This window comes from Pavona decussata, unplaced genomic scaffold (assembly GCF_977016875.1).
Source record: "Pavona decussata unplaced genomic scaffold, jaPavDecu1.1 SCAFFOLD_315, whole genome shotgun sequence".
Classification (NCBI taxonomy): domain Eukaryota; kingdom Metazoa; phylum Cnidaria; class Anthozoa; order Scleractinia; family Agariciidae; genus Pavona; species Pavona decussata.
Window position 1 is genome coordinate 395,956 of NW_028145706.1, and position 67,782 is coordinate 463,737.

Here is a 67,782-nt window from a genome sequence, read left to right on the forward strand (position 1 = left end):
CTGTACGTGCCGTGAACGCTGATACGGTTTTTAACGGCCGGAAATATAGGAAAAACAAAAGCAGTATTTTCTGGGAATTGGGCACCCGCCCATCCGACCGGAAATAGAGGTTAGGATGTAATTCTCTGTTGAATTTATCCATCCTTAGGGCTTTTATGTTGGGCGCTGTTATTCCTCTAATTCTGTCACTTTAGGATGTTAAAAATATATAAAAAATAAAAACGTGCGATGAGTATTATATAAAGAAACACACTATTTTAAGTGATTTCACTCCGCTGTACCTGACCCCGGCTTTGACTGAGAAGGTTTATTTTAGATGTACTGTACGAATTGCCTTTTTCCTACAACATTTTTTACCCTTGTCAGATTTGTCCAAGAGATTTCGATTTCTCACATTTTATTCATGTTATATTGAGTCTTAAATTCAAGTCTCTGTCCACATTCTCTTACGCTAATTGTAAAAAATTCGTGGATTTCGCTTTATCAATCACTTGAGACAGTTTCTATAGCGAGAGATATTTTTACAACTTATATTCTTCTTGTTTGGCAACAGAACTGGCGGCTACATGGAACCTTACTCGACCTTTACAACAAGGTTTACTAAATTAACTTTGCCATACAGACAATTAACCTCGGACACAGAAACAATGACTCTGAACTCACCTCCTGTGTGGTAAAGAAGATGCAGCCGCAGCAGTAAGACTAATGAATTGAACTTCACAAATAGCGGCATGTCGGCACCGCTGCTGAAAAGAAAACGTTTTACAAGCAATGAGCAAATTTTACTCAGTGGAATGGTAACAAGGAAGTGGTGTCTAAAAATACCTGCTGACGAAACGAAAGACTTCTTATTATATCAGTTCTTGTGATAGACTGATCAGTTAGCACATGGAAATAGGATTTAATGCCGGTCGGCTGCTCGATTTCACGAAGCGTGATCTACCAAGTGTTATAAACAATGGGCAAACATTTGGAAAAAGACACATGTTAGTGGCCTACACAGCGGCGGCCGACAGGGACCGAGACGTCGTACGGTATTTGTGTACCGGTCAATTCCAAAACCGCCCAACCCCACCCCGGGAAAACCCCAGGGCATTTGACTTTTTTGAAAAATTTTGGTCAAATTCCCCGCTATGTTGCCACTTTAGACGGTCAAATGCCCCACCCGTTAGAGCTTCAAAGAGGGTCAAATCCCCCACCCTCAATGGTATATGTAAACAAAGACGATCGCCAAAAGAAAGAGAAGCTTTATTTATTATATGAATATTTATAATATGCGAGATCACTCCGGCCATACAGCATTCTGTCACTCATGAAATAAACGAATATTAACAGAATCGCTTACCTTTGGAAACAAGTTCTGCAAAATTTTCAGCCACTATGGATTTCTTGTTCAGCTAGTCTTCGCTCCACACTTTAAACAAAAGCATATTCCACGATATAACTATATAAAACGACAACAACAGAAAAAACCCACCTGGAATCGATAAGGGCAACGACCCGTGAACACGGCTCGCGTGCTGAATCAAAGAATTGCGAAATCCTTTTGTTTCCGACAGCTAACAGACGTTTTGTCACGAAAGTTAAATATCCCACCGGGCGAGCCTCATTTTGGGTCAAATTCCCCACTGTACGGAGCTTAACGCGAGTCAAATGCCCGGGGATTGCCCAGGGGATGGGCGGTGTCGGAATTGACTGGTACATTATTGATTTTCCGCTGGCATAAGAGCGATTCTCGTACGTTTGTGTGACCGAGAACTTAAATTTGCGATATTTTATGATCTAGAAAATTTTGTTATAAACCTCGCGTTTATCTGAATGCGGCGAAACGTTACATGAAAATTGATTACAAGTTGACTAAATTCAATCACGTGCATTTCGCATTTAATTTCGTGGAAACACCGGTTGCTGTTTTAAACTCCGGAAAACGAAACCACAGTTTTCAAGGAAACAACGTATACTCTTAGCCCTATTTCAGCAAATTTAAATTGCGGTTTGGTATTTTAAGATACCGTACATCCTTCAGGAAGGAATTATAATCCAAACAGGAAAATGTTGCCCTTTCGTTTTACCAATTGGAGGTGTGCAAGTTTTGATGGCCATTTTTTTTTTTGTCGCCAATGTGTTCTATTTATTTAACATCAGCTATTTAGAAATCCAGCGTTCCATTTTGGCTGCTTTAGTTTTTTCCTTGCAAGTTTCAAAGCGTTTTAACTCGGAATATGTGGGAATCAATCAATGGACAGGTATGGAATGAAACTAAGTGAACGAAAGGCCAAAAAAAGTAGAAAAGTCTTGGGAAACAATTCCGGAAAAAATATTTACAGAAAAGTGAATAACAACTCGCTTCCATCGTAGCGGCCACGGCAGGCCAACTCAAAGCGGGAAGGTGTTTAAAGTTTAAAGTTTTAAGATCAATTCCTTTTGGTAAAGTTAAGGAACATCGGCTTGCGCATTTTTTTCCCGCGGAAATGGTCACGTAGTATATAGGCCGATCAATTTTGCTTCGAAAATTTGCAGCGGATAGAATGTGGTTGGGGGGGGGGGGGGGGGGTTAAATATATACAATGCAGTTCTTATAAATTAGGACAAATATTTGGAGAAAGATAAACTTTGTATACCAATTATATTCTCGGATAACAAGCTGGTCATCATGTTTTCAATTTGAGGAACACGTTGCTTCTAAAAGTTAAAGTTGTTGTTCAAAGCTGCCCATAGATAAAGATGAGGCCGTTAACATCCTAGAACTTTTGTACTGATTTATGTTTCTCCATAATTTTAGAATAATTGAGTCAAAACAATTCCAAAAATTTTTTTAAATACATAACAATGTAAAGAATTTGTCTCCAAATTAAAGCTTAATTATCACTGAAACATGCTTTGTTACTCCTAATTTTCTCTATAGTCTCCAACAACCGTTTGTAAGATCTGCGTTTCCCACATAGTCATTAACTGCGCAAAAATATCTTTGCTTTAGGGGGCATTCCCGAGATGCGCAGAACGTATGCGCAGTGGCAAAAGGAGACAGTGTCCCTAAGGGCGAAGTATTTGCTTGAGGCACGACTTTTTTTCGTGCAACTAAAGGCCCGTTCAGAAACAGTGGAAGGATGTTGGGCAAATGTTGGATGAACGGATTGTTCAAACGGTTTCAACGCCATTCAACATTTTCAAGAAGAAAGAAAATGTTGAATCGATGTTGAATGAAAATTCAAACCAGTTTAAATTTGATTCAACACGCTTTCAACAAGCTTTCGACATTGTTTACGCTTTCAACAATTTTGAACGATGGACCTGTTCAAACGCACACGACATTTGGCTTAACAACTGTACTGAATGTATGTTGAAGCAAATGTTGAAACCGTTTAAACGGGCCTTAAGAGAACAGAAATTGGTGATACTTGACTTTACGTTTACTACGCGCAAAAACGTTTTATTAATTAGTTGAGTATGTATACAGTCGTCAACTGCAACTTCATGTATGTTGCTTTTGGGTAACAAAAACTGCCTCTTGATTATATAACTTTGGATTTATCTACATCATAGATCACACATTTAACTCTACTATTTACACAGAATAAATTTTAAGTCACCTTAATAATTATGACCAAATCAGCTAAAAGGCACAGAGAGCACGTAGTTCTTTACAACCTCTAATGTCGTTGGACCTGTATATCCCGCAGCTCTATTGTGTCAGGGTTACTGCGGGTCCATTGTTTCTGTTGTTTGTTCATTGCTCAGCTACTTTTTCTACCGCAGGAAGACAGGAGTTTTTCTCCCTCTTCTAGCCTGCAGAACGAACACTACTTTTTTTTTCAGAAAGATAAAACGAAAGAAAAACCAAGCAACTGCATTTTTATCCTTGATTTTCAAGCACATTAAAGTGTATTCAAAAGTCTAGCGATATGTTTGGATTCTCTTCAGAACCATTACCAGACAGATGATGAAAGTAGAAATGATAGGCAAAAGTATAAACCTAAAGTTAAGGTGTAAACGTTTTTGAATAACTGTTTTTGTCACAACTAGTCTAAATTGTTTGATACAAAAAGGCCTCTTTGCATAATACCAAATTAAAATACAGATCGCTATCTTGTGAAAATGCAATTGCTCGATTTATTCTGCGTTACTTTTCGTTCTGCCGACTACGTTCCTTTAACGCTCTTGTGGCTGTGTGCTACTCAATTATCTGAATCCTGACCCTAGTTTCAGATCTACTTTTACAATTTTCCAGCCCTCCTCTTCATACCTAGCCTATGTAATCTACCCATTAATGGCTTGAATACTGTGTGTTAAATATCCATTACGCGCGCAGTTACTCGTGATTGGTTATCCGCAATCTAAAAATAACCCAACTTGTGAAAAACACCGTTTCACTGTTAGACACTTTGGGTAATGAATTCCTAAAATACTACAAGTTACTGAAGACAGCTTAATCGTTAATCAATTACTGATCCGTGAGATCGTTAACGTTAGCGTACAGGCGATCGTCATACTGACTGAGGTTGACGTAGGTCTGTGGAAAAAACGAGATAATTTATGTTGTAATTAGCTGTTTGTTGTATAAGGTCATTCACACCCAGTGCAAATTAAGTTATTTGAAATATCTTGGAATACGCTATTTTAATTGATTTTCCCGCGTACAGACTAAATATTACATCACATTCACTTTACAATTTTCACAACTTTTTTCAGTCTACCTAAAACGTGCCGAAGAATGTTTATGGGGGCATTACTCCAGCTCCTCAAAGAAAAAAAAACTGTAAACAAAAGCTTGAAAATATCTTTTTCTGCACTGTTTTCTAGTAACAAGTTATGTGCATGTACAGCGTTTGTGGCACTTTAAAGTAGACAGTTACTCTGTTCTGACGTCTCTGGTACGAAAGTTGAAGTCCCGGATACAAAACTCGCTTTCTGCTTGACAGTACAGACCTGTGTCGATTATAACCTTGTGTTAGGAATTTGAGACGATGTTAAATTGGATTTGATTGGCTAAATATCGTGAAGCTTGTAATAAACAAAATGCGGACCCCAAAAGGCCAAACTTACCAAGTGGTTTTTCTCCATTTCTCTCATTGTCTCTGTCAATTTTTCAAACGTGGGTCGATCAGTTGGATCTTCTTCCCAACATTTCAGCATTATCTGATATCTAATCCACAATGACAATATGATTAGTAACAGCAATGTACCTATACCAGGACCTATACAGTTTGATGGTGCTAAGTAATGGTGTCTTTATGAGCTATTGATGGCAAATAGAATGGTAGTATTAGTCTCCCGATCCCGTCATATTAAGGACAAGAACATGGCTTCTGCGGTTTGTAGTAGCTATCAAGTGTTAAGTAATAGTCAAGAACAAGGTCTTGTATCCGATACAAAATACGACAAATTAATAACAAACGCACCCAAATGCATACAAAAAGAAATTAAACCAATAAATAAAAACAAGCAACAGACAAAAATAACCTCAAAGAATTAAGTTTATAGTTCAGATACTACAAGCCTACTAATCATTCGCCCCCCTCCCCCTGCAGTTTTTGCTCCTGTAGGTTTTTGGAAAAGGGTCGCCATGTAATTATAAGATGGCATATTTTCTCGTGAAACAAATCAACTTTTAAGCTATAAACATGCTTTTTTACTTTCAGAAATGAACAAACGGCACCATCACATTAAAATAACACCCCAATCAGGTCGTTTCTTTCTTTCTTTCTTTCTTTCTTTCTTTCTTTCTTTCTTTCTTTCTTTCTTTCTTTCTTTCTTTTTGTTTGTTTGTTTGTTTGTTCTTTTGTAATAGTCCATCCCTTGTGATAAGCTTTCCTTGTTAGGATCAAACGGGTTGTTCTGGAATATACCCTATGCAGGGGGGAGGCAGAGGGAGTTCAGAGACAGGACTAATACCATAAACGTCAAATAAATGACATAAATGGAACTTACAGTCTGCTGTCAACGTGTCTCGGTTTTGGCATTCTGTATCCTTGTTCCAGCTTCCATGCAATTTGCCCAGCATTTATGTCTGGGTATGGGAATCCGCCTATAGAAAACATTAATTCCTCATCAAAGAAAAATAGTGTAACGTAATAGTCAGAACTGAGTAATCGGAAGGTCATAGGCTCGACGCCTGTTGGAAGAACCCGGGTTTTCTTTATTCGAGTGTGCCCGTGTCTCTCACTGACTCAAAAATTCGTGTATAAAATTGGCAAACGATTTTATAATAAAAAAAATCACTCTAAAAAACCGATGACGATTCGACGCTACTCTACGTCATCATCACATCATTGGCAAATGTTGTTTCTCCTGAGAGGTGCTACCAGCCTGCTTTTTGTTACTTTTTGTATTGAAAATGACTTAAGATGTTCTCGTAATCGATGGTCACATTTTCACTTACGTTTAACTTTCTTTCTCTAACTTTAATCACTTGTTTCAGTAGTTTTGTAGCGGTTTCGTCTATGTGTTTAACTTTAATTATCTGATCAATCGCTTAATGGCCATCGGGGGATATAACAAAAATAGCTTAGAAACAGACAACTACAAACTTACCAACGGTTAGAATCTCATACAGAAGGATACCGTAACTCCAACTGCAACACAAAGGAAAGTTTTAAAACAATGAAAAATGTTTAAAGGAAGAGAATTCTTGTTCTGGTGATGACGCTTATCGTGGAAAACGTTTTAAAATTCACTTTATAGTATGTTATGTGTTCAGTCGCTCTAGGATAATTTTTTCATCGAATGCGGCTGTCCTTGCTGTTCTTTAGCGCCCGTCGACGTTTCGAAAACAGGCTACGGAAAGTTCATCGGGTATGACCCTGTCAACCTAGAAAGTCTTCCCTTGAGCTTGTCGAAACATCAGCCAATGGTGAGCTTATGCGCTCGAACGGCAGAGGAAAGAGGACGGCTAAATGCCCCCTCGTGACCAACATGTTTTGCATCCTCACGCAGTCTGAAAAGTCTTCAGTAAATCGCTGACCCCTTGTTGCTTCCAACACGAAGGAATTAATAATGTGAGGAAAGCAGTTTAAACAAGACATAGCTTCGAAAAAGGTTAGAAAATTGCGGTCAAGCTGCTGTCACACATAAGCGTGTTGGACGTGTCGCTGTGTTCTTTGCACTGCTGTGCTGTTGCTTAAACTCAGTAATGTAGCTAACAAAAACCGTTTTCAGGACGACAAGTCAGAGACTGCTAAAAATTACTTACCCTTACCTGGACAACCGACTGACATTATTCAACTTTATTTAGTTCCCAATCAGAGTACTCACACGTCACTTTGTGTTGTGTATATTCCATACAACAAAGCCTCATACGCAGTCCACTTTACAGGCAGTCGGCCCTTTCAATGGCGGAAACAAAACAAAATAAAACACACACAAAAAATAAATCATTTATCCTTCTAGGTTTGGAAGTATCTTATGCTAGGAAAAGTGGGGTTTTGTTACTCATTGAAAAGGACGTGTTTTAGAAAGCAAATGATTTTTTTCAGTGATCATTACAGGAACATAAGAGAAGAAAACAAAGTGTTTAATGAAATCATATCTGATATATCATATTCCCTGATATACCAAAAGTATATTTTCTGTAGCCTATGGGTAATATAGCCACTGGAATACAGAAAGAAAATTGGGGGTGACGGGGCATTTTTTAGAGATAATTAAGCAACAATTATTCTAAAAAGCAGTAACATACAAAGCAACGTATAGCGGTTTTTTTTTTTTCCTAAATTGAAACTTTATTATCTCTGTTAAATGCATGATTACCCCCAATTTTCTTTTTGGATACCAAACCACTTGCTAAATTCTGCTTTCTCCGCATACATTTAAACCGCGCAAAAATATCCTTGTATTAGTAGGCATCACCCATAGGAAACCCGAGTTTCTTGAGATGTGCAGAGCGTATGCGCAGTAACAAAAATATGCACTGAAACCTTTCCCAGCGGTCACAATTTGAAACTACACTCACTCCACTTTTTCTTGCGTAAACATCATCGTCGCACGCTCTCCTCGCCATCCCAAAATCTGTCACCTTACACTTCTCTCCATCTCCAACAAGAACATTTCTCGCAGCCAAATCCCGATGGATAATCTGAAGGAAGTAATCAACGAATTTTTAGTGTGTTATTTTCATCGTTTGCGAGCACAACAAACTATAAGGTTAATTCTTTTGGGTCGATATATCATGGTCCTTCTGTATAATTGTTCTGTTAAAAGGAAAGTTAAATTAAATTTCTTAAATTATAATTGAACTCAACTAGCTCATTGAACTCATTTGCTTTTCATATTGAGCAGCTGTCTAAAGTTATAGATACAAGTCACGGATGGAAAGGAAAAAGGAGAGACATAACATTCTTGCATGAAAGAGAAAATGTCAGAGGAATGATCCAAGTGTGATTGTACTCCCTACGTTAATTGGCCACACACGACTAGTAACGGGGGAAATGTTCAAGTTCGCTCAATTCCCGCTGATAAAGTATTAGCTCTTTCTTTCTTTCTTTCTTTCTTTCTTTCTTTCTTTCTTTCTTTCTTTCTTTCTTTCTTTCTTTCTTTCTTTCTTTCTTTCTTTCTTTCTTTCTTTCTTTCCTTCTTTCTTTCTTTTCATTTGAGGCATATCTGTTCAAAGCCATCTTTACAGAGATATTTCCTATACAAATACACATTTGTTTGTTTGCATGCTAAGACTTTCCTGGATTTGATATTATTCTTCATGCACTTTGAAACCAAAGACCAACAAAAGTAGCTTTTCCGATAAAGTTACCGTTTCAGAGCCTAATTTTAACCTGACCTTTTTTGAAGACAAATAACTCATTCCATCGGCGACCTGCCAAGCGAACCTAACCAACTGTTGGGCAGTCAGACTGGTCTGCGGTTTTGCATCCGAGTTTTTGAAGAAAGTGTCGTTCAGTCCTCGACTCTTCCTCAAGTATCCCAACAGGTCACCAAATGGTACATACTCAATTAGGACTAACAGGGGATCTGTGAAAAAGGACAAAAGGCGACATAAAGAGATCGTTAAATACTTCAAATGAACACCATTTTCACTCACTCACTCACTCACTCACTCACTCACTCACTCACTCACTCACTCACTCACTCACTCACTCACTCACTCACTCACTCAATCAATCAATCAACCAATCAATCAATCAATCAATCAATCAATCAATCAATCAACCAATCAATCAATCACACAGTTTATCACTCAATCAATCAGATGATTCGTCCATTACCACTTTCAGTGACGCATCCTATCAGCTTGATCACGTGGAGATGAGGTTTCAGTTTTTTCATCAACTCAAGTTCTGACAAAAGGTCCTTTCTGTCTGAGGGAGGGGCATTTCCTGAAAGAAATGGAACAACGATAATGTTATGATCTCTCTGGCTAAAAGCTTGTTCTCGACTAAACTGATCATGTGGAATAACCATGTTATTATGCCCTGGATTGCGATGAAATAACCAGAAAAGACATTTCTGTTTGAAGGAGAATTAAGTTTCATCAGTAATATCTCAATCGACTTCTCCACTATGGGACTCAGCTGAAAGCCCATCATCGGGGTATTCAATCGCAATATCAGCTTGCTCATATCTTAGGAGTATTTATATAAAGAAACGTTATCAAGTTTAAAAGAAATTTTAAAACATCTCACTTCTGAGCATTTTTGCCGCCACCTCGGTGTACTCCTGCTCATCCCGCAAGTTCCACACTGTCGCCTTGGCAACTTTTGAGAAGGCCCCTTCACCAATGATTTTGATAAGGTTCACTTGTTCTCGATTTATTTCCCAGCTTCTTGTTGAGGGATGAAGTGGCATGTAATAGCCATCTGTGGGAGCTTGATGAACCCCACTGACCTCCGACTGGACTGCGATCGAGTGTTGTCTGCTACGAGGCTGTATGTCGTCTTCCCTTGCGTGATTATTAATTTGATTCTGGTGACAAATGGTGTGCAATCAGATTTGATTAATTAAAGGTGACCCACACAATGGTTTCCAGGTTTTCAGCACTTGATATCTCTGAACTGTTTTAAATTTGCAAGCAGTTGCTAATCAGCCATGGTGAAGATGACCTATTGCAATACGATAGTAAAAAATGTAGGTCACCGAGCATGGTTTCAGTTAGTTATAACCAGTTAAGGCTAAATTTAGCGCTGTTTTTAATACCAGTTATTGGTTATGGTAACATATCAACTAGAAAAAAAAGACCACAGCTTGTTAACCAATGCTTCGCCATGTGTTTAAAACCATTGTTGTGGCATTTATTGATAAAGAGTGAATTTAAAGGACCTTCAAATTAACAACTGAAGGGAAGTGTTGTAAGAGACCTTAATAGCTTTCTTAATATAAATTGTTTTCTTTCTCTGCTAAACCAACGAAGCTCTGAAATCACATATAATCCTCAGTCTTCAGGGCGTAAACATATTCCTGGCAATATTCATGAAACAATTAGTTCATTCGCCCAATTATATATTCTTGCTGACATTTTAGAGTAGGAAATAAAGGTCCTGTTTAAACTCGGCGATACGCTAAAGTATAAGTGTTACAGTCAATCCAGGTCACGCGTGAACAGTAATTCCAAGAATGAAATGAACATTCGAATTTCTCTTTGTAATGTCCGACGTGTGATCGAAATGTTGGACATCTCTCTGGAAGTCGTTCCGAAAAAGACGCATTAACTGAAAAAAAGATTCAAAATACTTGGGAAACAATTGTTATTCTTGAAATATTCAATTTTGCAATGTAAGGAAAAATTCATAGCTTTATACTGTCAATAAGCTGGGGAAATTTATACGGTAACTCTGAAATCTCGTTGGCGATTGAAAACTGACATGTAAATTTCAAAATTCAAAAATATCGTTCACGCGTGACCTGGGTTGACTGTAAAAGGCATCAGAAAAATCGCCGTGCGTCCAACCGGCCAGCATGAGACAAACACAAACATAAGCAAATGAAACGCTTCCCTTTTTCTCGTGCTTGTGGATATTAGTTACTTTAGGGGTGGTTATGAATGGTTCAACACTTACCATCGGTACAACGTCCACGCATTTTGCGGATTCGTGTCCTCTGAAACAATAAAAAAGATTAGTTTTTTAATGTTTCGGGTTCGAATTCGATTTTGGTTAACGTTTGGAATTGAATGGCCAACAAAATTTAATTGTAAAACTGTTTAATTTATCGTTGGGTTAACAAAAATTAACTAAAAGTATTTATATATTTTAAAAGGCTTTCGAGAGTCGGGTCGTCTATATTTAATTTTGAGTACTTTTTACCGTCCACAATCTACGCCTATAGGTCCTGTTTACCCGTATCCGTTTTCTGCTTGAAGATAGAAAACCTTGTTTTGTGCTTTGCGTCCATTCACCGGTATTCGCTGAAAAAAGGTCACCGCAAACTCATATTTTGAGACCTTTTCGAAAAGGATGACTTTTTGAGCTTGAACGGCAACGGCCATCGGTTTCGAAAAGTGCCGCTTTCAGTGAGACTGTTTTTATCGGGTTGGTGTTAGCAAGAGAAGAAAACCTTTCTGTTCTCAAAGGAAAATGGTTACGTGTGGAAGAGCGAAAACTAACGGATACATGCCGAATGGGCGTAAATACGTTCTATAAACAAGAAGCATCAAGTGTCATAAATTAAAAACGAATGTTACTTACTGACTTTTTGTCTTGAGTTTCCCTGAAAACAAGAAAAATGCTTTAAGCAAACAACAAACATTATTTCCTCCTAGCCTCTGAGATCCAAATTTTCAAGGATCATCTCGATAAATAATGCCAATCAGTTTCAGTCATTCCCTTCTTTCGATGTCTAGCACCGGCGGTAGTGAAGGCAGCTAAGCGATGTGGCCTTGCAAAAGTATCTCTGATGTTTGAAAGATTTAAGGTCCTCTTCATCGTAGTGAATGTCCTTAACCTCAGCCAGAGCTGAGTAATCTGTTATGATCATGCGAATCAAACAAACAAGTATCTCAGTAGTGGCTAGTAAGATCGGCCACGTGACAGTGGTTCCTGGATTAGAAATGTTACCTGTTGTCGTGCTTTTTACATGGCCATCGGATAAGCTGATCTAATCGCCAGGCTTCCAGTATCGTGTATTAGTTTCCCACATAAACCTTAGTTACCCTAAAATGATTATCATACTTAGTTTACTGAGTAAATTTTGTTCCTCAATATATTTTACAGGCAACTTAAGTTAACGTCCCATAAATAAGTAAATGTCATTTGCCATGACTGTTACCTGGAGAGCTGCAGAGGAGAAAACTCAGAATACCAATCAACAGCAGTAAGATGAAGATTACAATGATGTAAACAGAGTGTAGAATTGTCTTTTCTTCTCCACAAGAATACCCTAAAATGTGAATGACTGGACGTAAATACATACACACACCATGAGATACAACCCACATTTTCATGTTTCGCCACGAAACAATCTTGACCGAATAATGTTTGAGATGTGTGGTGATTCGGGAGTTTCCTGGTAGGCTAGGGTAAAAGAAGCTACTTTTAAAAAGTTATCTTCAACGAAAAATTTACTTTTCCGTACACCATTGTTTCCATAATTTCACATCACGGAAAATGTAGATGTGATTTTAGAAAATTGGGTTGAAGAAGGGAGGACGTGACATTCAGTCCCGTCAACGCCAGTTTGCACAACATAACAAATACAACTTATCGTGGACGAACTCAATATGACCTGGGATCACAGATCTCATTTTTGACAATTTCAAAGAAACACACCATTCGTTTTTACCAGAAAAACCTTCCCTTCTTCCAAACGAAAAATCTAATACAACAGGAACCCTTACCTTCAAGCGAGAATGCTTTAGGAAGGGCATCTCCCTCGAACACATAATTTCTGGCGTAAACCTTCACCATGTAGTTGTTATTTTTACTCAGACCTTCGATGAGTGATTCTCTGATAGCGGGGTCAGTAATGTTTTTGTCCTGTAGAATGACCACTCTGTATGCTGTAATGGGACTTCCTCCATCATCAGCTGGTGCAGTCCATTTTACCTTTAATGAAGTGGCCTGAATGTCTGTACCTTCTGAGATGACGCTTGGCGAACTGGGCGCCTCTGGAGGAGAAGAGAGCATTGCTGTATGAGCAGAAAGCGTTAAATTGTTGAAGGAAAATGACAGTTTGGCTAAACAATAATAGCTATTTCCAGAGGCGTGTCCCTTGTTTTTTCGCAAAGAGCAAAAAACTAATAAGTATAATTAATATTTTTCATATTGACTAGCGAGCAAAGACCACTATGAAGTCCAGAGCCAAAAAAGGGGTCCTAGTGGCCAGATTTAATTTCATGCTTATTAGGTAGCTCATCGGTCTTTCTGGTTATATTACGTTCATGAAAGCAAGCAAAAAATCAATACTCCTCTTACTTATCTGTTGTAATTGTATCGTTTGCTTTGCATAATGGCCAAAGCCGTTATCAGCTTTGCAAGTGTAAATTCCAAAATCTTGGTCATCAGTCGTATCAACACGGATTGTGTTTTCCTTGGATGTGACGGAGTTGAGCACACTTCCATTGGGTTTGATCCAGGTGATGGTTGGTGTGGGAATTCCATCTGACACACACTTTAATGTTACTGTCTGGCCAATCCACGACTCACTTTTGGATGACGTAACATTTTCTATGGTAGCTGGATCTGAGAATGCATTGCATACAAAAGCCATCGTTAGTTTGGCATTGGGTCCCCCTGAAGAAAGCACACGCCCACACTCACGCATACATCAAGAAGGCGACCCATTTCGATGTCACTTCAGAACTCCTTTAGAGGAAAAGCCACACAGTTCATGCAGGAACTTACCAACTAAAAGTACCTAAGTTGGCAGAATATTTGAAAATAGATGACTCTTGAGAGTTTTCTGATTGACGTATAAAAATACACTCAAACCTGGGTAACGAACGTACAACTGACTGTCAACGATGAATGGGCCAAGCTTTTCGTCGGCAATTTCATCCTGCAGAGGCTTCAATGGCTCTACTGATGATTGATCGAATACCAACCCTACAGCCGCCATGACAATCTCAGAACTAAAAATGTAAATATACGCAGATGCAAATCAACTTTATGACGAACCTTGTATGGATATTCTTAGTCCGATGATGGTATGGTTCGTACCGAAATATAACTTGTTTCCAACTTAGTTTTTGTCATTATGTCGGAGTATCTTTCGTTTTATATGTACTGAAATTATCAACAGGTACTGGGTTTTAGTATTATGACTAATGATAAACACGTAAAATGTTTTTTTTTTTTTTTGCCAAAATAGGAACTACGTGATAACACTATTGGAAAAGAATAGAAATGGAATGTTTATGCTGGAAATATCTTTTGTTTGATTGAGAAGGAATTGAAAAACTGAGAAAGGAGTGCTTCGTGTTTTGTCAGGGTACCCAAACACCTGAAAACAACGAAAGCACTCGCATCACGGTCTTGTACTCTCATGTTTGTTCTTCCGAGTTTGGAAACCCTGAAGAAACACTCGCGCTTAAAGTATTACAGCAATAATTTACTAGTAGCGTTGTAGAGCACTTACCCAATATCAAAATTTTGAAGAGTAAGACTGTAAAGCAATTTCTCAGGATTGGTGGTGTAAACAGCCGAGATCTCAAAACATAAAAAAATAACAATCAGAGTAATAGAAATGGTATTTTGCATTAGAATAAACCAGAATAACGTTTACAGAGCGACGCGCCTTACCGTGGCCACCCAACAAACTTTCTAAAATACAAAAAGACATATTTTCTATAGTTCGTTGTTGCGTCACTTGCCTGTTGGACTTTGCAAGGAGGCGTAGCCGTTAGTCAAATTCGCGTATCCTGATTGGCAAACTTGTAAAAAAAGTTTGTTGGGTGGCTTCGGTAAGGCGCGTCGCACTGTAACAACTGGTATACTCCTTCGGATTGATCACCTATTTTGACAGCTAGGTTTTCTATTATTAAATTGGGAATTTATTTCACCTTTTCAGGATTATTTATGGTTATCGCCGTTACTTTCAGATTTTTATGCCATTTTATCAGTCGTTTTTTGATTTGACTATTTTTGAGTCAATCTGACCGGTTTTCTGGGGTTTTGGATATCCAAGATGGCAGCAGTACGATATAAAAGACGTAATTCGCAAGCCATATGACGGTATCACCCCATTATGTGGAACCCAAAATAAATAGATTTCTTAGTACAACATATCCTCCAGGCTTCGTTGCAATAGGTTAAATGCCCCTCAAGTTACGAGCGTACAATGTGTCCCTTCCTCCTTCTCCTACCCTCCCACCTCAGGCTCATCAGGCAGATATTGCATGTACGCAAGAATTCTTGACATTTGGGAAGGTAATAGTGAACTTTTTAAGGCCGTTATAAGGAAAACGTTATCGCACAATTATCAGAACATTTCCAACGATTGCTGAACATTGCCAAGGCAGATTGCAAAAACTTGTATGGCCGGTTTGCAATTGGTCAAAACAATCTGATTCACGTCCTATTCAATAACCCATCATTTTCAAAGATCGGAAAAATTCTCTGCCCTTATAATTTATCAAGAAGTGTATATTAAGGCAAAAACGTTATAGCTTACTGCTGAAAGAAAATTGTATTCCACCGCCTTCAAATGTTTATGATCTCTCCTGGAAAAGGCTTTCTTCCATGTTTCGCCTCTTACGGTCATGGTAATTACTCCAGATTTGCAGTGTTTCCGCGCGCCTATTACAAACAAAACAGAAAAATAAATTTCCACACTGTTTCGGAAGAGTGTAGATGATGTTGCACTGGGAAATTTTAAATTTAACGCTCCACAGCGCAGGGAACTTTCAATGTAACATTATGCAATTGTTCGGGAAACGCGTAGCAAAAGTATATAAAAACAGATAACATGTTTTCATGTTATCTAAACAAATTTCTTCGTTAACAGTTGTCCCAGCGCTGTTACACGATAACAACTTTTAAAGCAACTTCCTTCCGTGTGACACAACCTTAAAGGCGGAACAATGGGACAGTCAAATCTTACAATCGACGCATACTTACATGACAAACCGACAATGCTGACTCGAGTAGCATCCCTGCCATATCCGTTGCTAGCCGTGCATCTGTATGATCCAACATCCTTTTCCTGCATGCTAACTATACGTAACTCATAGCCAGAAATATTAAACTGTTTTTGTGGGACACCATCTTTGGTCCAGATAAAAGTCGGTTTTGGGTCACCATGTCCAAAGCACTTCAAGGTTAGAGTTTTTCCAAGGTCCATGATTGTCATTCTGCGCGGATTAACAATGATTCTGGGAGGTACTGAAAAATAGTTATATTATTAACAAAAAAACCGTCATGAATGTTCAACTTTTTCATTCCTTGCTTCAAGTCCTAAACCTTAAAGAATGGCCATTGAAATGTAATTAGCTGATAAGAAATTCTTTTCTGTAGTACTGTGTATGATACCACACACAAAGCGGATCTCAGTTTTGAGTTTGTGGATGTAATTCGTACGTATGCCAATCAAGACGAAAAGGTATCGAGCAGTACTTTCCGTCTGGTACGTACGGTTAATAATACCGCTCTTCAAGGTGTTTCTTATTCCAGAAGATTACAGAACTATTCAAAGGAAGTTGTTGAACAATAACGCAATTTTCTTTAACTTTAATTTCAATTTCAGTTTTCTGTCTTTCGTTTGACAAATTACAATTTCTTAAAAATTAAGAATCCAAATTGTTTTGTTACCTCACATGTCTTAGATATAGATCCCTTCCAAAAAGCACTTGTATTTAGTAATGGGTAAGAGCACCCCCAATAGGCTACTTATTTTACCTTTAACATCAAGCCTTATGTTGTATGCCCAATGAGAATCCGTCAGGTAAATCCTGCACTGAAATGTAGCTTTCTCTTTCTTAGTCACCTTCTTTATAGTTAAAGCAGAGAATTCATTCGTACTAACAACACTTGTGAACCGAGACTGGTAGGCGTCTGGTATGAAACGGTCTCCATACAATACATAGGCGACGTCTCGCTTTCTAATGCCATCATCCATGATGAAGAAAGTTTGCCTTAAGCTTTGATTTGTCGGCAATGTGTATTTCCATATCAAAGAATAGTTAGTAGTGCCACTCAGCACTTGAATAACAGCGGTTTGAATGTTTGCTGGATCAGCTCCAAGGGTAGTCTGGTTCCAAGCTGGAAGAGGGACAGCCCACAAAAATGTATAAGCAACTGTAAGTAAGAAGTACAGAGGTCAAATTTAATGTTTTTTTTTTTAAGCTACAGTTTCAGGATTACTGTTAAAGACACCTTAACATTTTCACACCTTGCAGAGCTACTGTGGTGACGAGTTGGCTATGATCATGATTGATGATAGTCCCATACCCAACAAGAGCTAGTAGAATACTAGAAGGCTAAAAGACGATTTAATGGTCGCTACTTCTCGGGCATGGTATAATGGTCGATATTCCATTGCGCTAAGCCAATCACAACTCCGAAACTGCATTATTCAGTGATACAGGTTAAAGTAATGATAAATATCCGGAGATAAGAAGAATCATAGCCTGAATGTCAGAATCCTCATGTCTGCCAACGCACGAATATAATATGCTTCCGTCAGTATATGCAATGTTATATCTACTGATATTTTTAATCTTGTGGCGAAAAGTAAGGTATCCTACCACGAGTGTAACAACTCGTATACCTACCTTACTTACACAATTCAGTATGCCTCATGTATACTGGGGAATAATATAATTACGTACAAGGAATCCTAAAACAAGTATAAAGGATCCTGAGTGTGTGATTTTCTTGGCAAAGCCCAATGCATCTTAATTGTAATACGTGAAATTGTACATCATGCCACATCCTGAAATTTTCAGTACAAGGCTTTCCCTTGCATGTAGGAAAAATCATTCATGCAGTGCGTGCCAGAAAAAGAAAAAAAAAACTATTTAGTGAGCGATCAACATTTCGGCAATTATCAGTTCGCTTTTTGAATGTTATAAATATTTTGATCGTCTGTTTTTAATCGGAACTATTTTAAGATAAGAGAAAGGGAAAAGGCTCTAAATTTTCAGTTTTAGTACGTGATTCACAAGTATGGTTGAAAGGCTACATGAAAGCTTCATAAACGGCGCTAACGTCTGTACCTGTAAATTTCTAACCCACACATATGAACAAGATTTGATATGACGTGGCAAAAACTGACCAGCAAAGTCAACTTTATACTGTGTAAGATTTTGAAAGATAATGAGCAACATTTTTTAGTTTATAATGAACGCTGTGATAGTCCCCTTAAGGGGGTGACCGCCATTTCCAAGTAGCGCAAACGTGAAAATATAGTGTGTGCGAGAAGCTGATCCAATATAGGTGAAATTATTTTTTTCGAAATATTCACAGCTTGCAAGCCTAGGTTATCCAACAAAAATTATCGATCCTGGAAAACTTAAAGGGGGTTTGGCTTTGTTTTGAAGCGCATCGTAGCAGTTTCAGTTCAGTTTTCACACCTCGGTGATTTTTCCGGTTTACTTGCAGCACAAATGGAAATCAGACTGAAAACGTGACTGTACGTTTCCGAGAATAGCCACTACTTCCTCGAATTTTATTTCTAGGTCTTATTATCCGTCTCATCGCTACCCATCCTTCGAAATTGAAACTTGTCTTGTCAATCATACCATACCTTCATATCATACCTTATAAGGAAGAGGTAAGGCAACTTTCTGTTCTTTAAACAGAACTAATATATTGTCAACGTTGAGGGGCCGAAATTTTTGAAACAGCAACTTGAAGCTGAATAAAGGCTTCAAATAAATAATAAAATCCAAAAAGAATCAGAGTTCTAGAAATCTAGAAACAAATTGTAATTCTTTTTTATCATTGTAATTGCAATTTTAATTTAGGCCTGTTAAAAAGAAATCATGTGCCACTTCCAGCACTTTCAAATTAGCAAAAAGACAAAGTTTGTAATGAAAAAAATTTACGGGCGTTGATACTGAGCAGGAAATCAAAACAGCTGTAAGCATCTAAATAAACATCAAAACAGGTGTGTATCCAGTCAATTGTAGAACGCACCAACTAACAACTTTCCTGAAGAAAAAAGGCTTCTTTCATCATTCCTGACGCAAAATGCCTCCAATAATCAACTTAGAATACTACGGCCAGTGACAATATGCTGTTACACTTTCGCCTTTATCGCGTATCCCTCCCTTTCGCGGCACCATTCAATGTTGTTTAAAAAACTTAAACGCCCCGCAAAGGACGTCATGTTCCTTGCGCTGCCTAACATTGCACAGGGGAAACGAGGCGGGAGGTCGAACGACTTATGAAACTCGCTGTAGTCCTCTTTTCCTGAGATAACGACATAGGCCATGAAATTGTGAGCCGATTTCCTTACCATTAGAATTCGTCAACCTCTTAAGATTGAAGTAGTTTCGCGCCACGTGTGCCGTAATTTAAGAATGGCTGGCAAGATTGTTAACCTTCTGTTAGAGTATCTGACTCACCTGAGTTATTGGAAGACATGTACAGAGGCAATACGAGAAGAAATGAAGTTAAGAACGCAATTTGCGACATCACTTTTCCGTATAACTCGCACCTAACTTAACTTGACCACTTCAAAAACTGCTTGTTACAAAAGCATAAACAAGGAACTTACATCAGCTGTCTAACTGTAAAATGGAATTACGAACAAGCGCTTTTGGTCAAAAAAGGTCATAAGTACATTTCCGGATGTATTCCGAGAAATGTTTTTGACTTTTCTATTTCAATCCTTTGATAATAATTTGCAAGTAAAATGTTATCTTGTGACAAACATGGGACAGGGAAAAAAAATTGAGTTCTCGAAAAGAATTGAACCCCGAGCTTCTGCACGCCGATAAGATACTCCAAGCATTGAGCTACTGGGAGGTAATATGGCGAGATACATGAACATCATACAATCGGAAAGCAGTATTAAACAGTTAGCATTTGAAAGTTAAAAGAGCGGGCGATACTCAGTCTTTTGTGAATTCGCGGTAAAAAATTTGATGGAGTTCCTAAGTCTCTATGCCTTAAATCCAAAACATTTGGAAATCGATATCGGTAAAACTAAAAATAGATATAATGGAATAATGACGATAACATCAGGGATCGCGCGTTGCAGCAGTGTCTTATCCCACCCAGCTCAAATAATTAAAAAGTAAAATTTTGCTTTCGCGTGCGGTTGAATTCTTAGACAGATAATTGCTTAAAGATACTGTGAATTGGCACCAGTTCATCCGGATCAAGGCTATGATGGTAATTACGGTAATTTCCGTTCCATATGCCATTGCGAACAGGGACGAAAAAGAAAACTACCTTACATGTCATGCTATTTTAATACATGCAAAAGTGCTCAGTAGCGTTTCAGTTTTACTTCCGCCTTTCAGTGGAATTCTTAGACAGTAAAATTTATTGCCTGAATACGTTGTGAGTTCGCACAAATTTATCGATCAAGGCTATGATGGTGATTACGGTGATTTCCGATCCATACGCCATTACTAAGAAAGACGGAAAGGAAAACTGCTTTGCATGTCATGGTTTTTGATTTTGTTGTGTGTTCATTTTCGTTTCATCAAAGGCTGTAATTACATTTTAACGGATTACAAGAATTGGTCTTCCGCCGACTGCCCATTTTCAGTAGAGGGTTTGGCCTTAGTAATTGCATACCACTTCTTCAGGCGGATGCCAGTCCCTTTTGATCCACTTTGACAGCTAGGTTTCAGCTCCTCTTCTCCTGACTATCAATACCATCCTGAACGGGAAAATGAACAATATATATTGTTTGTGTCTCAGCGAAAATTAATCCTCGACTGAATTGTGTGGTTTTCTCTTTCTAGAAATTTTGTGTTGCCCTTTGGAACGTTACTTGCTCGAGACGTCATCCATTCATCATGTACCTTATTGATAACATAGTTTGCCAACGGTCACGCGATGACAGAAAGATAATTGGAGAGCGTTTGCCAGCACAATGGCAGCCTCTCTTTAACAATTAAATTATGAGCTCGAGATTTCTATCGCGTGATAGTTGATGAGGGCGAAGCCCGAATCAACTATCACGCATAGAAATCGAAAGCGAATAATCTAATTGATTTAGTATAAATCTACTAGTCGTTCAAAACTTAATACCTAAATTATCTATTTCCTCATCGAAGGCACTTCGAAAACGCGAAGAAGCGGGCGCCATTTTGTTGAAAATCGCTACTCACTATCTATCACAAAATAGATAGCGAGTAGCGTAGCCAATCAGAGAACGGAATTCGTGATAGAAAACTAGTAGATCTATACTAATACTGTTTATATGCTAAGCAATACGTTTGTATTCAAAGAATGAGAGGACGCCGTAAGTAGACATAAAAATGAAAAAAAAGAGCTTAAAAAACCACGAAGACGCGTTTTTGCTCCTTCCCCTTAAGTTTCTTTTTCAAATTTTAACTAAACTTTCTTGAGCATATCACGGCCCTGTGCGAATACGTTTACAAAAGTATACCAAATAGTAAAGTGAAAGAGAAAAAACAAATCATCCAACATTTTAGTCAGTCTAAAACTAGAAAGGAGGGAAAAAATCATCCAACATTTCAATCAGTCTAAAAATACAAAATAATGGTAGTAAGTGGGATTTAAAACATTATTATAAAACTGAAGTTTTAAAGTATCTCTTTAAATGTTACATACTGGAACAGTCTTTGGGACAGGCTGTGTAGAGAGTCCAAAAGTGTTACTGTAAGGTACGATGAGATCTCTGACCTGTAAACAGATTAACAGGCGAAAGTCACAGAGCTCCACAAATCACCCTCAACACAGTCAATTCAGTCACCCTCTAACCATGAGACCCATCCCACATCCAACACAAATGTGCGAAAAGCTGATTCGGTCAAAAGATTGAGATTAAAAGAAATTAGGTAGAAGTTATGCATACCTTTCGGTGAACAATCTAGTTCAGCCTTGAAGTCATCTCAATGACTGATGGTTTGGGGAAAACCTTCAAAGAACTGTACAAAACTTAATACCAAGTACTGCTGATGGCTGAGAGGCACCAATGAAGAACCCTAACGGGCTAGAAGACAGGGTGGATTCCTGACCTACTTGAAGTAACCATTGTTTTATGTGCTGTTTCCTTCTTTCATTTTTTATTCTTGCGTAAAAAAAAATATTTAGAATGGCACGTTACAATGAGTCAAACTTAGGTGTGTAACAGTAGACAATGTAGCCTGTAGCATTTTCGTCCAAGATTTCTCTCACAAGGCTAGAAGACATTCTTTTTAGCTTAAGAAGTATGTCCAAGAGGAGAGAATGCAAGTTAGACTGGTCTTTGCTTTTCAGAAAAAATTCCCTTTTCCTTTATTCTTTCACGTACCCAATTTTACTGCCGTGCAGAAAGTTAGACCTAGCTGTAAACTTCGTTACGTTTACTTCAAGGACGCCAAAAAGATTATTTGGAAACTGCGCTGATGTTTGTGAAAGTTGCATTGAAAGTGAAAGTTTGGTACTTATCATATTTAGTTTTTAATTAGAAGTTAAAAGTTAGTGATGAGTTCTTCGCACTAGATTTATTATTCTTCAGTTCACGATTTATTGCTTGGCGTTTCAAAGGCGTCAATGTGCAGGGAAATCAAACAGCTGAGTGGTTAAAAGAGCTGCAAGAGGGGATGAATGGGTGAATCTGAAGCGTCTTTTTCGACTCCAAAGAGAAATAATAATTGCATTTTACAAGGAAAACGGAGAACCCATAATATGCTGTTGGACTAGAAGCAAATCGAAGGATCTGTTGGGGGTTATGTGGTCTTACATACCGCATGGTGCCATCGCTTCGTGGGTTTTCATATCAAGCGGAGCAGTTGCGCTGTGACGAGGACTACTAACTAAAGTTGATGATGTGAGAATTTTTGTTGAGTGATCTTGATGTACAAACGTCTGTCTGTAATCCGTATTGTGTAGCTTATGGATGACATGGTTTGTCATCGGCCGCGCGATGGCAGAGGATAATTGGCGTCCCTTCGCGAGCACCATGGCAGCTTCACTTGCTGCTCATCAACAAAGTATTCCATTTGTTTTATACCTATCGACGTACAATGGACGTATTTTTTAACGTAGAGATTAGAATAAACGAGCTAAAGGAACCTGACAAAGGTGTGTTGTAGCTCCTTTCCCGTTTTCCTTTTTCAATTTTTGATTAAGACTTTAATGAACAATCCCAGTCCTATGGGAATATTTATACAAAAGGAGACTGAAACAGTCTAAAATAGAAAATTGAAGTGAGTCGTTTTTATTAATCATTCTAAAAAATACGTCTAATAATATCTATATAAGCGAAAGATACCAGGCCAGTATTTGGGACGTTCCATGTATAGAATACTATATTGATACTGTACGGTATGACAAGGCCCTTTTGACCTGCATACAGATTAAACTGGTAATCTTCAATCTGTATATAACATTGTGCAGCTTATAGGATGACATGGCTTGCCAAAGGTCACGCGATGGAGGAAGAAAATTGGAGAGCGTTTGCCAGCGCAATGGCAGCCTATCTTACTGCTCATATGCTAAGTAATACGTTTGTTTTAAAGAATGGGCGGACAGATTAAACAGGTAATCTTAAATCTGTCTGTAATATTGTGTACCTTATTGATGACATAGTTTACCAACAGTGGCGCGGTGGCAGGAAGATAATTGGAGAGCGTTTGCCAGCATGATGGCCGCCTCTCTTACTGCTCACATACTAAGCAATACGTTTGTTTTAAAGAATGGGCGGACAGATAAAACAGGTAATCTTGAATCTCTCTGTAATATTGTGTATATTATTGATAACATAGTTTGCCAACGGTCGCGCGAGGGCAGGAAGATATTTGGAGTGCGTTTGCCAGCGTGATGGCAGCCTCTCTTACTACTCATATACAAAGAAATGCGTTTGTTTCAAAGAATGGGCGGACAGATTAAAGAGGTAATCTTGAATCTCTCTGTATTATTGTGTATATTATTGATGACATAGTTTGCCAACAGAGGCGCGATGACAGGAAGATAATTGGAGAGCGTTTGCCAGCGTGATGGCAGCCTCTCTTACTGCTCACATACTAAGCAATACCTGCAATACGCTTGTTTTAAAGAATAGGCGGACAGATTAACAGGTAATCTTAAATCTGTCTGTAATATTGTGTACCTTATTGATAACATAGTTATCCAACAGTCGCGCGATGGCAGGAAGATAATTGGAGAGCGATTGCCAGCATAATGGCAGCCTCGTTTACTGCTGATATGCTAAGCAATACGTTTGTCTTCAAAGAATGGGAGGACGCCGTAAGTAGGCGTAAATGAAGAAAAGGGCTAAAGGAACCGCGAAGATGTGTTTTTGCTCCTTCCCCTTAAGTTTCTTTTTCAATTTTTAATTAAACGTTATTGAACAAATCTCGGCCCTGTGCGAATACGTTTACAAAAGGATACCAAACAGTAAAGTGAAAAAGAGAAAAAAAAATCATCCAACATTATAATTAGTCTAAAAATAGAAAATAATGGTAGTAAGTGGAATTTAAAATTATTATAAAACTTAAGGTTGAAAGTATCTGTTGAAATGTTAGATAATGGAACAGTCTTTTGGACATGCTGTGTAGAGAGTCCAAAAGTGTTTCTGTAAGGTAGGAGATCTCTCACCTGTAAACAGATTAACAGGCGAACGTCAGGAGGTCCACAAATCACCCTCAACACAGGACTCAATTCAGTCACAATCTAACCATGAGACCCGTCCCATGACTTGGTCAAAAGATTGAGATTAAAAGAAATTAGGTAGGAGTTATGCATACCTTTCGACACCTTTTAAACGGCAAAATCAGCAAAGGTGCAGGTCACGGTGCAGTGGAAGATTTGTTATCGATTTGTCCTCTCCCTGGACCATTTCTCGCCACATTTGGCTTGAAAAATTGTCTTCTGGTACCACTAGGTGCATATAAATGCACCTTCTGTTTAAAACAGGATAAGACAACTTACTGAAGTAATGAGCTATTTCCATTAAAAGACTTTGACCAGTAAAATGAAATAGGCTACTCAGCTACTCCACCAACTTCATATGCCTTTTGACCACACCAGCCAACACAATGCTATAAAACTTTTAAAATGAAGGAAAATTGTTTGTTTCCTAAAGTACAACTACTTCATTCATCTATAAATAAAATGTTCTATGAAGTACACTTAATTTTAATCGTGGGGGAATTTCTTTTCATGCAATGGTGTAGAACTATTATAAGTACGAAAACTATCTCCGTACTGAAGAATAATAATCAGGCAATCATCCTCACAACCTGCAGTCACCACTTTGTATAACCACTGGTAATTGCGTTCCTAACAAGGGCAAAGGGCTAGACACACAAAATGCAACTGTTTCATCCAAAAGACGTTACCAGTGAACATTCTGACTCAGTCGTAAAGCCCTCAAACGACTGATGGTTTGGGAAGAACCTTTAAAAACTGTACTTCTGTTAATGATGCAATTTCCTTTTCTCTTTGTGTAAGCAGCGGTAATTCCGTTGATAACGAGGGTGAAGAGCTAGACACACAACACTTTGCAAATATTTCATCCAAACGAGACGTTGCCGGTGAACAAGCTGGTTCAGCCTTGAAGTCATCTCAATGACTGATGGTTTCGGAAAAATCTTCAAAGAACTGTACAAAACTTAATACCAAGTACTGCTGATGGCTGGGAGGCGCCAATGAAGAACCTAAACGGGCAAGAAGACAGGGTGGATTCCTGACCAACTTGTAGTAACCATTGTTTTATGTGCTGTTTCCTTCTTTCATCTTTTATTCTTGCGTAAAAACAATATCTAGAAAGGCACGTTACAATGAGTCAACTTTAGGTGTGTAACAGTAGACAATTTAGCCTGTAGCAGTTTCTTCCAAGCTTTCTCTCGCAGGTTAGAAGACACTTTTTTCAGCTTAAGAACTATCTCCAAGAGGAGACAATCCAAGTTAGACTGGACTTTGCTTTTCAAAAAAATACCCCTTTCCTTTATTCTTTCAAGTACACAACTTTTACTGCAGAAAGTTAGACCTGTAAACTTCGTTACGTTTATTTTTTAAGGACGCCAAAAAGATTATTTGGAGACTACACTGATGTTTGTGAAAATTGTATTGATGAAATCTCCTGGAAACTTTCTTGTTGCTGGTTTCTGTGAACGGGGTTGCCACAGTACCTCAAGTCAGTTATTTCGGTTAAATTTAAAGTTGATATTTATCTTCCACATGTATATCGTTTGCTCTTTAATAAAGCAAAGAGAATGAATAATATTTGATTAAGTTTAGTGCTATTTATCACAAACGTTAAGGAACATACAAAATTAAACTATCGGCCCGGTGGGTGATGTTTGGGAGCTTCCTTTAAAGAACACAAGCAAATAATTAAATAAATGTATTGTAATAATACTGTAATAATAATAGTATTATAGTGTTTTTGTATTTGTCCAAAAGTGTGATAAGTATAGTTGTACGTCCTTGTTTAACTGCAATAAAATTCTTCATTTAAAAAATAAACAACAACAACTAATAAATCAAAATTAATTTTTTTTCAAAGTTCACAACTTCATTGTGGTTGATACACTACTGAATGATCCATTTCATTTACATTTTTATAGATATGAAAAAAGAAACATCGATGTAACTTCCTCTTGACGATGCATCTCATTTAAACTGCACAATAGAATCAACTCGAACTCAGTTAACACGAGGAAAATCCGATTTCCCCTTGATTTGATCCCATTTATTCAGCCATTTACTATCAGCTAGCTCGAACTGTCTGCTAACGGCTCAAATTTAACACGGAAACTGGAACTCTAACACTCAATTAAATTATCAAAACGTTGGTCAGGAAACCTGAATATGCCGGGACTGAGGTAGCTCAGTGACGTGTCGAAATCTTCAATCTATATTAATAACGTGTGCTATATATGGAAACGGCTCATGAGGCCTTTGTTTTGTCCTTAAAATGTTCCTAGACACCCTTATCAAAAGGCCCTTGTAAAAACTGGTTGTACCAAGATGATTCGTGATTGTATATACTAAGTAATAAAACGACGATATTTCATTAATTATGTTTTATTGATATTTGTTCAGTTATTTGTTGCCCTGTCAATGGACATCAACCAACCATTGTTACCTAGGAAAAAAATGGAACTCAGCTGCAGAAAGGTGAAACAATATGTCCACCATTGCCATTGTGGAAAAAGAAGACTTTGGAGTCTACATCTGTACTGCTACAAATTGCTTAACTAAAATGGGACCATCCACTATCCTGCCTAACAGAAGATAATTGTTGTCATTGACTGTGGCGTCAATCCTCGTTCTCTTGCTCGCAAGGACTTACTGAAAAGTGATAAAAGTAAAATTTTACATGTTATACCGCAGTACATGTGATGATGGCTGGTTGCTCAGTGCAAAAAGTGTTATGGAGTGCATGTAAACGTATAGTGATTGTTTTACGCACTTGTGAAGAGTTAGAAAAAACGGAGCTACGTTTGTGTGGATTATCAGTACTGAATAGATGCTTATAATTATATGTAAAAGAATACTTGCTTCAATTGAAACCGGGGTATGTGCACAGCGTGATAATTTACGGTATAAAAGGAAGCGCAAACAACAATGTTAGCGTTAAAAATACTATGTGCTGGCACTCTGTGACCGTCCATTGGTCGAGGAAAGACAACAGTGGATCCTTTAATCTTGGCTATTGTCAATATGAAATGAATTGACATAAAATTACCATGTCTTCCTCATGATGTTTGGTTTTATTCAACGGTAAAAAATGACAAAAAGGGCAAGTTTAGCAGACAGAAATTATACTACCCACAGTTAACCCATAAAGCCACAATGCTTACCAGCATTGACTACTTCATCATTTGTGGCTGTGAAAATAAAGGACATAAGTACTCAATTTTAAATGTATTCAATGAATTGTCCTAATAGTTTCCACTTTTGTGTATATGGAGAACATGGAGAACTGAAGAAAATACATATCTAAGCTTTCGCTAAGCAGTTACCCAACATTGGTACCGTTGAACTCCCAAGGAAAACCGAAAATAGAATTAGCGGTACTTAGGGTGTTCAATTTCAATCAGCCTTTATTAAAAAAAAAATGTTTTAAACGATAAACATCGCTGTTGCTTCCCTTTGGCTGTGCCTTTCATTTATATTGAGCACCACCTAAACAGAACACTGACGATGACGCCAACTCTATTATACTATTCTGTAAAACCCCCTTTTTAAATTACAGTCGCCACTGTAATACGCAATGCTGCTCTAACCTGTCACCAATATACGAATATTTGAAGTTCATTTTAAACCCCTATATTTCAGACTGGAATTACATTCCATCAAACATTATGCCAGCATCTTCTTTTAGATTACTGGCGCTGAGTTGTGAACATTGTTATGAACATCTTTTGATTGCTTCGTTTATTATATAGTGAGTGATTATCATTTAAGAACTTTTGAATTACATTGTAAATGATTTTATTTTTTTTATTTTTTGCTACAAGTATAATTTTAAGACTTTTAACATTGGAGAGTAATCATTTCACCCCTTTTATTCTCCAGTCATTTAAGTCCGGGTTTGTAGTACATGTACCTTTAAAAACATTGGAATCCAAAGTTTATTCATGCAAAAGCATTATCATTGTAACCAACTTTGTTATTAGTTTTGAAATTTGAGGATGGGTTCCAGAATTAGAAAGATTTTTCTTGGGAAACAAGAATATCTTCAGAAGTTTTCAACAGCATTCAACATAGGAAGCAAGAAAGTGAAGGCACAGCTGCTACTTATCAATGGCAGGAGAAAGGAAATATTGCATTGATGCAATGATACGTGTTCCTCACATCTCTGTATTTCATATCTCTGCAAAGAATGCTGCCACCGTACAAAGGCCCCAAAGAAAGTATTTCTCGATGTAATGTTGTCCACTTGGCAGGGTTGAAGTAATCGAAAAAGTAAACGTAGTCCACGTAATTGTGAACAAAGGAGAACGTACTCCGTGTTTCGATAATCTTTTTACCAGCATCTTTTAAGCTGACTGGCCTGTATAAGAGGGCCTATCTTCAGGAAGATGGAATGTTTATTATCCACACCCCAATACTTTAGAGTAAGAGCCTTGCTAGTGTTATGTTGATTTGGATAGTCTCAGCATTTATTTTTGGTCGCACTACAATTTAGTATGTTTAAAATCAACAATTGAACGTGAAAGTTTGGTAACTATCATATTTAGTTAACGTTTTTAATTATAAGTTAACAGTCTGTGAGTTGTTCGCACTAGATTTATTATTTCTCAGTTCACTATTTATTGCTTGACGTTTCAAAGGCGTCAAGGTGCAGGGAAACCCTACAGGTGAGTGGTTAAAAAAGCTGCAAGAGGGGATAAATGGGGCGTTAAAGAGCAATAATATTTGCATGTTACAAGGAAAACGAGGACTCCATTGACAAATCTCATAATATGCCGAGGGACTGGAAGCAAATCGAAGGATCTGGTGGAGGTTATCTGGTCTTATATACCGCATTGTGCCATCGCTTCGTGCGTTTTTCACATTAAGCGAAGCAGTTGCGCTGTGACAAGCACTACTAACTAAAGTTGATGATGTGAGAATTTTTGTTGAGTGATCTTGATACCCAAACGTCTGTCTGTCATCCGCATTGTGTAGCTTGTGGATGACATAGTTTGTCATCGGCCGCACGATGGCAGAAGATAAATAGAGAGCATTTGCAAGCACCATGGTAGCTTCACTTGCTGCTCATATACAAAGTGTTCCGTTTTGTTCTACGCCTTTTGTAAAGTCGGTTGGGATAAGAAAAAACGAGCTAAAGGAACCTGACGAATATGTGTTGTAGCTCCTATCCCCTTCTCCTAAATTGTTAAGACATTTATGAGCAATCCCAGTCCTGTGGGAATATTTATACAGAAGGACACTATGTATTAAAGTGAACGAGAGGGAAAACAAGTCATCCAATATACTAATCAGTCTAAAATAAAAAAAAAAAATGTAGTGAGTTTTTTTTATTAATCATTCTAAAAATTACGTCTGATAGTATCTATGTAAACGTTAGATACTGGGGCAGCATTTGGGACGTGCCATGTATAGAATACTACATTGATACTGTACGGTATAACAAGGCCCTTTGACCTGTAAACAGATTAAACAGGTAATCTGTATGTAGTTTTTTGCAGCTTATGGATGACATAGTTTGCCATCAGTCGCGCTATGACACTGGAAGATAATTGGAGAGCGTTTCCCAGCGTGATAGCAGCCTCTCTTACTGCTCATATGCTAAGCAATACGTTTTTTTTTTTGAAGAATGGGCAGACAGATTAAACAGGTAATCTTAAATCTGTCTGTAATATTGTGCAGCTTATGGACGACATAGTTTGCCAACAGTCTCGCGATGGCAGGAGGATAATTGGAGAGCGTTTGCCAGCGTGATGGCAGCCTCTCTTACTGCTCACATACAACGCGTTCCAAACTAATTTGTTGCATTACATTTTAGAGAAATTCGGTGCAAGATAACCACAACGCACCGAAGAATTTTGCCAATCCGTGCGAAGTAGAGCATTTCATCGGAAGAAAATTTGCTTTCCGTCAAGTTCATTAGAGGCACGATTTAAAATATTACAATTCCGTAAAAATCACACTATTTTATTCCATTTCGAGCAAGCCTAATAACAAGAATACAGTTTACTGTTCCAAACAGGAAATTCCGAATTTCGGACCCCCCTCAACACTTTGTCGAAGAAAACAAATCACTACTATCTAACTTGCAATGGTTTCCGAATTTCGGACTCCCTTGACTCTTATCCGAGGTAAAACGATCATTACTTTTAGCTTGAGAGGTGTTCCGAATTTCGGACCCCTAAACACTTATCCGAGGAAAAACGATCGTTACTTTTAGCTTGAGAGGTGTTCCGAATTTCGGACCCCTGAACACTTATCCGAGGAAAAACGATCATTACTTTTAGCTTGAGAGGTGTTCCGAATTTCGGACCCCCTAAACACTTATCCGAGGAAAAACAATCATTACTTTTAGCTTGAGAGGTGTTCCGAATTTCGGACCCCTAAACACTTATCCGAGGAAAAACGATCATTACTTTTAGCTTGAGAGGTGTTCCGAATTTCGGACCCCCCTAAACATTTATCCGAGGAAAAACGATCATTACTTTTAGTTTGAGAGGTGTTCCGAATTTCGGACCCTCTAAACATTTATCCGAGGAAAAACGATCATTACTATTAGCTTGAGAGGTGTTCCGAATTTCGGACTCCCTAGACATTTATCCGAGGAAAAACGATCGTTACTATTAGCTTGAGAGGTGTTCCGAATTTCGGACCCCCTAAAATTTATCCGAGGAAAAACGATCATTACTTTTAACTTAAGAGGTGTTCCGAATTTCGGACCCCCTCTACAATTATCCGAGGAAAACGATCATTACTATTAGCTTGAGAGGTGTTCCGAATTTCGGACCCTCTCTACAATTATCCGAGGAAAAACGATCATTACTTTTAGCTTGAGAGGTGTTCCGAATTTCGGACTCCCACTACAATTATCCGAGGAAAAACGATCATTACTAGTAGCTTGAGAGGTGTTCCGAATTTCGGACCCTCTCTACAATTATCCGAGGAAAAACGATCATTACTTTTAGCTTGATAGGTGTTCCGAAGTTCGGACCCTCTCGATACAATCATCCGATGGAAAACGATCACTTCTATCTAATGAACTCAAAATGTTTTCCGAATTTCGGACCCCCTTAGTCGGGGAAAACTGTAGAGGTTTTCCGAATTTCGGACTCTCTAAACACTTATCCGTGGAAAACGATCATTGCTATTTAAGTTCACAAGTTTTCCCAATTTCGGACCTTCTCAGCACTTATTAGAGGGAAAAAGATCACTTCTATCTAATAAACGCAACATGTTTTCCGAATTTCATCCCCCGCCCTCTTAACACTTATTCGAGGAAAAACGATCACTTAGATATCGAATCCGAATTTCGGGTCCTCTCAACACTTGTCCTAGAATTATTTTACTTTACAGTTCGCTGCGGCTGGAGGCAGCTGTATTCTCAATGGTATGCAATCACAAGTGCTAGCGATTTTCTCTCCAGCACTCGCGTTGCTGGATAAAGGACGATAACCGCGAATATTCTAGGTACTTAATCATGGTTTCTACAAACTTGAAAGTGCACAGTCTGTACAAAACGGTGAAAGAAACGCTTTTCATTGCTACTAGCAACTAGTTCTTAACCTATTGAGATATAAAATGAAGTTTATGAAAAACTAACAGAAAAATATTTACTACATTAATAATTATTAATGAACGATAAAACATATTGCAGTCAATGAAAACAAACTGAAAATACAGCCTGTTACTGGGAGCCTTCGGACAAAAGAGCTTTCTCTCTCAGATTTGCCACAAATTCACTTTGGTTCGTTTCTCCAGTTTGCCCAATGAAGATGCTGGTCCTCTTCAGCTTCAAGCCTGCTAGCATCCCATTTCCTAAAAATGATAACACTCTCGTCAAACGAGAACTTACTAACATATATCACAGTAATATGTAAAAACAGTCCAAACTTTCATTCCAATTTTCTACTTATCAGTCTGATGAACAGGAAGGCATCCGAAGATCCCCAAATGTACAATTTACACAATATAATTTTTATTGCTGCACATGCATGGTTGAATGTATACAAAAATACTTAAAGAATCTAAGCGGACAGCATTGCAAAGTATTTTAATTTAAAATGTGTATAAAATGACAAAAACAAAATTTACCAGTCTCACTTCCAATGTCCAGGAGAAGATCACCCTCTTTTGAAAATGTTTGTATGAGTGTTTCATACAATTCTTGAGGGTAACCTTCTCCTGCCATTTCAACCTCCACAAGGTTTGTGATTTGTCTAGACACATGTCTTTCCGTCAGCTTCTTGTGGGATAATGCCCAGTGGCCCACAACAAAGCAGTCCACAACCTCAGACATCAGTAAGTCTGAAAGATATGTAACATGTAGATTAGAACTTGTTACCAAATTAATTATCTTCTCTGGGCACAATACATTTAAAGCCACATGCTTTAGGGAATTAGGAAGGTGGCTGCTCAGTTGTGGGGTTTGACTTCCCTTTCCAAGCCCAAATTTGTATTGTTTTTGTTACCTTCATGACACTCATTTATTATAAGTTATTAAAATTTGAAGTAAAGCATACATAACAGGTAAAAAAAGTTGTCCAATGGTAGCATGACCCTGACTATAATCAGTAGGGGTTCAATTCAAGTCATGCATTAAACGCTTCTGTTTCATGATTACAAATAGAGACATTTACCTTTGGAATTTGATAGAGCTTTTCTCTTTGCTATGAAGCCTGTTTGGATCTGGGCTGCTCCAGCAGACAGAATCTTCTCCTGTACTTTGTGTACTGACGCAGTAGGACATACAATAACGATGTTGAACATGGTCATAAGCCTTTTAAAATTTATTTGTATGGCCATATCAACTGTAGTGCTGATGTCTGCATCTATGTCCTATATCAAAAAAATGATAGACAAGAAAACTCTAGTTTTAGTGTTAATTGTACTATGCAAACTGTATACTGTAATACCCACATTGTTACATAGTGCAGCAATGGTCCTCCGTTAATCCTCAAATACAGTAACTGAAAAAATATCTCTGTTCTGTTGGCTAAGAGAAATGCAGTTTTCAGGACACATGAGGCAGAAATTAAACAGTTATTCGGTGCAGGAAAAAGGAAATACAGTGTAAATAAGAGAAAAAAAAGAGGATTGTCATTGGTTGATAAAAGAAGGCATTGAAATTGAGCCAATCTAATGCTGTCTCCAAATTGCACAAAGTTCAGGTACATCGATGAGCTGTGAGCGAAAATAATGGCCGCTGTTTAGAGCATGCAGGTTTTCTTTCACAACCGCAACCACAACAGCGCTGAAAAACGGCTCTAAATAAAACAAGAACTGCAGTGCGAAAAGTTCTGCTTTTTGGCTGTCTGTTTGGAGAAAGTGATGTCTTTAAAGAGGAGGTAGTATACCAATTGAATCAAAAATTATGATCCCTTGAACTTTACACTCAAAATTAATGCTCAGGCCACTTTATGCTGAGATAACAAAAACAAACAAGGCGAAGGTGAACTGGTCAGAAATGCTGAAGGTAATGATAACAACGCCTTTTATAGACACTTGAAAAACAAAGAGGCAACTTATAGCTATAGCTTATAACTGCTTAGCTGGTTTTTGCAGCTCAAAAATCGTTAAAAACATGGGCAAAACTTTTGTTTTGACTGAACGTGTGATGAATAAATTATTTTTGCTAGTGATTCACCTGCCTTGCTTCTGCAAAATTATAAGCTATCTTACAAATTTTCGTGTGTATTATTAATAAGCAATCATATGATTTTTCTCGTGTCATTTGGAATAAATAAGCACTTGTAAATTTTGACCACAAATTGCAATCGCCAATTTCTTACTGAAAAAATTTACTGTTTATATTGCTTAATATTTAATCCAAATTGCGCTTGAAAACATGTGATTACCTAATATACAAATTGCTTCAAATTGAAATTTATGTCCTTACCTCAGAATGCCATCCAACATGTCCAATAGTCAAAAATGCCCCATTTTCAAAGTATGAAGATGAAACATCAACATTTTCATACTTTGAAAAGACAACACGGCCTTTTGTCTCGCCATCAGATCCATCAATGATGATCTCACCATGTCCCTCGTACGTTGGCTCTCCCTTTTTTTCAAGATGTTTTAGTAACATCTTAAATTCATGAAGCTTCTCAAAATCACCCTACAGTACAGTGTACAAACAAAAACTGCATTTTTATAGAAATTACCCCACATGTACATGTAACAAAAAGGGGATATTGTAAAGAATAATGTTAGTGTAAAATTTAAAAAAATTGTCATTGGCTTGATAAACATTCAGGATAACATTACTGCAACCTTTTAAACGTTCTCGCTGGACTGAGGTCAGACTAGTCTAAGATTTTTGTATTCGTCACAGATTATTTTGAATCATTGTTGTGTGACATGCAGACTGATGTATTTCAGACACACTCACTGACTCACCGATCATTCAGTAAAAAATGTGATCACATGAACATTTAGCACTGAACTTTATAATATGCTCAGAAATGGTTGTATGTTTTCCCTAGACTAATTGAATGTACATGTATTTTGCTGTATAAGGTTCGGTTTTGAAGCCTACTATAAGGTTTGTTTTGAATCTGTATTTAGAATCAAAGTTGAAGAATGACATAAAAATCTATGACAGTATTGGTTCAGTGTCCAGAATGAGCTGTGCTACTGTAATCTGAGCTGATAATGTCATGTAACCACCCTACAATAGAGGTCAACCACTTCAATATGAGTTTATGCGAACTTGCAAACAATTTACACCAATCAAAGCAAAAGTTTATTACCTGCAGGAATATAAGGCAATTCTCTAATTGCTGCACACAAACTTGCACCTGATTGAGATATTACTGAAACCCCTGAGCACTGAAATTATGAAATAGCCATAACTTAAGTTAACCTGACTGACTTAATAATTATACCTTAAATTGCAAAAGCCTTTTCGAGGAAACACTGCCTCCAAACTTTTCCACAGCATCCTGCCAGTTTTCCATATTAAAAAATTTTAAAATGGCCCCTTGCACTTGAGATAGAACTTTCACTTCACGAGCTTCTTCCTTCAGTTCTTTTAAACTGATTTTCTTTTCTTTCACCTGCATGAAAAGACATTCACAATATTAAACTGGATCAATAAGCTGTATGTGTTTCTTTTAAATAAATATACAGCATACAGGTTTTCTGGCCTTGGGTGCTTACCGTACATTTTAGATAGTGAACCAACCATTTTTTTTTTGGCAACCCACTTGGTTTTGGGATTAAAATTCGCACCAGAGGTACAAATTTTTTTAAAGTTGACCAACTGAAGGTTTGAGTCACTTGGTCCAGGCCAAGTCATGACATCACCTCAGGTACAATGTGTTTTAAGCTATCCATTACAATTGTGCAAATACCCCTCTTTGGCCCCAAGCACATGTATATGGTCAACTCTAAATCTGTATTTTAAAATAGCTTTGTCATTGAATATATTCCTATTTTCCTCTTGACAGCTAATAGTTAATATTAAATATGCAACTTTGAACTAGGTCAATCACACTCTTGTCATTAGTTTTAACTATATATTACTAATTTAGCTGGGACATTGATCCTCAAATGATGGTGACATCATGGCATTTTGTCACCAAAAGACAGCTGGAAAATGCATGGAACTTACAACAGGGTTATTATCTTACAGCAAATTTGAGTTTTCTTGATGTATTACAGAACTTTATTTTACCTTTCTTAACAAAGAAAGTCTTTGTTCATCACTCAGGTTACTTAAAGGTTTCATGTGCCATTGTTTCATGTTTACAATTCCACGCATAACATCTACGCTGTTCACTTTCTGATCCTTCAAACCTCCCTTCTCATACAAAGTGTTGATCTCTTCGAATTCTGTCCAGACATCCTTACCAACTCTGGCCATGGCAAAAACTTCACTAAGGGCCTTTTTCTGCAAATGTACATATATACAGCAAACATGTAACATTACTTTCATTACCATTTTAATGATACCACCATAAAACAGATCAATGTGAAATTGAAATGGTGCATTATTATATACTTTTTTGAAAGAGATTTGACTGAGCATACCGGGTATACATTTTATAGCAGACTGTTTGGTAAATACCTTTGCTTCTGTACATGCACATAAATTTACCTCTTTGTGTAGTATTAAAGAACAGTCATCCTTCCAAGATGGCCGTGGTTCTGCAGGTGGATCACCTGAAATATTCTCGTGACCAAATAACTGAAAACGACATCTCTCAACCTGAGGATAATCATAATCATCATTGATAATGCAAGATAATCATAATATCTAGATTTCTTTGCACATTGCTGGCAAGTTGTCCACACAAGTAATATAATATTATTTTAATTTGTCCCTTTCCTTAACTTAGCTTCTCTCTTTTAGCCAAAAATGACAAACAATAACAAGGGAATACATGTACAAGTAACAGTTTGAAGAAGACAGTAATTTGTTGTAAAATTAAAACGTCAATCAAACATTAATTATATTGACATTTGACTAACCTCCTCCCTGTATGAAATGTCATGTTGAAACATAGATGACTGTTGGTGCACGGCACCTAAATAAATTGCCTGTTCATCAGAGAGGCCAACATATACCCTACACATTCTCCCTGAGAAGTGCTGGTTTTCAGGATTTTTCACATGAAGTTTTTTGGTGGCCAATGACAGATGTGTTCCACCCAGAACTTCATATTGATATGAGTCTTTCTCCTCAGCCTTCCACTCGTTCTTATCTGAAATCCCTTTGACTAATACAAAAAGAGACCCATAACTTCCACCTGGGTTTTTTTGCATCTCAACCTCCAGGCTGTCAACAAAGTTTTCATTCACTCTTCTAAACTGCCTACATTTTGGAGGTAACCCCAAGTTTCCAACAGCAATAAAGTGTGATGTGGCTGTATCAAAACAAAAAGAGCAAACAAAGCTCAGATTAATTTTTACATGTGTTATTAAGTTAAGAAGCGACTTGCATGATCAGCAGCCCAGGATCAAAGCTTTCAAATCACTAAACCAACAACTGACTCCAGTCCGGCAGCTGGACAAGATCTTTGAAAACAATCATGATCATGGCCAGTCTGAAAATCTTCAGTATTTTCTAGTAGGACACACATTACACAGTAATGGGTCCAGTCAGATGTAAAATAAAAAACAAAACAAAAAATTTAGAGTTGAATGTTTGCGACAGGAAACTACATGTAATTATGCAGGTTATTGTATAGGAACTGAATGAACAAGACATGTTTAGTCAATTTCCTTTCCCATGACATCTAAAACCAGAGAAAAACTGGAAGTCTCAATTTAGCCTGTGTACAGCCCCCCCCCCCCCCCCCCCTCTTCCTCTCCGAAAAAATAGGGGGCGGTTGTGCATGTACTGACGTTTAATATTATTTCGTTATTCACTGCCATCAATCACTGTGGCAGACGTGGTCAGACTCTAGGACGGATTCCCCTTTCTCATTATTCATATTCCCTATCCACAAAACATTTTTGCAGAAGTAAGCATAAACTTTACACCTACCACTAACAAGACAGTCATCGCAGGAGCGTTGTAGGTCATCATCTTTGTGCTTTTTTGATGGTTCTGGTACTTCACCCGAAAACATGAGCCGTTTCTTGCCCTTTTGCAGCTGGTTCGTGGAAACAGGGGTTTCGGCAGTTGTACGCTGACTCGTTGCTGCGGATTCTACTTCCATTTCACCTAATTCTTCAGCTTCTTGCGACAGTGTGTCGCCATCATGGAGAATGTCAACATTAATACAGGTATCTTGGCATTCTACATCTTCTTTGGGGGTGGCACGAGTTTCCTTGTCAGCAGCCTTCTCAGCATTTTGAGCGTACAGTGTTGTGAGTGCGTCTTTTAGCTCTTTGGCCAGTTTTTCAGAATCTCGACTTGAGCAATCGTCAAATGGTGGACTTGATGCAAAGCGATTAAAGTACTTAGTACAAAGTAATGCCAATTTTGCGCTTTTATCCGTTGATTCACCTTGTTCTAACTTCACCTTTGACAAAAAGAGAAAGAAAGAAAACCGGGATTAGTTCGGATGCATTCTCGACCAGTTTTTCGTAACAGCGTGAGCAATAACATGCGATCTGGGGCCCGTTTCTCGAAAGTCCCGGTAACTTACTGGGCCCGCCAAGTGATTTTGGTAATAATATTTCTTAACAGAAGTCAATTTTTGTTAGCTTTGAACAATAAATTTTAAAATCTTATAATTTTGTGCTAACATTGGCCAAGTACCATGCCTGTAATCATTGTGTAATCGGCGAAAAAACATTTAAAAATATACTTATCGAGCCCGGTAAGTTACCGGGACTTTCGAGAAACGGGCCCCGCAGAACTGATCAGGCGTTCTCATCGCAGGCTAGGTTACGTGAGCCATGATCACTTTGTGAGCCCGCGAGAATGACCGCCACTAGCTACTACTCACGCGAGACCTCTCGCAACGTCGCAGCCGTTTTTGTGGGATATCACGCAGCGGCGCTCCCGAGACTCTGCTGGCACGCGCTTTTCAAAAGATAAATGAAACAAAAATAAAATAGAAAAGACAGGGAACGTTTTGTGGCATAGGGCAATTCGCAAAGTTTCTCGTGTGACGTCTCTTTTTTTGTTGGAGTGGATAAAACAAACAAACAAAAGAGCAATACATTCGCGCCCTCATTCACCCTAACCGTTTTCAATACAGAACCAGTGCGGATTATATTAACTCAGCATAATTATTGTCAGAGTCATACTTCAGCGTGCAGATTTTCAAGTGAAGAGACCATAATTTAAGTAGTCACTGAAAACGTACCTTAGTCTATAATATTGGTCTACTGATTTGGTCTCTCTAGATCTACATGTAGTTATAATTCATTTGGCATTTTACACTGATATTAAAACTCATTTGACTTCTCATGTAATCACTGTGAAACGTAGATAAGCTAAGATAATTTTTCGTCCAAACTGACTTTGAGAACGAGAAATAGTCACATGTACAGCGAAACGACCGGATACCAAAGCCGAACAACAGTACCTTATGGTTTTTGAAGTCTGTTTAAAGTGATGTTTTCATTAGCTAGAAGAATTTTATCTATTCGGATTCCTTAGCTAAAATTTTAACGGACCGAAAATGTTAGGGAATAAAATTTTCCTTTGAGAAAATGCTAGGTGAAATGAACTTTCTACGACTTTTCTACTCTAGGGAACTATTTTCTTTCCGGAAATGTTAGCTGATGCCTAGTTTATGCAACATTGCTTTTTTATAACAATATTATACAAAAATGAAGCAGTAGCCACATGCGGTCATAGACTGCCTTTTGTTTGTTAATGACCCAGATCGATAAACGTTGTCAGCGATCTAGAGCGAACAATCAACCTCGACCCAGCGTCCTCTCACTTTCCAATATGGTGGCTTGTCGGCCCATCTGCCATGTGTGCATTGTCTGCCTAGCCTGCATCGCAGAAGTAATGAACAACGAATGAATTCGCTTTTGAGGTGTCCTTTCAGAATTTGAATACAGTGCCAAGTTAAGTACGAGTTTATAATTTCAAATTCTACCTTTCTTGCTTACCGGATCATAAGAGAGCATTGATAACGCTTGATAACCATGAATTTGTTTCTACATGTATGTATGGGAAACTGTTTGAAAACTCATCCCCGTCAGTGTCGTACTCATTTCGAAATGTGAAAGTTGGTTCACAAGTTTACTTGTCATTTTTTCGTTTTTGCACAGGTTCATTTGAAAATAACTTTGAAGAAAAGAAAGGGGACGAAACGTGTGAGACGCTATGTGTGAATAATCGTGAGTAGCTTTGTGGCTTTCAACAGCTTTGAGCTGTTTTCAATAAGTTTTGTAAGACTAGGACCATTCACAATAAGGCCCAGTTTATATGGAGAAAAGTTTTCCCAGGAAAGAGGGTCACTGTACCAGCCAAATCAACTTCAGCGAGCGTTTATATGAGAAGAAAAGTTAACCCCTTTGCCTGAGCCAACAGTACTCGCACATGCTCTTATTGCCTCGCCTTTACGGAGTTGACCCGGCTGGGCGAGCCAAAGTGTTTATATGGAGAAAAGTACACAAAACTATAGCATAAAACAAATGAAAAAATTCTTCAATGTACTTTGTTGTGTTTCAAATTAAGGAATGCTGTGAAGTAATGAGAGAACTCAAGAAGTAGTGAAAAGCACTGGTCAATGGCTTATGCATCTTACTACTTCCTTTGTGCTCTCATCACAGCACAGTAAAGGCTACTTGCTGTATTTGCTAAATGTAAAAGGGCTATGTTACTACGTTAAAAGGGAGCAACTTGTCAGTGTCATTTAATTTGAGAAAGACTGTCTTAATGTCACTTGCAGGTATTCAAGAAACAGGGTCAAAATCCAATTCCTCTGAAAAACATGAAAGGAGCAGAGGTAGGTTTGCCAGACAATAATTTTATAAACTTACTGTTGAAACTTTGAATTTAGTGGATGGACCTTTCATTATATGGACACAAGCCTCACTGAGTTTAAGAGTTAAGCCATACTTTTTGTAAAAGCAACTTGAATTAAGCAAACACCAATGAGTGTCCTCTGGCCTGAATGTAATACAGGTTTCTTTCTACAGTAGTTACTACAGAACCCTGTTAACTCAAACGCTCTTGGAAACACAAAAATTATTTCCGCTATTGGGGATTTGGGCATAGCAAGTTAAAAGTTATTGAAAGATCCATCTTTGGTTTCTGTTTGGTGGTCTACATGAAAGAGTGTGAATTAATTGAAAGTGGTCACATTACTGGGATCCTTGCTTATAACAAAGAGTTTGAGCTGGATGTTGTTCTCCCATACTGACTACTAGCGACATGTTTCCAACTTCTCTTTGGTCGAATACATAGAATAAGACTGATGTTAAATTTTTGATAATCAAGACCCGACCAACTGGAGCTACTACAGGGTAAACTCTGGTTCAAGTTTGATCTATAACTAAATGCCTACACTCTACAATCGCCGCCCCATGCTGTATGTGATATGTATATGTTTTAGGTAAAAATTATATTCAGGTAAGAAAATTTTTAACCTAGTTTGAATCTGAGTTCCCTTTGTCTCCTAGCCCTAATTTTCCACCCTGGTTAAATTTTTTTACCTGAATTTTAATTTTACGTAAAGCATATGTACAGACATAAACATTTTAAGTACAACAAATTTGCTTTCATCTCTTTTTGTCCACCTATTTTGGTCAGAATGTCATGAAAATAATAGTACATACATGTTTTAATATCCAGGCAAACGTGTACTTCTCATTAAATGTAAAGGCCCATAAAAGTTTTTTTTTTCCACAGATTTTGAAAAGTTCACAGCACAAAAATTGTTGGGGAAAAGAGTTTTCCTGAATTTGCCTAGCTGTCAAAGCCTTAAGTACAGGATAGAGAAATTTGTAAAATACCATGGAGGTCATATCACTGTTTTTCTTGAGAAAACCGTGGACATTATAATAACAGATGTCTCATATGAAAGGAAACTCCCCCCTTTAAAACAAAGTTACCTCACAAGATCCTGGCAATTAATGAAAATGTCAATGAAGAAATGTGGATCATCTTCGATTCAACAATTTGCAGAAAAATGGCACATTCCAGTGATTGATTGCCACAAGATTCTTAATTATTGCAAGAAAGCTATTCCACCACATAATAAACCAACTTTGTCTCAAGAGAACACTCATAAAAGAAAACTTAAGGCACCATATATAAAAGTGGAAGATCATAGTAGAATGTACCGGCCAGAGTTCATTGAATTTAAGGGTTTTCCTTTCTTAGACACTACAGTTCCATTGCCTCATTCTCCATTTGACACCTGGTACAAATGTAATGCGAATGTTAACACGGTTAAGCCAAACAGAAGTCCGGTACAGTTTTGTGGGTTGTGCAATGAAGAGTACAAAGTATTTCAAGTTCACATTAGCAGTGCTAAACACAGATCTGCAGCCATGGATGATTCTAATTATGCTCGTATCGATGCTTTAATTAAAAAAGGAGTTTCCCTTGGAGAGTTTGTGAAAAGTGTTACAGAGTCACGAAAAAAAGTCTAGTGCATTTAAGGGCTACTTTTGCAAATTACTCTCTGGTTTTGTAAACTTTTAAACAGAAGTTGCATACAAGTGCAAGGATTGTATTGCTTAAAGAAAATAAAAGTAATGAAGTTTTATGTGAATTGCCATGTCTAATTACACTGTTTTAACCCACATAATTTCTATTTCTTAAAATAATTAAAAGCAGATAATAATTGTTACAAACCAGTTTTCTTTTCTTCCTCTCGCGAAGTACTTACACATAAAATGAAAATGCATTTCCTTTAGAGCGAGATGATGAATGTCTGCTGTGGTTGTTGGCCACCCCATGTTGTGAAAGGAAATGTATGAGAAAGCTATCCATTGAAGACATCAGTTCCTGTGAGTTGCATTTCAGCAACCTTAATCAAACAGAAAAATGGAATTATGTAATAGAGTATTTGTCTAACCATAGTCAAACTTGTGACTCGGGGGAATTCATCACAGAGTTCATTGTGAAAGGAAAGTCTGTCTGTAGAGAGGCATGGCTTGTAATACACAGTGTGAATAAAGAATGGTTCAGGAGGATGTTTAACAAATTTAAGGAGGGTGCAGTTGAAGTGGAGCATGGTAATCTAGGCCAGAAGAAGCCAGCACAGAAAACCACTGACTGTATTGCATGGTTGCAGTTTTTTGTTTCGTGTGTTGGCCAGTACCAACCAGACAACAAGACGATCCATTTACCCTCCTGTTTTACACGGTTGAGCATCTATCAACGCATGTGTGAAGAAAATGCATCTTTCAATGCTACATCTGTTGGGGTTTCACAGTTTTATTCCATTTTCCGTGAGCACTTTCCACATGTTCTCATTCCAAAGGTAAGCTTATTAGTTATGCAGAAATGTGGTGGTTTAAATTTTGTCTAGGTTTAAAACTTTTAAAACCAGTTTCAATCCAACTCTTATTTCATAATCAGGACCAATGATTTAAACCTCAATAGAATTACTTTAAAATGAGCATATTTTATCACTGATTTTTTGGTTATGACAATAGATACTGCAATGCAGTCAATCCTATTTAGGAACATTGCTGTTCACTGAGTTAATTACATCTACATTAATTGTACATGTACTACATGTACAATGTATCTAAAACTTAAAGACTACACAGCCCTTTTGGCTTATTTAATTATGGCTCAGTTGTCCTAATTGTGGAGAAAGCCATGAACTGTTAATGATGCTCATTCACCCTATTAAAAATGCCATTATTAAACATGTAATGCCTCTGATTCTTCTTTCCAATTTACATAATATTAGCAACTGTATTTGACAAGAAAATTGTGGGAATGGATAAATTCTGCATTTAATATATTCTGAATAACCGTCCTTGTTGGTTATTAAAAATTTACCTATTGGATTTAATCTAATCAGGATATTAATCACTGAACATTAATGAATAAACATTCCTAACAGGAAAACAGATTTACTAAATGCACTGATTGCACAAGGTACAAGGAAGCAAAGGAAAAGACACATGACAAGAAGGCCAGGAAAGATATAGAAAAACTATTAACTGAACATATGGACTTGGTCTGGTGAGTTTTGGTATGATTAATGGTTTAGAATTAAATTGTTATGAGGAAATAAATTTGTCCTGAGCAGAAAAAGTGTCTCGTTGAAAGCTAACTGCCGACCGGTTGGCTCGATCAGTTGGTAGAGCACTTGACTCCTGTGAGGGAGGAAACCCCAGCTGGACCAAGAACCAGGGTCTTTAAATAACTACGTGTAAGGAGTAAGTGCTGCCTTTGTAAATGACATCTGCAAATGGTTAGACTTAAAAGTCCTCTCTGATAAGGATAAAAACTGGGAGGGGATGTATAAGAACCCACACACTGATCGAGAAGAGTATGGAATGTACTGTAGTTCAAGATGCTGTGCTCTGCTCACACACATTGGGGTTGGGTGGAGGCTGGCCGATGGGATGACCAACTGTCCCCAAGGGCCTCTGTTGATGGGTCACAGAAACCTCTTCAGAAAACCAATTCAAGGCGGTGCTATATGTAATGCCACTTGGTGTAGGAAGGATTATGCACATATTATGCATGGTGTTTCAAGCTACATGTGCCACTTGCAAAAGACCCAGAAACTTTTTTGAGTCCCATAAACCTGCCCAGTAATTGTGGTCACCTATTCCCTGCCCTATCATAATTTTATAAATATTTTGTTTTTATATCCATGAAATGGTTTCAAATGCCAGCATTTGTGGTGAAGAGGCATGACTCTTGAGTCTAAGACAGGCAAGGACAATTGTTCACCCTTTTTTGTGTACAGGAGAGAGAGGAGGGTCTACTACTTACATCGATACAAAGCCCGACGATATCCAAATAAGTACCTTACAATCATTGACGATGCAATGGACCAGAAAACTACATGTATCCCTCGTGTGCGACGAAAGACCAAAGCAACTTGTAACCTGGCAACAGTAGGCACCCATCTAGTAGGAGCGATCTTCCACAGTGGGCAGTCGCCTAATGGGAAGGAAGTATTTGGGTCTTTTGACTATTATCAGTGGCCACATGACCCAAACTTGACTGGATCAGTTCTGTTAAATATGTTGTGTCGATGGTGTGAGAGGTACCAACTTCCTCCAGTAATGTACCTCCAGTTGGACAACTGTGTTAAGGAAAACAAAAACCAATACATCCTGTGGCTTCTTGCTCTTCTTGTGGAGTTGGAGATTTTTGAGAAGGTAAAAATACTGTAAACAAATAATTTTGCACTTTGTCACAGACCATGATATGCAGTGGAAAACCGTTCCCAATATAGGGTGTTAAGTTACTGTATATTTTGTATTCTGACAGGAAAACAGCAGTACAGTAAATAAGCCCATGTCAAATTTCTCTTAATGTGCTTATTTATATGTTTAAGTTGTGTAAGGGCCTTGTCACAGTACTAGCATAATAATATTATTATTTTTTATACCTTGTGGAGGGCAATTTTGTTTTTTGTGAGATGCCATCTAATTTTTTTCTTTATAATTATTCAGTGCACACGAGGTACATCTTCATCACAGGTGGTTATTGAAATCTATAGGACTGCCGATAACCATAAAGTAGTTTTGTCCCATGCTATTGTAACCCAAACTACTGAACAAAAATTTGGCAAAACATCATTTTTTTTTTTAAGAAACTCGATTGAGCCCTAACTCTGGACCACAGACTACTCTGATTTTACCATTGTTTTTAGCCATTTCACTTTGCTTGATGTACACTTAAAATTGCAGATTTAGCAAAATAATTCTTGTTAAAGTAAATATTCATGAACCTCATTTACCTCACTACAGATAAGATTGAACTTCCTTCCTGTGGGCCACACACATGAGGAAATTGATGCCTTTTTTGGTGTGTATTCAAAGTACTTGGCCCAAATGGATGTGTTTACTGTGGAAGGTATGTGTTTCTTTTACTTTGAAAGTTGATGTGATATACTTCTTCACTGTGGGAATATTTCCTTCAAAAGGCAGAAAAATACTTTGCCTACAACTATGTAACCTTAAGAGCACTTAGCAGCAGGCATGATGATGCATGCACTGGTCAATAATAATTTTTCTACATGTATATGTTTGAAAGAAAGATTTAAATAGTCTCTGGTTACTCTGTTGTAAGGGTGTAGCAGAATTTGCAAAGTAGGCCTATAGCTCAAGGAAAACAATAAATTAGCATAGTTATTTCATTTTGTGATATATAATATGTGAGGACTTGTGTAAATATAATTTCATTATGTCTCCCCCCACAATACAGTTTACTTACCTGCATTATATTTTTTTATGAGTAAAACACTACTTTGATGAACTTTGAATTTCTTTGTAGATCTGTTGGAAGCTATGGAAAGCTGTTTACAAATAATCAAGGCCTTCCCCTTTCTGCTTGACATGGTGTTTGACATCAAAGAGTGGCTTGCTCCATTTGCTAAAGAGTTGCATGCCCATACCCAACCAAAGTGCTTTAAATTTGTACGAAATGAGCAGGGGAAGTGTGTGATGTACTATAGGAATTATTCCCACATGCAATGGGAAGGCCCTCAGCAACTACTCAAGGTATAGTGTACAGAAAAATAATACGTACTTAAAAATTATGATGCCAGTAAATAACCCTTAACGTTTCTTGTTAGGGGTCAATTTTTGGTATTGTGTACCCCAGTACTACAAGTATAACAGTTGTCCACAAAAGTTGTTAACCCTTGTTTTTAAACTTTTACCTTTGCTGACAATGGAAAGATGAAAAAAAAAAAAAGCCACAAGTCAGATCCCCATCAAAGAATCTTTGAGTTTTAAGTATAAACATAAACAAAAGGAGAATGTAACATAAAATCAATATTACTGTGCACTTAAATCGTAGGCATTATTCCACAAAGCCTTTAATTAAGCTGTATTTAATTGTTATTTCAAAGGGTGTAATGGTGGCCTGGAATTCTACCACTATTAATAGAACTGCTGTCAGGCAGTTTGTCTTGGGTTATAGTTTAATTTTTGTAAGCAGTTGCTTGTTACATAATTTTTTTTTTGGTTTCGGTCTCCTTAAGACTGTGCCAACTGGAAAACCAGGACTTGTTCAACCGACACTACACAAGATTGATGCAGCTGCCTTGAAAAGAGATCTCAAGAAGTTTGAGGAGAATTACCCAGAGAGAGTGTCAAAGGTATGGGCCCAGTGGCTACAGGACCTTGACAAGCTTCTTGAGTTACCCATCGACTGGGTATGGCCATTGGAGGTTCTTGAGAAGTGCCCAAAAGTAAGGCCATCTAATGAAGAGGTGTCTGTCCCAACTACTTTACAAGCCATGCGTGACAAAGAAACAGGGGCAACTCAGCAGGTGTGTTTGTGTGAAATTAAGTTAGTCACTTCAAGATGTAAGTTAACAACTGTAGAATGCTTGCCTACAGTAGTAAGTTATAGATACAATAAGTGGGTTTGGTTATTTGAAATGAATACATGATGGTACTGTAAGTTACAGAATGACCACTCAGAATTGGGATACAGAATATTAATTAGAGTAACACTTAAACTGGGTGGGGTTTTCCGGAAGAATACATGTGACCAGAATACTGACAGCGATTGTTGGCTATCAACCTTATGAACTTTCATGTACATTTCATTGCTTCAGATCTACACTGGAAGATATAGGCCACCACCAGAACGGGAGAATCCTGTGCTAACAAGTGATGACTTTCTAAATACAATTGAGGTGGGATCATTTGTGGCAGTGAACTTGTCAAACTATGACAAGATACCAGTTATTGGAAATGTCCTTCAGGTCAACACCGACAGTGTTAAGATTCGTTACTGGAAAGGATCCTTTAAGGGAAAGTTTTCTCCGCAGAATTTACCCAGGAGCCAGAGTCCTTGGGTGGACGAGCTCCCGAAGAACTGTATTATTTTAAGTTCCTTTTCCTTAACTGATGGAGACAAACTTTTGCCTTCTACTAGAAAGCATCTCCAATCTGAGTACGCAAAACTCAAAGCCAAAGAGTGACTGTGTTTACTTTTTCTCTTTTGCTTTTAAGTGCAGTGACAGTGATCAAAAGGAAACTTCAATTTAGAAATCCTGAGTAACTTAACTTTTTAATATTACTTTACTATTTTCATACGTTTAGTTTGTTAAGGCATTTTGTCATTCGAAAAAAGTATACAAAAAAAACTCTACCCATATAACAGAATCCTTAGCAGTGGTGTTGCATCCAAGATATCAGGTACCTGGATTCAAATCCAATTATCATCTCAGGGCACCAGTCAGTTACATGTAGCACATGCAAAAGACAGCATACCTTGAACTCGCGGAAGATTCGATGTTCAGTTTAAGTGATAGCTGTCACACTGGATTCCAGAATTCTGTTACATGGTAGGAAACAGTCTCAATTCGTGTTGTTTACGTAAGGGACAAAGGTAATTGGGCCTTATTATGACTGTATGGGAAGGCTGAGAAATGCAATTATTTATTTTATTTTGACCCAAATAACAAAATGCCTTGGAAAATTGCTTGACCTTAAACAAGATTTCTCGGAATAAATGTCAATAGCTTTTGTGAAAACTTCTTAACAATTCAAGACCATTAGTTATCAAGTGTGTCAAATGGTAGATCGACTGTAGAAAGATAGAGGGACTAGTCGCAGTATAGTCAAATGGTTCGTGATAGATAATGGATTGAGATTGAGAGTACAACAACTTGAAATTGAGTTTTGAACCATTGAGTCTCATTGTGTAGGATTGTTATTGTTAGGGGGTTACGAAATTTGGAAACATCTTGGCGTTGATAGGGGCTCCAAAATTCGGAAACGTCTTTGGGTTGTTGGGAGTTCCGAAATTCGGAAACTTCTGTAGGTTGTTTGGGGTTCCGAAATTCGGAAACGTACGTGGGTTGTAAGGGGTTCCGAAATTCGGAAACGTCTGTGCGTTGTTAGGGGCTCCGAAATTCGGAAACGTACGTGGGTTGTTAGGGGTTCCGAAATTCGGAAACGTACGTGGGTGGTTAGGGGCTCCGAAATTCGGAAACGTACGTGGATTGTTAGGGGCTCCGAAATTCGGAAACGTACGGGGGTGGTTAGGGGCTCCGAAATTCGGAAACGTACGTGGATTGTTAGGGGCACCGAAATTCGGAAACGTACGTGGGTGGTTAGGGGCTCCGAAATTCGGAAACGTACGTGGGTGGTTAGGGGCTCCGAAATTCGGAAACGTACGTGGATTGTTAGGGGCTCCGAAATTCGGAAACGTACGGGGGTGGTTAGGGGCTCCGAAATTCGGAAACGTACGTGGATTGTTAGGGGCTCCGAAATTCGGAAACGTACGTGGGTGGTTAGGGGCTCCGAAATTCGGAAACGTACGTGGGTGGTTAGGGGCTCCGAAATTCGGAAACGTACGGGGGTGGTTAGGGGCTCCGAAATTCGGAAACGTACGTGGATTGTTAGGGGCTCCGAAATTCGGAAACGTACGTGGGTGGTTAGGGGCTCCGAAATTCGGAAACGTACGTGGATTGTTAGGGGCTCCGAAATTCGGAAACGTACGTGGGTGGTTAGGGGCTCCGAAATTCGGAAACGTACGTGGATTGTTAGGGGCTCCGAAATTCGGAAACGTACGTGGGCTTTTAGAGGCTCCGAAATTCGGAAACGTCTGTGGTTTGTTAGGGGCTCCGAAATTCGGAAACATCTTTGGGTTGTTAGGTGTTCCGAAATTCGGAAACGTACGTGGGTGGTTAGGGGCTCCGAAATTCGGAAACGTACGTGGATTGTTAGGGGCTCCGAAATTCGGAAACATCTTTGGGTTGTTAGGTGTTCCGAAATTCGGAAACGTACGTGGGTGGTTAGGGGCTCCGAAATTCGGAAACGTACGTGGATTGTTAGGGGCTCCGAAATTCGGAAACATCTTTGGGTTGTTAGGTGTTCCGAAATTCGGAAACGTACGTGGGTGGTTAGGGGCTCCGAAATTCGGAAACGTACGTGGATTGTTAGGGGCTCCGAAATTCGGAAACATCTTTGGGTTGTTAGGTGTTCCGAAATTCGGAAACGTACGTGGGTGGTTAGGGGCTCCGAAATTCGGAAACGTACGTGGATTGTTAGGGGCTCCGAAATTCGGAAACATCTTTGGGTTGTTAGGTGTTCCGAAATTCGGAAACGTACGTGGGTGGTTAGGGGCTCCGAAATTCGGAAACGTACGTGGATTGTTAGGGGCTCCGAAATTCGGAAACGTACGTGGGTGGTTAGGGGCTCCGAAATTCGGAAACGTACGTGGGTGGTTAGGGGCTCCGAAATTCGGAAACGTACGTGGATTGTTAGGGGCTCCGAAATTCGGAAACGTACGTGGATTGTTAGGGGCTCCGAAATTCGGAAACGTACGTGGATTGTTAGGGGCTCCGAAATTCGGAAACGTACGTGGGTGGTTAGGGGCTCCGAAATTCGGAAACGTACGTGGATTGTTAGGGGCTCCGAAATTCGGAAACGTACGTGGGCTTTTAGAGGCTCCGAAATTCGGAAACGTCTGTGGTTTGTTAGGGGCTCCGAAATTCGGAAACATCTTTGGGTTGTTAGGTGTTCCGAAATTCGGAAACGTCTGTGGGTTGTTAGGTGTTCCGAAATTCGGAAACGTCTGTGGGTTGTTAGAGGCTCCGAAATTCGGAAACGTCTGTTGGTTGTTAGAGGCTCCGAAATTCGGAAACGTCTGAGAGTTGTTAGAGGCTCCGAAATTCGGAAACGTCTGTGGCTTGTTAGGGGTTCCGAAATTCGGAAACGTGAATGATTTAAGGGGTTCCCGCAAAATTTGGAAAACTCTGCATTGTTTTGGAGTTCCGATACTCAGGAAAATCTTGAGATTTAGTGAACCATTGATTTGTGCGTAGAAAATTTGGGCTTCCGAGTAAAATAAGAATTCCTTCTTCTCGATTTTAGCACGATTTTAAGATTCCGAGTTAATAAAGAAAATTTTCTCCTGTATAAAGGAGGAATTTTCAAATTCCGCGCAAAATTTACATGTGCTTTTTTGCCAAATTCTTACTGTTTTCCGTTGAAACTTCTGAGATTCCTTGGTCCAATTTGATGATTCCGACTGATGTTGCAGTTTTACTCATGGAGAAAAGCGATTTTCCTCTTAAATCTTAGTAATTGCTCTGAATTTTTCAAAAATGTAATGCCACAATTTAGTTTGGAACGCGTTATACTAAGCAATACGTTTGTTTTAAAGAATTGGCGGACAGATTCAAAAGGGTTATCTTGAATCTGTCTGTAATATTGTGTACCTTATTAATGACATAGTTTGCCAACGGTCGCGCGATGACAGGAAGATAATTGGAGAACGTTTGCCAGCGTGATGGCAGCCTCTCTTAGTGCTCATATGCTGAGCAATACGTTTCTATTAAAAGAATGGGAGTACGCCGTAAGTAGACATAAAAATTAATAAAAGAGCTAAAGGACCGACGAAGATGCGTTTTTTGCTCTTTTCCCTTAAGGTCCTTTTTCAATTTCTAATTAAGCTTTATTGAGCACATCCTGGCCCTGTACGAATACGTTTACAAAAGTATACCAAATAGTAAAGTGAAAAAGGGAAAAAAAAATCATCCAAAATTTTGATCAGTCCAAAAATAGAAAATAACGGTAGTAAGTGGAATTTAAAAATTATTATAAAACTAAAGTTTGAAAGTATCTCTTTTAATGTTACATACTGGAACAGTCTTTGGGACATGCTGTGCAGAGAGTCCAAAAGTGTTACTGTAAAGTACGATGAGATCTCTGACCTGTAAATTGATTAACAGGCGAACGTCACCGAGCTCCACAAATCACCCTTGATAATGAGATCAAAACATGAAACACGCGTTAAACACAGGCCTCAATTCAGTCACCATCTAACCATGAGACTCTTCCCATACCCACCAGAATAGTGCAAGAAGCTAACTTGGTCAAAAGATTGAGATTAAAATGAATAGAAATTTAGTTGGAGTTATGCAGCAAAGGCGCAAGTCACGGTGCAGTGGAAGATTTGTTGTCGATTTTTCCTCTCTCTGGACGGCTTCACGCGGCATTTAAGCTAGAGAAATTCTCAAACAAATCCCACTTGTCTTCTGGTACCACTAGGTGCATGTAAATGCACCCTCATTTAAAACAGGAAAAGGCAACTCACTGAGTGAGTGAGTCCCTTGCCTTTAACTACTCAACTACCGTCCACCAGCTTCATATGGCTGATGACCACACTTAACAATACTTTGAAGAAACAGTGAAAATGACGAGAATTTTTTTTTTCATAAAGTGCAGCTACTTCATTTATCTGTAAATTAAATGAGTCATGAGGTGCACTTAATTTTAATTGTGGAGAAGTTTCTTTTCATGCAATGGTGGAGTTCATTCGGGTGTCATAAGTGCGAAAACTGTCTCTACTGAAAAATAATAATCAGAAAATCCTTCTTACAACCTCCGTCACCACTTTAGGCTGTGACGTCCTTATCTCTTTGTGTAATCACCGGTAACTCCGTTGCCAACGAGGGTAAAGAGCCAGACACACAACACTTTGCAACTGTTTCATCCAAAGACGTTTCCAGTGAACATTCTGATTCAGCCTGGACTGATGCATTGGGAAAAACCTACAAAGAACTGTACAAAACTTAAAACTAAGTGCTACTGATGGCTGGGAAACACGAATGAAGAACCTGAATAGTCAGGAAGACAGGGTGGATTCCTGACCTAGTTGTAGTAACCATTGGTTTATGTGCTGTTTCCTTCTTTCCTTTTTTCTTTTTTTTTTTTTTTTAGTATCTATAAAATGAGACGTTACAATGAGTCAAATTTAGGTGTGTAACAGTATATAATGTAGCCTGTAGCCTTTTTCTCACAAGGCTAGAAGACCTTTTAAGTCAAAGAATTATGTCCAAGAGCAGACAATGCAAGTTAGACAGGCCTTCTATTTTGGGAAATAATAATACCGCTTTCCTTCATTCTTTTACGTATACAATTTGTACTACTAAATTCGTTACTTTTATTTCAAAGGGGTCGAAAAGATTATTTGGAGACTGCACTGATGTTTGTGAAAGTTGCATTGATGAAATGTACTGGCAACTGGTTTCTGTGAAGGGTGTTGCCACAGTACTGCGAGTCAGTCATTTCGGTTAAAATTATAGTGGATTTTTATCTTCGAGATATCTTCTTTGTGTTCTTTCAGCAGAGAGAATGAATAACATAAGATCAAGTTTAGTGCTATTTATCGCAAACGTTCAGAGAACATACAAAATTAAACTATCGGCCCGGTGGGTGATATTTGGGAGCTTCCTTTAAAGAACACAAGCGATCAATTAAACAATCAAAATAAATTTCTGCAATATTCTCTTTCTCATGTACTTGTAAGTCATAACTAAAATTCTGGTTCATACACTAAAATGATCCATTTCATTTCCATTTTTATAGATATAAAAACGCACAGTTTCATTCAGTCATCAAGCTTTCAGCGAGATGGAAGACACCGTTGAAGGATCGAACGCACTTAAAAGAGGTTACAAAGGTTGAACCACCCGTCCGTCGGCATTGTTTTCTAATTGAGAAATTCACTTTATTCCAGAAACGGATGCTGCCCTCACCATGGTCTGGAAGACAATGTGTTAAAGCAGATACCAGTTTCACTCTCGACGTGATGAAGGCTGACATTCTAAACAACAAGTGTTCCATTCCCTTTACCTTTTCCTGGTCCTTGCTGAGCTTTGTTTAACTTTATCACCATTCTCTCTTGATATCACTTACTAGTGTGGTGGTATTGGTTTTTAGCTTCGTTGGCAGGAACAGTCCCTGCAGTGGTCCCATAATGAAGACTGGTAGCGGTCATGAGATAAATTACACACTTACACAGTGTTTGCAATCAAACCTCCTGTAAGCGACCACCCAAAATGGCACAAACGGTCGTCACCAGCAAATAGAAAATATTAATAAAATTTAATATTTATGTAATATTTTTGGAATGGCTCCAATTTTAATGTCTATGCATGAAATTCCTTGGTGTTAAAATTCAAACGAAAGCTATTCAGGAGTCAATAATCGAATTTCAAGGAGAGGCGAGAAGAGAAGGTGAGATGACATGAGAAAAGATAAAATGAGATACACAAAGCAAGGCAAGATTGCGAATAGGATAAGACAAGACAAGACAAGATAACGGACAAGTTGAGATGAGATGAGATGAGATAAGATAAGATGAGATGAGATGAGATGACATAAGGAAAGACAAGACAATATATCATAACGGATAAGATAATATGACATAAGATAACCCAAGGTAACATGAGATGATATGTGAGGTTCTAACTGTACCCATAGTTGTTGGTTTCCGACTTCTCATTTTTCCTTAAAGTGAAGAAAACGTCACAACACAGCAAGCAGTTACCACAAAAAATTATAAAAGCCGCTCTCTTGCTGATTTAATATAAAGGACGTCGGATCATACAGATGTACAGACAATAACGCATATGGCGAGAATGCTTTTCCAGTAAGCATAGTAATTGTGCCATAAATTTAACATGGTGTGCACTATGCAGGGTTTAACTGCCTTATCTCCCAGTTTCTTTGAAAAAATACCATCCTTCGGTGTTTGCAACCTTACGGTTTTGAATATGAACTTGTACAGACGTAAAGGAAGAGTAAATATTAAGAGAAAAAATTGAAAGGAAAGCAAGCGGTAACAAACAAAAGCGGCGGACCGGTACCTCTACTGTTTAAAAAAAAGATAAAAATCCATGAAGCACATTTGTCCTGGCATCAAAACGATATGTAGCGCCGCTTGTGCTATAACTATATTATTTACAGGAAATACTAAATAACTTCAAACATTTAAATAAACAAATACCTCCACCAACTGAACAAGTTTAATCCTCGAATATCATGAGAAACAGTTTGACATTTCAAACATCATGAAGGGCGAATTTTTTTTTTATCCTATTTTGGAATAGGAATGCACAAATTAGCCAGTATTATTAAAAAGACTTACAAATCGCGTTTGTCAGATGTGGTCCCCTATAAAAACGTAATTTATTTTGAGGGCCAGTGTTTGGTGAACTTAAGTAAAGCTAAAACAGTTTTAAAAGGGCATGCCATGATAGTTGTAAAGAGTAAGGCGTTCGTCAAAAGTATTTACATTACCAGAGACTATAATTCCCACGGAAAAGAGGATTCTCTGTCTTTTAGTCGATCGCCTCGAAGGCCATTATTTTGGAGATAGGTAAGGGCCTTATATTTATCACATGTTCATTCTATTTTATCCATACCAAATTTTGAAAAGACGTTCTTTAACCTACTTAGAAACAAAAGTGGGCACATGGCCTTAATACTGCCAAGATCTCTCCTCACCAAGCAGACATTTACCATTACATTCATACCTGTTATTTGGGAAAATGTGGATCTTCAATCATTAAAAACGTGCAAGTGCTGAAGAAAAGAGTTACTCTCGAGGAGTACCCATAGGTGCCGTTTGATACAGTGACAGTAAAAACGAAATTGCGTCCTTATATATTGAAAAAAAAAACCTACCTATTTTGGGAATGAGATTAAGGAAAGCGTAGTTATAAATACCTCGAAAGATACCCACATATGTTCAACGAAATTATCAAAGTCTCGAATGTAAAATTGCACAATTTCTCCTAACAGGAAATGGAAACATACAATTTTAGTGTGAACGGTTTTGTATTTCCTGCGGCGGCTAGGGCAATAAAACTGTAATACTGAAAACAGGAAAAACGCATCAGCACGATCAAAAATGGTTCCCCTTAGGAGCGCACAATGAGGTGACGAGGTCACGTGATGTGGGAAATAAGCAATGATTTCAGAACGGATGTCATCCTGAATTTCCTGATACCTTTTAAGTACTGTACCATAATGCTATAAGATTGTTAGGAATTCTAAGAAATTACCGCAACGTTAACGAAAACGCCATAAGTTTGTGTCGCTGGCACTTGTACAATATTATGGCCCAACTGTCAGGTAACAGAACTGGTGGGAAAGACAGAGTAAAACTTTTACCGTCATGTGCTCACCTTTCCCACGACGTGACCTTGAATTTGGTCATCTAAAGTTGTCATTGACCCAGGACGGCGGAGAAATGCATCTAAATTTATAACGCACGCACAGGCCGTTATATTTCTAATATAATCTGCTTGTTTTGTAATGTTCTCGACGTATTCAATAAGAACCTAACCGGATTTCCCGATGAATTGGTCATTAAAAGAATAGACTATGCTGTGAGGTAAAAAATGCCCCGGGGTGGAAGGTAAATACCTGACCTATGGGATGGACAGTGTGGGAAGTGGCCAACTCGGTGCCTGAGAGGATGAGCACAGCTGGAATTGACTGCCCCTATTAAAAATAATAATAATAATTATCTCTTTATTGAAATATTCGAAGGAAATTGATATTTACAAGTTAAAAGTAGAGAAAAGAATAGTAAAAAGCCTATATACAATTCAGTTGTGATTAAAAAAAGATAGTATTTCGAAGCACAACAGATTTATTTTCAGGAACAATTTTTTTAAAAAAGTAATAATAATAAATTAAAAAAAAAAATAAAAGTCATTCAGAAACCCCTATAAATCAACACAATAATAAAGTACTTCAGTTGTTGAGTCTAGGGAAGTCCTGCTTGACCCTTCTCTATTTCAAGATCCCTGTCCTTAACATCCAAGTTCCTCCTTCTCGGGGTTCTCGATCCCCTTAGGCATTGGAGCGCGCTCCGCAAAATTGCAAAGGACACTTTCGCCCTGACCCATGAAATTGTTGTGGTGTAGCTGTCTTGCTTTTTTAGATAATAGCTCGGATAATCTTGAATGGTATCTCAGGCATTCGTCAGCCATCCCTCCCGTCGTTGTAAACACCAGTGGGGTGAATGTGCCTTGCTCTATTTCCGTGACGCGAGAGTTGTATTTTCGCTTCTTTTCATTTTCATGAATCCTGTAAATTTGCTTGGAGCTAAGATCTCTATACGAGTCCGCATTGGAATGACACACCCTTACATCGAAAAATGCAGTTCTCTGTCGCTCCCAGAAACCCCTATAGTGGACGTCAAGGCGTGCGTCAGGGGCTTGGTTAGTCCCTCTGGCAAGCTCTTTGCCTGTAATAGGTTGTAAAGCCGGGTTAACTTCCACATCACAGCAAACTATGTCAAGCAGATCGCGCATTTCATTGTGGCGCTGAATAGCTAAGCCTCCACGCTGGCAGATCATCGCGTGGTCTACTGTAAACATGCTCCCACAAACGCATGTTGACGGATTTTAATTATTATTATTATTATTATTATTATTATTATTATTATTATTATTATTATTATTTTTGTAGCGCCGCTGGTTTTGAGGTGTGTGGCAATGTGTACCTTTTTCTGTAACTACAGTATATGAACTTGCAATCAAGTTTCAGTTTTGGTCTGCTGTATTTATCATATCAGTTATGCAGGCATGACTAATTGAGTTCTGACATCACTGTTCAGAATGAATGTATTCGTAGTGGGCGCGTTTTGTGCTTTTAGATAATGTTCGAAGCGAGTCACAAAAATTACTTGTATTTTCGATTTGTTTGGAATTTCTTATTTGTTTTTCTTTCAGCTGTTGTGCATATCTTTTGTGCTTCTAGTTTTTCCGTATCATGCTCGAGTTCTGATCGAAAATGTGGCCGAATTAGAACACGTTAATACACCGTATTCACAAATGGCGGATGCGCGGGAAAAAACTGGCACTAGGCATCAAAACGAGGCGTTTTAGGATAAACAAAAAATAATTTGCCTGCGAGTACAAGCTCACAGAGAGACTATTTAGCAGATAAGCTCTTAAACAGCAAGTTTTTCAGATCTCTGGTTTTATTCCGAACGAGAGAGGTCTATTGTTTCTTGGTTCGTTTCTTGTAGCAATCCTAAATGCAAAATAGACAATCACGGAAACAAATCGGTTAGAGTTTTTGTTTCCGAAGGATTCAACTTTCGAGCGCAGATGGATAGAGATACTACAGAAGTTTGTTTGGTATGTCTTTCGGAATCCGAAGGTGAGATAGGTCTTGAAGGAAGCAAAATTAACATATAAAAGGATGCATTTCTAACGAGAGTTGCGTGATCAACTTCGTATCGGACGTTCCGAGCGCGAGAGAGACTACAACCATTTGTCTAAACCGCTATAATACCAAGAAAAAAAAGACGAAGACAACAACGAAAAGACGTGAAGGATGTGGAGAGAAACGGCTGGACGAATAATTTAAAAAGAAGCAACAGATGAACCAAAACTTGTCTGTTTCGATTCATTTATATTGTAGCCGTACTGTAAACAACAAGCAGAGAATGCAGTCCCCTCAAAATTCATAATTTGTTAAATCACTCAAGTCATCAAAATCCAACTGTTTAATAATGGAACAAGCTCAGAAGGAACATTTCTTGCCTGAAAGAGAAAATTGTATTCCGTGTAACAGAGACTAGAGAACACAGCATTGTGGCTTTTTAACCGACATTTCGGTTGAAATCATTAAAGATTCGCATACTTAATTAGGTAATTTGTCAGAATTAGATTATCGTATTTCGCTTTACACTGGGTTCCTAAACTTGTCATTCCTTATAATGCAGTTACAATATAACGCATTTGAGAGTGACATTCCTGAATTTCCTTGCAGGATCGTTTTCTTAAAATTGATACCTTACTTCCAGTAGTTCCTCTTGACTTTGGCAACTGCCACATTTTCAATGACTTGCATGAATCATGGCCAATTTTGCGATGCATGATATCTTTTTTATTTCGGAGAAAAAGCGCCTAAAATGTACCGAAATATTTAAGTCTTGGCTCACATATTGCTTCCTTAGTTAAACTTTTCTTTCAGTAGCTTCCCTCCACCTCCTTTTGTTTTCGTTTTTTAGGCATTAGAGCTGTTCACAATAGTAGGAGTCGGTTTTTGTAGCTTTTGTGATCGGAACTTCCGAGTAGTAATCACCACGCAACCCTCTTTGGAACTGCGTCCGTTTGTAGATTCATTTTCTTTCCTTCGAAACCTGTTTTAATTCCCTTTCCAAAAATACATTGAATAAACCTTTGTGGCTCCTGCTAGAGTGAAAATCTTTCTAACAACTTTTCATATTTTCTGTAGACATTACACTCGAAGGTTTGAAACACAATCTAACTCAGATTTTTCCAGTGTCTAGTTTGCATTTGAGATTGCTACAAGAAGCCAACCAATAAATAATAAACACTAGAACTTGAACTCGTTCGCACTAAGTGATCAGAAAAACTCAATTTTTAAAAACTCAGCACTTATCGACCCTCTAGAAGCTTACATTCGCTGGAAATTTATTTTGTTTATCCTAAAACGCCTCGTTTTGATGCGTAGTGCCAGTCTTTTCCGCGCGTGTCCGCCATTTGTGAATACGGTGTATAGTAGCTCTTTTAAAACATTTACCGAATCTCGAGTAAACATAACGTTAATGTGTCAGAAGTAAGATTTTTCATTCAAACGACCTGAAAAGTAGGATACAAGTGTGATTGAAATCGATCAACAATCACGGAACTTTAATACGAAACCAACCGGTTCCGATTTTCCAAGAAATAATTCAGAAGTACACAGAGTGCTGTAAAGTACTCGCGATCGCGCTCTGATTTCTAGGTCACAAGCTATCACAGCCCCTTGCGCTCTGATAGTCTCGGGGCTTGGATTTTTGAATCGCGACGTCTCGGGTTCGGATTTGAAAAAAAATAGTTAAGTCTCGGTCTCGAATTTTAAATGAAGGTCTCGGCGTCACGGCGGGTCTCGGAATTTACCATTCTGTACCCCTCGAAAACTTACTCGGGGTCCAGCGTCCAGTGTATTGACGTCACAGGCCCACTGTCCCCAGTTTCCCACCTTGCGTTTTGTACCCAACAGGAAGTGAAATTACACGTATTTGTCCCCCTTAAACAAGGGGAAGAAAAATCGATAGCGAATTTATTTTTTCGATTTTCATACGAGAACAACATGAAGATTCGATCAAGCAAATAAAAAAAATCTGTCATACACACTTTAAGTGATATTAACCGAGAGGGTGAATTCAATCCTCTTTCAGCTAATTTGCTTAACATTCCTGAGGCTAGCAAAGCTCGTCTCCTTGCTCGGTTATCGAGTTACGAGTATACCCGGGATCGATGGCTGGTACTTTCCCCCGCAAAAACAAAGCTAAAGGTTAAATTTGTAGTATGTGAGATCCTACTCGTTCGAAAAAAGGCTTCTTTCAGTACATTACAATTTCAGCTTCACAGCGAGGCTTGGAGGATAAAAAAAGAGGAAACGAATAATTAAAGCATGTTTACTTGACTGCTTTGTCTATCTCCTTTAAACCTTAACTGCGAATTGCAAGCTGACTTCAAAGGAGCCTATTGTTTTCTCAAAAATATGCGGAAACAATGTTGAATGCAAAATAACATTTACTTGCACAAAGGCTTTAAGAGGCAAAATGAGTGAAAATAGGGGAAAAAAGCCGCTTGCAAAATAGGCTAGTTTGTTATTCTCTAAGGGTCGCAACATCAGTCTAAATCACCATAAGTTCTTATAATTTATACACAGGTGATTTAAAATCACTTAGATCTGTTTCAGTAAACCTTTCGTTAAGTAGAATAGAAGAATGAGAATTTAATCGCAAGTGGCGAAAAACATGACTGTGATTTTTTTTTTTTGGTGAAAATAGCTTACTTCAAAACAATTCTAGAAAAGTGAAAGAAAGATATTAATAACTGTTTTATTTAAAGCAATAACTTCTGATCTGTTCTAGCGCAATTTATTATAGGCCTAACTCTTTTCAAGTTGCAATCCATTCTGACCCAGTCCATTTATGGCCAGAGACAATCAGGACAGTTTTGGTACACTGGGGAGGTAATCTATAGCAAAACTGGACCATTGTTTTGTAACAAGTCCCCCTTTAAGCCATGGAATTGATTGCACACTTTTTTTCTGCAAGCGCTAATTCGGCTTGGAAGCCTTACTCTATTGGGCTTTGCCTAAGCCTGTGGTAAGAACTACTTCATTTAAATGCATCACCTATAACTACACTACACTAAAGATTTCGGATGATATATTTTTGCGCTATATATCGTTAAAGTTTTCGATGACTTTGCTATTTTTGTCGTATTTTTTTCGAACACCTTTTCCGCTTTGGGTTGGCCTGCCGTGGCCGCTACGACGGAAGGGAGTAGTTATTCTCTTTTATGTAAATATTTTTTTTTTCCGGAATTGCTTCCCAAGACTTTTCTACTTTGTTTTGTCTTTCTTTCACTTAAGCCAGCGACACACCTGATGATTTTATACACCGATCGCGGCGCATTTGATCGCCAGTGAAAATCGCAAGCTATTTTCGCCACCGTTTAATGCGGACACACCTGGCGATATTTTTCGGCGATCGCGGCGGTTTGGCAGTTTTGAAACCAACCTGGTGGCTTTATTGGCGATTCGCAGCAATAAACGTAGGAAATCGCGGGAACGGGTACACTTGGCGAATTTGATCGCCGATATCTGACATGCCAGATATCGGCGATTTTATACGCCCATCGCGATCGGCGAAAATCGCTATCGATGCACCGGCGGTGAGGGTAAAAGGAGGAATGAGTTTGCGGAATGGAATGTGGAAAGACGTGCGGAATGGCATAATTATGCAAAATAAGAATTGCGGAATGACATAATTATGCGAGATACGATTTATGCATAATGACTCACAGAAATACATTTAACTGAAAAAGCGCGCCTTTTTTGGGCGCCAATTTGCAAATACAGCCTTTTTTCAACCGAAGAATGCATCACAAAAACCCAAACGATGGTATCTTCGAATTCAAACTTTTTTCCTTCGATTCTCATCGCATAGCCGTTGATGCAACATAGCAGCTCGTGGACTTCTATCGTTCGCGAGTGAACACAAGATTTGTAATACATTTGCATTAAGAGACTGGTCATAAAGTACAGGGGGGGGTGGGCTGGAAAAAAAGGGGGGGTGGGTCACTGTTTTCATGCATGTAAAAAGGGGTGGGCTAGCAAAAACCATGCATCATTAAAGGGGTGGGGCACATAATATTTTTGCACATGTTTTGCATCAAATGGTGCCTTTTGCCAGTAAAACTGTGAAATGTATTAACAGTAAAAGCACAAATTATAATTGTGTAGTTTCAGAAAATATCCATCCCCCATCACAGAGGGAATTTATAAAAGGACGCCCTACCGCCAGGAACTTCCAAGTTTCTTTCATACAATCTCTGTAATTTTGTTCTTTCTCTTACCACCATCCCCTCCAGAATCTTGAATTCCCTCCATGGGTGGGGTAAGGATATTTTCTGGAACTACACATTCTATCAAGAAAAGGGCAAGTTCACTCGCATCCATTAAAATGAACAACTATGATTCCATGTGGTTATTAATGATACATATTAGATGCACATTATCTTCTCAAAATCATTTCAGGTATTTCAACAAAAATAGATCTCATGCAATGATAAACTTCAAAAACAAGACTTTGTGCATGTGTGCTCCTTCCTCTATCATACTTGTCCTCTAATTTGTCTAGTTTTATGTATAGTCTTACCTTTATTTACTAGGGGTGGGTCATTTCATTTTTTACCTGAAAAATATGGGTGGGCCATGCATTATTCTGCAAAAATATGAGGGTGGGTCAAACAAAACTAGCCTTCGTAAAAATGAATTTTTCCAGCCCACCCCCCCCGGTACTTTATGACCAGTCCCTAAAGAGGTTTGTTTATTTACGTAACCCGGTTTCCATTCCACACGAGTCGTCCGCCATTACGGGAGATGTATACAACTCAATCGAAGGCTGGTTAAACTTGACATGTTTCAAGCTTTCACAGCGCCTCGCAGGAAAAAGACGTGAGTAAAGAACCGCCTCTGTTTATTTTTGAAACGATTTATGTCACTTGTCGAGGATTTATCTGGTTATGACGAATGTGTTGTGGTTCGGTCATGCTCATTTCCGTTGTTTTACGTTTTATATTAATCAATTTATCATACACAGCCAAACACACACACACACACGCAAAAAATAAATAAATAAATGAAAACGAAAATAAAAATTTAACCGCAATCTATACCGCAGAACTCTTTCCCCGTATTTTGACGTGTAGATTTCGGTGTTTTATTTTCGAAGGAAGGATCTTGATGTAACAAATTTTCAACTCCAACATTTTATAAGAAACTATATCTAAGCAATTCGGGAAAGATTTCCGCACAGCCCCATACATTATTTATCTATGCACAACTGTCACACTAACCCACTTCCTAAAACGACGAGCGTGAAAACAGAGTGTGTGCCAAATGTATAAATAATTATGCATGGGGCTGTGCAGATATCTTGACGCAACTCGTACTAAAAATACTGTAAGAGACTAATGTAACTTGAAGCCTCGGTAATTAATACCATACCGTAATTCTTATCTACTTTCTTTTCTTTTTCCTTTTTTTTTTATTTTTAAAAAATCGATATAAGCTTGTATTGTACTGGTTATCCCATACCATGAAATCCCGGTTTTAAGTCCCCCTCCCCTGCTAATAAATCGCCTCGATTTTTGGGCCATCTATTTGTAAACGAAAATTTTATTCCGTGATAAACCCCTACCACTCTTCCACTTATAGTCCCATCTTTGATCTTTATATAAACACGTAACACCCCTTCCCCCCTTGCCCCTAAAAAAGCCGTTGACATTTCCTTTTTACGTATCCCCACCCGTAACCGGAATTTTACGGTATTATGGTCTGTGCCTCATTACAAGAGCCTGTGAAGTTTTCCTAGACTCAACCTATTGTTGACTTTTTTGGTTTTCCTTGTTTTATCTGATTGGTGAGTATCACAGGTCTCGCAGAGGTAAACCGATAAATGGTTGGATTGCTCAGTAGCTCAACAACAGTAACTCAAGTAGCTCTACAAACATGTAATCTAACCACACTTACACCCCAGGGGAGGGGGGAGACTCTTACATAAAACTGAAGGGACAAGCCGTCAAAAATGTTGAACAGAATGTTCTAAATTGTACCAGACTCTCTTGGCATAGGTGTGGCCCCAATGTAGTTTCCTTAAGGGTTACCAAAACAAAGTATTGAAATAATCAAGCAGTTTCCTCATTGCATAGAACAGAAAAGCTTTCCTTTGAGGTTTTGAAAGCAGAGATTCAGATTTCCACCGCAATGGTACAAAACTGCACATTTTCAACCCCTGTCAGGGACAAGCATTTTTACATCGCCCTAAAATTGACCTCCCATTTCCCCTTGGGGTGTAGAGCAACAATAACTAACTGTTCACATGGAGTTAACGTTTGGCAACAACAACAACAACAAGCACAAGAGGATCAAAAGTATGAATTCTCCATACATGTTCCGATACATACCCAGCTGTTCACTATTTATGACTTTTTTTTAGGTCAACCATACAACCAGAGTTTTTTTGTTTTTTGTTTACGTACACATAATTTTTTTAAAAATTAATTTTTATGATTCTTGATGACTGACCTAAAAATAAACCAAGGGGAATCGTCATCATTCCAAAAAGTCATGTAAGACCATTAGAGGATTAACCCCACACATATACTTGATCCTCTCTTAAGACAACCAAAACTATATCCACCATAACTTTAGCTGGTAATTCTAGCTGTCATAGCAGTTTCCATGTCCACATATATAACGCTTGTAATATGAAAACTCTACAAATAGTATCTTCATTTAACATAAAGTTTGAAGATACTTAAGCATAATATAAACAAGGCTGTTTTCATGCAAAAAAATGAGTTGTTCATTACATAATTAGGGACCGATCGTTTATTACGTCCTACGGGGTTAAACGAGCTCTTTTTGGGGGATGGGGGGAGGGGTAATTTTGTACCTTGTCCGAAAAGTGAGGGGGGTAAAATTTTAAGGGTACCAACCAAATGTATTTCGCAATCATTCTTCTCATCAATCCTAGAGTTGGTAAAATCGACTAGATACTTCTCCATATCGCTACTATTCTTCAGAGCGACAAAGCTCTTGCACGTAATAGCTTGAGTAATGACATAGACAGGCAAACCGTGTATTTCATCAAGCAGTTTATCTCTGAAGGCTTGTTTCTCTGGGCAAAAAAATTGAACAAAAGACGAATAGAGATGGTAGGCTTCTTCAAAATCTCACATCCTTGATCCACATCCATACATCAAATGCTCCTGTACTGCTCTCAAACCCCGAGCTGCTTTGACCTTCTGTGTACCTTCTTTTGACGACCGTGAAGAATAGACTCCAGCAATAACAAAACATCATTCTAAGGTACGTTCCCTTACTTGAATTTCGCCTAACTTCTGATTGTTTCTCTTGCCAGTTCAGATTCAGAGAGCTAGCGACTTCCGCATGTAACCAAGCGTTGTCACCAGGGGCCCGTTTCTCGAAAGACCCGGTAACTTACTGGGCCCGATAAGTAATTTTGGTGACAAATGTTTCTTAACAGAAGTCAATTTTTGTCAGCTTTGAAAACTAAATTTTAAAATCATGTTATTCTATGAAAACATTGGCCAAGTACCATGTCTGTAATTGTTCTGTAATCGGCGAAAAACGGGCCCAGTAAGTTACCGGGCTTTCGAGAAACAGGCCCCAGGAATTTCTCAACAATTCAACCGCCAGGCCAACCTTGGGGGGGGGAAATTTTCAAAGTGCCATTGCAGTGGGGGGTAAAACTTTTGTTTGAAAGATTTTTGGGGGGGTAAAGTTTTCATACACTCGATTTTTTAGAAAACCACCCCCCCCCCCCCCTAGGACGTAATAAACGATCGGTCCCTTAGTTATGTAATGTAATTTGAAAACAACTCAACAAACTTATCGTTTTCAAAGTGATGTTGTAATGTTCTTGCTTACAGTTTGTAAAATGTCAAAAAAAAAAGAAATGATTTAATGTGGAACCTTGCCAGTATACAACAAAGATTCATTATCATTTAATTAGGCCAAAATTTAAAAGCAAATTCTAAAAACTGATCGATTTTAGTTTTTATTTGTCTGAGACAGTTCAAGTATCAGACAAAATAGTCACTAAAATAAGAAGAAAAAAAAGCCGAAAAACCAGTATATAATACTAACATATTCTTTAAGGCTTTGTTCCACTATAACTTAAGCTAGCATAATGTTGAAACACCTACTTAGATACCCACTTCAAAGATCAGAATAAACAATGTTTGGGGTAACACGTTTTATACTTTGAAAATAAAATACAATGTGACTGGATTGTTCAGCCATTGTGATGGATGATAGTTGTTACAGTGGTGAAGAAGCTTTCTCTATCTTAGGAATATTTTGGGATGTTATCAGTATGATTTATTTGCAAGTTCTTCTAACTGTAAAGTATACACGCTGAAGGTGATTCCATCACTTATAGGTCAGAGGGACATGCACTATTCATGGTTAAAAATGGGCATGGGTGTTATTTCAACACGTTGCAACAGTTATTGCAGTTCCCCTCCCCCTACCCCTCTCTTCTCCAAAGCGGACTGAATTTCATGTTTCCTCTCTAAAACCGAGATTTTATGGTTTTGGATAACCAGTACAATACAAGAAAGTAGACTTCAAGTGACATTAGTCTCTTACAGTATTTTTAGTACGAGTTGCGTCAAGATATCTGCACACAGCCCCATGCATAATTATCTATACATTTGGCGCACACTCTGTTCTCACGCTCGTCGTGTTAGTGTGACAGTTGTGCATGGATAAATAATGTATGGGGCTGTGCGGAAATCTTTCCCGAATTGCTTAGATATTGTTTCTGATAAAATATTGGAGTTGAAAATTTTATTTGTTTCATCAAGATCCTTCCTTCGAAAATAAAAAACTGAAATCTACACGTCAAAATACGGGGAAAGAGTTCAGCGGTATAGATTGCGGTTAAATTTTTATTTTCTTTTTTATTTATTTATTTATTTATTTATTTATTTATTTATTTATTTATTTATTTATTTATTTATTTATTTATTTATTTATTTATTTATTTATTTATTTATTTATTTATTTATTTATTTATTTATTTATTTATTTATTTATTTATTTATTTATTTATTTATTTATTTATTTATTTATTTATTTATTTATTTATTTATTTATTTATTTATTTATTTATTTATTTATTTATTTATTTATTTATTTATTTATTTATTTATTTATTTATTTATTTATTTATTTATTTATTTATTTATTTATTTATTTATTTATTTATTTATTTATTTATTTATTTATTTATTTATTTATTTATTTATTTATTTATTTATTTATTTATTTATTTATTTATTTATTTATTTATTTATTTATTTATTTATTTATTTATTTATTTATTTATTTATTTGCGTGTGTGTGTGTTTGGCTGTGTATGATAAATTGATTATATAAAACGTAAAACAACGGAAATGAGCATGACCGAACCACAACACATTCGTCTTAACCAGATAAATCCTCGACAAGTGACATAAATCGTTTCAAAAATAAACAGAGGCGGTTCTTTACTCACGTCTTTTTCCTGCGAGGCGCTGTGAAAGCTTGAAACATGTCAAGTTTAACCAGCCTTTGATTGAGTTGTATACATCTTCCGTAATGGCGGACGACTCGTGTGGAATGGAAACCGGGTTACGTAAATAAACAAACCTCTTTAATGCAAATGTATTACAAATCTTGTGTT

The 67,782-nt window shown here is 38.0% G+C and overlaps 4 protein-coding genes across 9 annotated transcripts in view; 1 reads left to right on the plus strand and 3 right to left on the minus strand.

The window, feature by feature from the left end:
• LOC146454084 (fibroblast growth factor receptor 2-like) overlaps positions 1-803 on the minus strand; it is an 18,201-nt gene extending 17,398 nt beyond the window's left edge. The window contains exon 1 of the mRNA XM_085095845.1: positions 664-803. Coding sequence (XP_084951971.1) covers positions 664-733 — 70 coding nt within the window. The 5' untranslated portion in view covers positions 734-803. The remainder of the gene's footprint in view (positions 1-663) is intronic.
• Positions 804-3,403: 2,600 nt separating this feature from the next.
• LOC146454086 (fibroblast growth factor receptor 2-like) lies at positions 3,404-20,685 on the minus strand. 5 transcript variants are annotated; one of them, XM_085095844.1, is made up of 20 exons: positions 20,628-20,685; positions 16,773-17,135; positions 15,996-16,259; positions 15,550-15,674; positions 14,515-14,585; positions 13,869-14,008; positions 13,353-13,619; positions 12,776-13,045; positions 12,208-12,318; positions 11,628-11,649; positions 11,001-11,040; positions 9,630-9,909; positions 9,213-9,323; positions 8,768-8,958; positions 7,949-8,071; positions 7,252-7,322; positions 6,532-6,572; positions 5,929-6,025; positions 5,044-5,143; positions 3,404-4,510 (listed from the first exon to the last, which is right to left on the minus strand). In XM_085095844.1, the coding sequence occupies exons 2-20, from the start codon at positions 16,990-16,992 to the stop codon at positions 4,442-4,444; spliced, it is 2,613 nt and encodes an 870-aa protein (XP_084951970.1). In that variant the 5' UTR covers positions 16,993-17,135; positions 20,628-20,685; the 3' UTR covers positions 3,404-4,441. The 5 variants fall into 5 exon arrangements, with proteins under 5 accessions (XP_084951970.1, XP_084951966.1, XP_084951967.1 ...); XM_085095840.1 differs by lacking the exon at positions 20,628-20,685 and adding an exon at positions 19,445-19,714 and having other exon boundaries at positions 16,773-17,171; XM_085095841.1 differs by lacking the exon at positions 20,628-20,685 and adding an exon at positions 19,445-19,713.
• Positions 20,686-30,684: 9,999 nt separating this feature from the next.
• Positions 30,685-39,004, minus strand: LOC146454087 (uncharacterized). Its single transcript, XM_085095898.1, has 10 exons — positions 38,996-39,004; positions 38,143-38,623; positions 37,125-37,519; positions 36,751-36,861; positions 36,328-36,543; positions 35,537-35,707; positions 34,546-34,767; positions 33,287-33,485; positions 32,742-32,954; positions 30,685-32,465 (listed from the first exon to the last, which is right to left on the minus strand). Exons 1-10 carry the CDS (start codon positions 39,002-39,004, stop codon positions 32,335-32,337), a joined length of 2,148 nt encoding a protein of 715 aa, XP_084952024.1. The 3' UTR covers positions 30,685-32,334.
• A 1,030-nt stretch (positions 39,005-40,034) lies between these two features.
• On the plus strand, positions 40,035-48,852 carry LOC146454088 (uncharacterized). Of its 2 annotated transcripts, XM_085095853.1 has the most exons (10): positions 40,152-40,229; positions 40,338-40,406; positions 40,961-41,017; positions 42,936-43,504; positions 44,099-44,220; positions 44,957-45,374; positions 45,969-46,074; positions 46,495-46,721; positions 47,207-47,497; positions 47,789-48,852. In XM_085095853.1, exons 4-10 carry the CDS (start codon positions 42,995-42,997, stop codon positions 48,155-48,157), a joined length of 2,043 nt encoding a protein of 680 aa, XP_084951979.1. In that variant the 5' UTR covers positions 40,152-40,229; positions 40,338-40,406; positions 40,961-41,017; positions 42,936-42,994; the 3' UTR covers positions 48,158-48,852. The 2 variants fall into 2 exon arrangements, with proteins under 2 accessions (XP_084951978.1, XP_084951979.1); XM_085095852.1 differs by having other exon boundaries at positions 40,035-40,406.
• The last annotated feature ends 18,930 nt before the right edge of the window (positions 48,853-67,782 follow it).

What these genes read in the sequence shown, in the direction of transcription:
- LOC146454088 (XM_085095852.1), top strand. Translation starts at nt 40,232, where the DNA reads ATGTATGGGAAACTGTTTGAAAACTCATCCCCGTCAGTGTCGTACTCA. An exon ending in GGATGTGTTTACTGTGGAAG is followed by an intron (nt 46,075 to 46,494) that starts GTATGTGTTTCT and finishes ATTTCTTTGTAG; the next exon opens with ATCTGTTGGAAGCTATGGAA. An exon ending in GCCCTCAGCAACTACTCAAG is followed by an intron (nt 46,722 to 47,206) that starts GTATAGTGTACA and finishes GGTCTCCTTAAG; the next exon opens with ACTGTGCCAACTGGAAAACC.
- LOC146454087 (XM_085095898.1), bottom strand. An exon ending in ACATTTCATACAGGGAGGAG is followed by an intron (nt 36,862 to 37,124) that starts GTTAGTCAAATG and finishes GATTATCCTCAG; the next exon opens with GTTGAGAGATGTCGTTTTCA. An exon ending in GACTTTCTTTGTTAAGAAAG is followed by an intron (nt 35,708 to 36,327) that starts GTAAAATAAAGT and finishes CTTTTCATGCAG; the next exon opens with GTGAAAGAAAAGAAAATCAG.
- LOC146454086 (XM_085095840.1), bottom strand. Translation starts at nt 19,514, where the DNA reads ATGTCGCAAATTGCGTTCTTAACTTCATTTCTTCTCGTATTGCCTCTG. An exon ending in CATGTCTTCCAATAACTCAG is followed by an intron (nt 17,172 to 19,444) that starts GTGAGTCAGATA and finishes TCTTACTTACAG; the next exon opens with TTGCTTATACATTTTTGTGG. An exon ending in TCTCCTCTGCAGCTCTCCAG is followed by an intron (nt 11,650 to 12,207) that starts GTAACAGTCATG and finishes TCTTGTTTTCAG; the next exon opens with GGAAACTCAAGACAAAAAGT.